This window comes from Bidens hawaiensis, unplaced genomic scaffold, assembly GCF_021521415.1.
Source record: "Bidens hawaiensis isolate Kalapana, Puna unplaced genomic scaffold, B.hawaiensis_p1.1 tig00012182_1, whole genome shotgun sequence".
In the NCBI taxonomy this organism is placed as follows: Eukaryota; Viridiplantae; Streptophyta; class Magnoliopsida; order Asterales; family Asteraceae; genus Bidens; species Bidens hawaiensis.
In genome coordinates this window covers 426607-498695 of record NW_027491980.1, presented here as the reverse complement: position 1 = coordinate 498695, position 72089 = coordinate 426607, and the positions used below count along the sequence as shown (strand labels likewise).

Below are 72089 nucleotides of genomic sequence, written 5' to 3'. Positions count from 1 at the left end.
ATCATAAATTATTAATTGATAAGAAAATTTTGTCTCCATGGAAGAAAGAAGTCAAAACATAATAATTGTGGATTCTTGGTACGTAAGTTTAGGAATTCACTAATTATAGTTGACTATTAATTTTATAAATAAATATTTAAAAATTATGGATTAGATTTACCTGTGTATAAGTAATAAGAGACGCAAAATAATATATATTTGATTCTTAATTTTTTACTTAATTGACATACTTATTAAAATGCGATTTACATAATATATTTTAAACTAATTGTTTTGACCGACAAAATTAAATCCAGAAACCAATTTCATGCATACATTGAAGATGCCTTTGCATAATATATTCTTAATTATTTATTAATATAATAAAAGTACTTTTACTTATATTAAAATTATAATAATACATAATTCTTACACTTTGAAACATTTTAATAAGGATTAGTAATTTAATATATGTAAATAGGCAATTCTTATATACTTATTATTTTCTAGTATATGATTATTTAATGGTATATTATAAAACTACTAAACACATAGAATATATATTCAAGTTTTGATTATATCAGGAATTCCAAAATTATGTTTTTTTTTCCTCTGTGTCACGTCCAAGAATTAAATCTACAATAAAAATATAATAGGAATGTTTTGAATCTTTATTTAATTTTAATTTTGAATCTAAAATTTTAAATTAAAAAATATATTAGAAATTAGATGAGAGTGTCACTTGGTAAATTATTAGGCAAACTAAAGGGATTGTGGGTGAACCACATTTTCATATATTATAATAGTAGATAAACTAGTGTTTTACCCGGTAGGTTGGTGAAACCCGGGAAATGGTAAAACACAAGCGCTGTCGGTCGCAAGTGTTGAGGCGGTCAGTCGACACAAATTCGGTTGGTTTCGGTTATGTTTGTTATTGTACCAAAATAAAAAAAAATAATAAAATTTGAGGTGGACCAATGAGGCGGTGTCGACACGTACAACTCAGGCGTTGGTAAAACACCCGACCGTTGTCGATCCCAGGCGATGAGGCGGCGAGTCTACGTAAATCCGGTTGGTTGACGTCATGTTCGTTACGATACCGGAACTAAAACAAAGCAAAAAACAAAATTGGCATGCGGTCGGTTTTCTTTGTTACGGACTGAAACTAAAGCAAAACAAAAGGGGCCAATAAGGTGCCGCAAAGTGGCCCAATCGAAATTTTACGCCACCAAACTTCTTAATTGTATTATATAATAGTAATGATGATATATGAATAGTCCTTAGTCCTTACTTTGGAGCGACGTTGGATTAATCCTAAATAAAATTACTTCCCCTCAAGATTTTTTTACCTTTTTTTTATTGTCTACTTCATTCCTTTTTACATTGTCACTTTAGTATCAGTCTCTTTTATATGTATTAACAAATACAAATTAAAACCAACAAAATAAATCAAGGTAAAATATAAGTTCTAATGGCCCAGATCGAATTAAACACGAACTAAACTCGGAGAATACTTTGGCACACCTCACAAATTATATTAATCAAGAAAATAACTCAAAACTTGATCACTTATCCAATAACCCTTACATTAATTCTTTAGGGTTATATAGAGGCTCAATAACAATTAGAGTAAAATACAAACTCCTATTTATCTATTAAATAAAATTCCATCTCTATCTAATAAATAAAATAGATAATTATCTCTAATTATAACAATTAATTAATTAACGAGATCAATCCATTAGCTCGAACCGACCCCACCTTTCCGACCCATAACTCGGTTCAGGAATTAACTCCAACAAATTTCAAATATATATTTATAAATCATGATACCTTTTAGATTAAGATACTTCAATTATACTGAAAAGTTTAAATGAATATCTTATAGAAAAAATAATAAAGCATATGCAGTTTTGTTGCCAAAACCAAAACAAAGATTGGAAAACCATCCCAACGCTTCACTAATCAGTCGTCAATTGTAAATGTTGCAGTTATCCGATCACATCAGCAATAACATCGTCCACATAAATTCTACCAGCAATAACTCATTTATTGCTGATCTTTCATGTTGCTACCTAAGGCCTAATTGTCATAAATGATCGGTTACCACTTGTCACTTATGGCCAAGTTGCCGTTGATCTCAGTTAGCCAATAACAACTTACTACTGACTACACACACACCAACTAACGATCAGTTTCATTCGATGATCAATTATACAAATCTGAAACAAACTTACAATGGCTCTGCTTCTTGGACCATGACAAGCAGTGAGGTTCCCTTAGAACTTCCTAGTCACTTATGTGCTTAATTTGTTCCCTTGAACTATCGGGTTCTAAGGTACCAAATTAGAATACCTTCACACAAGTTTGTACTTCATACCTTCTAACTAGTAATTAACTATGTTTATTTACGTTCTCTGCGTTCTTAAGTGATCCAGTTAAACTAAAATATTCTTCATGTCATCAAAATCACCAACAAAACGTATGTGTTCTTAAGAAAAATATGAATTTATATGAAGTACTAAACGCCAACAAACAAATAGATCCACGTTTTGTTTTTGGTTGGGTTCGAGAGAGGGTCTCCGGTAATAGTTGAACAGTAATATTACGAAACACAGCCAACATGATTGATATATAGGCATAGTAAAGTAATTATAACAATGGAGAATTACGTGGTCTTATATGCAAACTAGTAATCAGTTAATCACATGAGAAAATATTACATTTAATTCATATATTTGAAATCAGCAATATAATAAACTTACATATATAATCCTACATTTTAAAATGATATAAGTACAACAAATCTCCAGTTGAAAGTGACCACCAACTCTAAAAAATTTATGTACTTTTATATTATCACATGATGCATGATGGAGAAGTCTATAATCAGTAAACGAACTGAGAATTATGCTTAATAATAAATCTCGAGTTATATATGTATAGAGAAAGTGACCACTAACTACTTTTTTATATTGTATCTTGAAGTTGTAAATGACATCACAAATTTTAAAATGTGGTCTAAGCCTAACAATTTTTATGTCATCAGAATTGGCACCATAGCCAAATCCATATCCTCCGTTGTTAGGCGGTGGGGTGGGAAGTTTCTTAGACACGTGTAAACGGATCATAAAGTATGAAATTATCTATTATATAAATAATCATACCTAGTGGATCTAACTCATATATCAAAGTTGTTTCTAATAGAGTTTGGGAACAGTGAGATGCAGACAAACCTAACTTGTATCCATAATAATAGAGTCTTTAAAACCAAGAGACATTCAAACTTAAAAATAAATAAATACCAAAAAATAATAAAATAAATAAATCTAAACACGGAATAAAGTAAATTCAAAGGAACATTGGAATAAAAGTAGATTCAAAGGGACATTACATTTAGAGGGTTTTAAATTTCACTAAAAATTAAGTATCTTCTTTTCTTTCCATTGCTTAATTCCCTTAATTTGTTTCGTGCCTTTAAGCATATATCTGAAGGTGAAACAAGACTCTCCAAGTACTTCACGCAGCCCGCCGTGTAATAGGAAAGTGAAATGTTGAGCTCTTTACACAATTTTTTCCTCGGGTCGTAGATTATAAGATTCGATGAGTGGCTCTCCATGAGAATTCTTCCACTACCCAAAATACAAAGTGCTCTTTTCACTGGCAATTTAAATGAATATATTGTAGACCATTTGTTACGCGTCTTCATAACCCACACGTTAAAGTGGTTTATTGCACAGAGGCATCCATTCATCGTACCCAAACAATATGGATGCTTAAATGGTAGATTCATTTTTTAAAGTACCATGCTGTTAATATTGAGGACGATCAGCGCGTCCTTACTAAATTCAATCCAATACAAAAATCCATTTACAAAGTGACCCACACCCTGATGGACCATGCTGACCAGAATTTTGTTTTTTGACGTGCTCAATGAACTCCACGAACTCTCTTTAAAGTTAAAGACATCACAAATTCTAAAATGATGCCTATACTTAACAAGTTTTATGACATCCGAGTTCACACCATGGCCTAATCTAAATGCACCTGAGGAACGGAAACTAGATGGACATGGAAGTTCGTCGAACGCACATGTGAATGGATTGTAAAGGATCAGATTAAGAGAATAGTACAAAACGACAATCCCATTGAATGTTCCCACAACTTTGGATATGGAGATATTCCAAATAGGTTTTCTAAAGGATAGCAACGAGTGACTACAGAATTTGGCACGGCGTCAACTGGCACATTGTCGTCTATGAGATGCAAAGTATCATCTAGAGGGAGAAAGATGGTTTTACGGGATCTAAACTTAATAAAGTCTGGTTCGGAAACCATGTGATTCCATTGTGTCGATACACACCTGAATCACAATAAGGGCTTGGCCGGAAGCCGAGCAAGTATATTCCAAACAATGTCATCATGTATGAAATCAGCCTTCAAGTCGATCTATCTTCAAGCAAAGGAAACCAATATATAAATAATTAACCAAGCAACTTGGAAAACCAATAATAATAATAATAATAATAATAATAATAAAGCAGTATTCAGTTACCAGCAGTTTCTTAACGAGTGGCATGCCACTCCCTTTATGAGTTAAGGACCAACAATACTCGGGTTTTGCTTCAGTTTTGCCAACCGACGTCACCCGATTGGTCCACCTCAATTTTTATATTTGTTTGTCTTAATTTTTTATTTTAGTTATGATACAATAGTACACGTAACCAAAATCGACCGAATTCACGTCGACTTACCATCTCAGCGCTTGTGAACGACAACGTCTAGGTTTTATCGACCTAGGTAAAACACTAGTTTTATACATTATAGGTTTATATGGAGCAACATGCTCAAATATGAATAGATTAAAGTAATCTCCTGTTTTCATCAATTGCATTTGACTGATCATGTAATGCATATTGAATCAAATTGCAACCACAAATCTTTATGTCTTCGTTCAACTACATAACACGGACTCAAACAGTATTTTTCTCTAAATCATATATATCAACAATATCAACAATCTAGATACACATACGGTGAATATATATATATATATAGGCTTAAGTTCATGTAAGAAATGATTTTGAGAAATGTGGGAAATAAATCCAACCAATCATAATTTATTTTTTATTTTATGATTAATTTAATAAAAGGGGTATAGTAGTAAAATGGTTTTGTTTTACATTTGGTAGGTTTTGAAAAAAAACTTAAACATTAATTTACTTTAATTTAACTTCTTTCTTAATCTTTTAATTTAAACATATTTCAAATAAGTTTTAGTTTCATTTCATTTCAAGATATGAGTCCTATAATGACTTAATTATGAGAAATCAAAAATCGGAACACGAGTTCAAATTTCTATAGAATATTCAATTTGATTATTTTTATAATTTATCTTTAAACTAACAAGCAATATATATAAATATTTATTTCATGGAATACAATATTACAAAATTAACTAAGTACAATATTACAAATTAACGACATAAAAACATTCACCTACATTAAAATAAAACAACTTACACATGAAATCATTCATACACGACCATTATAGAACATGTCACTACACAACCACCATATACCTACATAATTTTTTAGCAGCCTACATAATTTATACGTATTTGGAGAACCATATTAACATATGCCTACACAAACTTTTTAACAACCTACACAACCAATATGTATTTCAATAAGTATATTTACTTTTTGATATAACTACACAAGTTTTCAGAAACCTACACAACTAAAAATTTTCTCTTTATAGTTTGGCTGTTCAATCCAAACGTATTTATTAATTTTTTTTAATAACTATGTAGGACTTTAAAATATGTGTTTGACTGGTAATTATGTAAAAAAAAATGTTTCTTTGTATTCTTGTAAATTATAATAGTGGTTGGTTGTGATACCGAGTCTTAAGTTTATGTGTGAATTGTTATAGTTTTATGTGTTTGACATTTCCTTTTGTGTAGGCTAATAAAACTAGTAACGATATATACAATTATAAACTTGTATTACTTCAAACATTCTTTTGATACATCATTAACAGTCACAATACATGTCTTAAATCCTACTCACATGTTTATGAGTTTACCCACACACATATTTACTAAATAAGTATATGAATTTACCCACACATATTTTGTACATCCATATACAGCAGGACCCTACATATATTTTACCTATGTGTTTTAGGATTTTGTCATATTATGTAGGCAAAATAAAACTAAAATACTTATGACTACAAAATAAAATAAAAAGAAAAATTACGGGTTTTAGAAACACAAGTGAACACAATATTATATTTCCTACAAACAAAAAATGTAAATAGTAATTATTAAAGTCAATTATAAAGAGCAGCTCGTTTCCTAAATTGATTATATATACAAAATACAAAACTACCCTTTAAGCATTAAAGTCAACTAAAATAATGAGTTAAAATTTACAATGTTGCCATCTTAATTAAAGACCATAGATCAAACATAATCAATGACTCAAATTCATTTTCGCATTTCTCACTATAAAATCATTTCTCTTAAACCATCCCATATATATATATATAATCTACAAACGACAAATCGAAATGATACACAAAAAAAGCCACAATGTGACACCTAACTGAAAAGCATAACAAACCATAAATGTAAACCATAAATGTGACTTTAGTCCTGTACAATGATAAAGCTCTATATAAACCATAAATCACTCGATCGGTATTTGCTAAACCCCAATACTCGATATCGGTATTTGCTGCTGAACCCCAATACTCGAGCCTAGATCATGGGTTGTTTCACAGCTAGATCCCGATGGTTGTTGACCAAAATTACTTGTGGGTGCACTCCACCCACTAGAGTTATATTGGCTTTCAAATGCCATTTTTTGGAATTTTTTGAGCTCTTCTCTGTACTGGGTGGTGTCAAAATCCGAACTTTCTTGAGAACCGTTTAATTTGTTGTTTGCAGATTTGATGCTCTCATGTAAATCCTTGAGCGGCAGGTTTCCTACTAAGGCTCTAGCTATCTGCACACAAATTTAATACTCTTCGTTGTAGCTCGTTTATTAAGTAGCTTAATATAATCACCTAAAGCTTATTTTTAGTGCACAAAAATTCCATCATTATCATCATAAAAATGTGCCACCGATATGTCCATTTTGTCGCCTCTACCTTACATGTTATGGTATATGAGCGGTTAGAAGAATTACCAACCTGGCTCATCGATGGCCTTCGTCTTGCTAAATGACGTATACAAACAGCAGCACAAGCAATCATCCTAGACATTTCCATACGGTCATACTTTTGCAATCTTGCATCTACTATTGAGCTAAAATTTTCATCCTCCAACACTTTAGTTAGCAATGGCCTTGCCTGAATATGAGATGTGTGCCATTAGGGCGCGTTCGTTTCACGGAATTCGTGGGAATTCAAAGGTTTGGAATTAAAATCCCATGACATGGTGTGTTATTCGTTAGAATTAGAATCTTAATTTCATTTTAGTGTGTTCGGTTGTCAAGGAATTGGAATTGTATTGTAATTCAATTCCTTTAAATAAAGGGATTTTAAATCCTTCCAAAATGTGGAAGATTTCGAGTGAATTCGTTAGAATTTTTTTTTAACGAGAACAACGAATAAAACATTTTAGTTTTTTTACTTTTATTATTACTTCCAAAATGTGGAAGCAGCCTCTCTATCCCTATGGGATAGAGGTAAGGCTGCCTACATCTTACCCTCCTCAGACCCTACCATAGCTTTGCTATTGGTGAGATATACTGAGTACGATGATGATGATGATGATGATGATGATGATGATGATGATGATGAATATTTTTTTGAGGGGTTTTTTTATCTTAATAAAAAACCCTTAGAAATTCAAAAAAATAAAAATAAATCATAATGCAAAATATAAATAAAAAACAAAAAATCTAAAAAAAAACTAAAATGTTTCTGCCGTTTAGGGATGGCAAAAAAAACCAAACCCGATGGGGAAAACCGAAACCCGCCCCGAACGGGGCGGGTTCGGGGACACTTAATCGGGGACGGGTCCGGGTTCGGGGTTTCCCCGTTTAAGTTAATCGGGTTCGGGGCGGGTATGGTATAGCCTGTACCCGCCCCGTATACCCGCCCCGTATACCCGTTTAAAACCCGTTTAATTAAATATAATTTTTATATTTATATATAATATATTATTTATTATTTATTTTCCCAATAAGGCTGCCTAACCCATTTTCCCGTATACCCGTTTAAAACCAGTTTCCTACTTTCCCATTTGGCCATTTACCCTAACCCTAGAACAACCTCCCGCCCGCACGCCGCCGCGCATCTCTGATTTCACAGCCCGCCGTGCATCTTTGATTATCATAGCAATCCGGCGTGACAAGTGTTTGAATGGTTGAATGGGTGCGGTATGGACGTGTAAGAAGGATCAATCATGAAGTTAATTTCCGTTGTGATGGGAGAAATAAACATTTTTATGTATTAATAATGTCTTTTGTATGTGTAATGTGTTTGGATATTGAACTTTTTGTGTATTAATATTGTATTGTAATTTTGTATCATTTTCTTACAATCGGGTTTTAAACGGTGAACCCGCCGGTTAAATGGGGATCCCCACGGGGAATTTAGCCCGTTTAAAAACCATTTATGCTAGACGGGTTCCCCGAATACCCGCGGTTTTCCCCGAATCCCCGATGGGGATTCCCCGTTTAGTCCCCGCGGGTTTTTAGACGGTTTTGGTAATGGGTTTTATAAACCGGGGCGGGTATGGGATTGGCATTCCCCGCCCCGAAACCGCCCCGTTGCCATCCCTACTGCCGTTATCCTCGTTAAAAAAAAAAACTCGATTACAATTCATTTGTCAAATGAACACATCAAGAATGAAATTGGATTTCAATTCCTTAAAATTTCAATTCCTATTGGAATGTTCAGATTTCAAATCCAATTCTTTTGAGTTTCAAATCCTATGCAAATTCCAATTTTAATTCTATTCCATAATGTGAAACAAACGCGCCCTAACTATTTTTTGAGTTAAAAAAAATTTTACTAGCTATTTAGTAAAGAACTAAAGATTCTGAAATAATACTATTGTTTTGAATAGAAACCAATGATGCTTAATAAATAATACCATTAGTAAAAAGTATAACTAACCCAGTCAACGATATTATCGTCCAAGAATTGAGCTTTATCAATGGGACGACGTCCGGTGATCAATTCGAGAAGCATGACACCAAAGGAAAAAACGTCTGTTTTCTCAGTTAACTTCCCAGTAAGAGCATACTCAGGAGCCAAATAACTGAAAAAGTATTCATTTAAATATCTTAAATATATATAAACGAAACCTCCCTACATTCTCTCAAGCTATCAGATCCTTTTATTTGTAAATTGAGGTTTCTCATACATTTGACCCGAATTTACGGGTATGGGTCTCACCAAACCCAGATAGCCCTTAAACGGGTTATAACATCTCATTAAATTAAAAATTAATCTCGTCAAATATTTAATATGAAAATTCTATAAAGTAGGGATGTATAAAAAATTAGTATTCAATTTTTTTTTTTAAATATTATTTATAATTAAGAAACAATTTTATAGTAAAAGAAATAAACGGGTCATGGGTCTCACCAAATCCAAATAGCTTTTAAACCGGTTATAACATCTTCTTTATTTGTGAAACTCTTATTATTGACTTCCTTACAATAAATAAAATTAAAATCCAAATAATATATAAATATTAGAAACAAATAATGTAAAACAAAATAAAAACTAGTGAATGCATATATATTGTACTCATACTGATATGTAATTAAAATAATTTTACAAGACAAGGTAAGAGAAACCGGACCCAAAAGTTCCCATCACGCGAGTGGAAACATGAGTATCTGTTTCAAGAGAAAACCGAGCAAGTCCAAAGTCTGCAACCTGAAAAAAAAATAATTTGGCGTTTGACACGAGACAATAAAACATAAGAATTAATATGAACTTCCGGTTGATGGCACGAGACTAATTACATGTACAATGAGTCTAGTAACACAAATCATTAATGATGCAAGAATTTGTCTACCTTCGGCTCGAAATTGCTATCAAGAAGTATATTAGCAGACTTAATATCACGATGAATGATCTTAGGTTGGCCTGCAATGTAAATTAGTTTTAACATCTTGACAGTTGAAATAATTATAAAGCAACAAAAATAGTTTCTAATAAACTCACAGTCCTCATGCAAATATGCTAATCCTTTTGCTTATCCTAAAGCAATTTTCATCCTCATGTCCCAGTTTAATAAACCGGTTCCATTCCCTGCCATAGTTTTCATATGTCGAGAATCCAACTCATTAATCTTTTCAGGTGTTTTCACCAACTTATAACTTATTAACTTTTTGAAAAGTAAGGTGTTTGGGAAAAGTTATAAGGAGGTAAAATAAGAAATCCCAAACACCCCCTTAAGAATATTATTTTTACACAAAGGTGTATTGTTTTTAGTAATCCCAACTATATCTTTCGGTCGTTGTCGGTCCAACTAACGAATTGGCGGCTTACGGCCCCATCTTAACGTATTGGCACCTTTTTAGTAATCCCCACTAGGCTCAAGCTCGGCTCATTTAACTTACACAAAGCTGGAGCTCGAGCTCGGCTCGTTTATATTTATCAATTATTTTTTATATAAATGTAATTATTTTTATATATTTTTTCTATGATAATTTTATGTATAAAATAATATATATTATTTAATTATATTTATTTATTTTTTTCATAACATAATATATATTAATTAATAATTATTAAATAATATTTTTTAAAATTATATAAATGGCAGGCTCATTTAGGCTCGTGAGCGGGCTCGAGCTCGGTAAGTGAAGCTCAGGCTCGGGCTCGTTTATTAAATGAGCTTATTTTTAGGCTCGAGCTCGGGCCCGTTTATTAATAAATGAGCTTATTTTTAGGCTCGAGCTCGGGCTTGTTTAAACTCAGCTCGTTCGAGCTTTTTAACGAGCCGGATCTTGAGTAGCTCGCGAGCAGCTCGGCTCGTTTGCACCCCTAACAACGGTCCGCGACTAATAGAATCCTAACACCGTTAGTTACAAGTCGCTGAAATAACATTTTTGCCAGAAAAACTCACAATTTTTTCCGGAAAACTCAACATTTTCGTCCCTAACATCTTTGTAACCATGGATCAGACATTTAGGCCTCAACTATTGAGGTTGTCAGAACCCTAGAACCATCATCAGAATCGGTTGGTGGTGCTCAAGTGGTGGTGAGTCATTTGGAGGTGGCGGTGTTCTGGTGGTGTTCAGGTTGAGTTTTCCGGAAAAAATGTGACTTGTCCAGCCAAAAGCGTTTTTCCGGCGACATGCAACTAACGGCGTTAGGATTCTATTAGTCACAGACCGTTGAGAACTAATAGTTTAAAAGATTGGACCGTACAACCATTTCATTAGTTGGGACTGACAACAACTAAAAGATGATAGCTGGGATTAAAAAAAACCAATACACCTTAAGTTTGACTCACCATGTAAGTGGAACTCCAAGGTATTGTTAGGAACAAACTCATAAACCAACATCCTCTGAACACCCGAACTGCAGTATCCAACCAACGAAACAAGATTCTTGTGATGAACACGACTAATGATCGCAACTTCAGCCTGAAACTCGCGTTCCCCTTGTCCACTTCCGGTTTTCAGCTGTTTAATAGCAACTTTCTCTCCACTTGGAAGGACTCCTTTATGAACATAACCAAAACCACCTTGACCAAGGAAGTTAGCATGCGAGAAACCTTCGGTCGCATTTGCTAAATCTTCATATATGAATACAGTCTTGTTGTTTCCATAACTTGTATCGGGTGGTTGAGTGAGAGATGAAGAATCGATTGAAGATAACTGTAAATTCGATGGTACATTAGTGAACTTTGGCGGTAATTCATTCGTTTTTCGGTTTGGTGCACAAGCATTGTGTTGCCAGTCTTGAGGTGCACCACCAAAGCCATCTACAGAAAGCTAACAAAACTGTTTAGAGTTATATAACAAAACTGTTTGTAAGGATCAAATATAGTGAAAATTTGTATTAGTCAAAATGAGTTAAAAAACTGTTCATGAGGAGTCAAAATGAGTTACAGATTGGTCAACCCTGCTAGAGGTGTAAACGAGCCAAGCCAACAAGCTAGGGTCGTTTAGAGTTATATTTCTAAAGCTCAAATTCAACTCGTTTATTATTTATTCATTCTTTAATAATTTTATTTATATATTTTAAAATTATTTAAATACATATTTATAATTAAAATTTTGTATATATAATATAATATAGTGTATATTATTTAATTATTTTTATCACATGTTTATATAAAATAACGTTATTATATAAACATAAATAAAAGCTTGTTTAGACTCACGAGCTGGCTTGAGCCCGATATGTGAAGCTCAGGCCCGAGCTCATTTATCAAATGAGCCTTACTAAAACTCGAGCTTAGCTTGTGAGTAGTTTTTAAAGCTCGAACTTGGCTCGTTTATTATTTAATCATTATTTAACAAGAAAATAAAGTTATTATATAAATATAAATAAAAGCTTAATTGGGCTGGCTCGAGCCCGATATGTGAAGCTCAGGTCTGAGCTCATTTATCAAATGAGCCTTAATAAAACTAAAGTTTAGCTTGTGAGTAGTTTGTAAAGCTCGAACTGATCTCGCTTATTATTTAATAAGATTATTAAATATTTATATTATTATTTACATTTATAATAATATTTTAACATATTATATTAATATAACAAATATAAAGAAAAACTCGTTTAAGCTTGGGAGCTGGCTCGAGCTGTTTTACTAAACGAGCCTTAACAAATGCTCGAGCTCACTTAAGCTAACCTTTGAGGCCTAGTAGATCATCTCCCAAGCCACTACGACGTCGTTTTCGTCTCGTGTACCAAACGACGAAAAGCGCAACAAAGACTAACACAACAGCACCACCAATGCCGATTCCAACTCCTAGCACAGCCAATGGGGAGTCATTACTAGACCGGCTTTGTTCCGGAGGTGAAGGGGCACGTTCGGAGGTTATCGAGGTTCCGTTTGTTGGAGGAAGTAAGGGAAATGTGGCTGTTGGAGGAGTGGTGGTGTTAATTACCGGAGGAGATGGTGAAGACATGGAGATAGATGATGGTTAATTATGATTATGATTAGTAGAATGGTAAAGCAAATACCAGCTTTTTTTATTATTATTATTATTATTATTATTATTATTATTATTATTATTTAGTAGAGATTAATTTTGTGGGAGTATGATGATGAAGAAAGAAAGAAATAAAGAAAGAAAGGTGGTGGTGTAGTAGAAGCTGAACGCATGCGAGTGTGTGGGGTAGGAAGTTGTCCCATATATAATAATAGTTCATTACAAGGTATGGAAAAATGAAATTATGACAAAATGAAAAATAAAATAAATGGTGTTTGGCCGGCTAAAAACATTTTTCTGCCGGTGAGTTTGGTAGTGTTTGGTGTATGGAAATGATATGAGAAATGGAATGACTTATTGTGAGGGAATTAAAAAAAGTGTCTGGTTGCTTAATGCCAATTTTAATGGAATGAAATCAACGATTACACAAAAAATTTAGTCGTCGTCGGCGTCATCATCATCATTCGAACCGCTTGAATAACTTCTATGATTTAACATACTTCACAAATAAAAAAGTTTACATTATTGACATTAATAAAGTAAAATTTATTACTTCAATTCTTCAAATATTGTTACATCATTTTTTTCATTTGCCTAACTGAAGAAACGTGGATCTACTCACTGGTAGCAGACCTACTTTCCTCGGGTATGATTATACTACTTCACCAATGGTTTCTCTTGAATCTGAGTTCTTCCACCTACAAAATGAGCAGCGCCGTTAACTTACCCCTCAGAAAGGGACAGAGGGGTCCTCTTTGGGGTAACCCTCCGGCGTGAGAATAAGTATATGTAGGAGAAGAGTGATAATATGAGAGTAAAGGAGAATCAGGAGAGTATTGCTAAGTGGCAAAGTACTCTGTATATGATTGTATTTAGTTACTCTGTAAGTGGATGTGAATGTTTAGCTGTGACTGTGTGTCCTCTCAATGATTGTGGATGCTGTATTTATAGTACTAGGGTTTCCACTGATTGAGCTCAGCCTTGTTGGCCTTCTCCAGTTGATTCGCGCCACGTGTCCTTGGTGACACCTGGTGCTCTTTCATTGGTTGTAATCACGTGGTAGTACATGAGTCATCTCTGGCAGCTGTCAAAATCAGCATATCCTTATTCCTTAAAAAGATACCTTCTAGAAGGTCGTCTGACGTGTATAATCAATGTTGCCCTAATCCTCGTTTGGATAAGGACCTGGTTGATTATGTGTCTGTGCAATATGCGCTTGCCCTTGGGACGCGCAAAGTCTTCTCTTTTATTCTCACGCGCAGGAATGATATGCGCAAGCATGTAATACGGATCACGCACTGATGCGCCACGCGCAGCTTTGATAAGCGCGGGCATGTGATGCGCGCGAGCGTATGTGATGCATGAGCATATGTGATGTGCGCTGTGCGCGCAGATTTTGGCTTAGTGCCTTCAATCATATCTTTGACTTCCCAGTGTGTTGTATGTATCTTATGGGTTGACCCGACCCGGTTGATGCCCAGGCGGGTGCATACCTCTTCAAGCCCCCCCAGTCTAATGTGTGTCTTGCCTCGCGCGAGCGAGGGAAGGCAGATTTTAGACTTAATAGTTTGTTGTTTGGGTAGGATTTTTGTCGTTTCCTTTTATGCTTCTCGTCACTGCGCGAAGGTCTATCCATTTGGTTGAAACGAAGCATCAAAACACGTGGTTAGTTGATGACGACGTGCGCCGTAAAAGTGTCAGACCTTTCGTGTGCTCGAGGTGCTACAGTTGCCTTTCACCTCCCATTGTACAACTGTCAAGGACACGTGTCGGACTCGCATTTGTTTTGACATGCGAGTGGGGGCGCGTGACTGCTCCGTGTCCTTTCACGTCTACTCCTACAGCTGTATGGGACACGCGTCATGTTCGCATAGGGTCATTACTGCGAGTGGGGGCGCGTGTATTTCGTACAGAGGCAAGTTTTCTCTCTCCTGGGCCTATAAAAGCAACCCTTAGAAAATTTTTCTGTTCATCCTCCTTGTCAATTAATTTTGAAATCGTTTGTGTTTTTTAGATTCCGATAACACAAGTATTTGATTCTGCCTGTTTATGTCTGATAGCTCAGACTCATCGATTCCCTCGATCACTTCTATTGCTTCTCGTAGACGCCGTGTGAAGTCGATTGTCATGTCACCATTGAAGCAGAGGGGGAAGGGGAAGAAGGTTGTTGAAACCACATCGGAGGAGGTAGTGAGGGGCAAGGCCCCGAAGAGGTGGAATGAAATCCTCTGCAAATTAAAGCAGACGGATCTCGACAGCCTCATCTCTGCACAGGGTTTTCTCCCTGTGTTTGGCTGCATGTTGCCCGCGGCGGGGCAAACGGCGGCGAATCCACCCCCGGGATACATATCTTTGTATACCCATTTTTTCACCCACTGCAACCTTCGTCTTCCAATGACGAGGTTTGTAGGCGCGGTGTTACAATTTTTTGGGATTCATATATCCCAAGTCCATCCCTTCGGACTTGTGCGCATGACTCATTTTGAGTTCATGTGCAAAGCTCAGCGCGAGGAGCCCACCCCTCGGCGCTTTCAGTTTTTCTACAAGCCCAAGATCCAGGATTCCTGGATCTCGTTTATTCCTCGCAGTCAGAAGGTGAAGTGCAGCACCGTATCTTTTAAGAGCCTTCATGACTGGTCAGAGAGGTTCTTCTACATTAGGGCTGGCGTCATCCCCATCCGTATGGCAATGCACGCGCTTGATTCTGCGCCTGCGGATGTGGGTATTATCAAGAACCCAATTGGCGCCTGGGTTAAAAAGTTGACCAAAGAACCATCCCCCGCCAGGAAAATTTGTGAGGAGGCGCTGGTGGGGGTGGGGATGAGCAAGCGATGGGAGGACAGCGCGGCGGAGCCTGTCATTCAGGTGGACGGCAAATGTAAGTTTCCTCATTTTATTACTTTTTTGCGCGAATTGAAGTTGTTTTGCTGATATCAGTTTCCTTGTTTTGTGTAGGGACGAAGGAGTATGTCCATGCCGCCTACGATGATCAACTGGAGGGTGACTCCGTTGCGCTCGGCATTGGGGAGGTGGGCTTCCCAGATCGCTTTGATGACATGTTCATCCCTGTTGATCTGGGATTCAATTTTGATAGCGATGCGCCTGGTAAGCCTTTGTACTTATGTTTGTCCTTATGATATCAAACTTGGCCTAACACTTCTGTTGCGCGCATTGTAGATGCGCTTGAGAACTATGAGGTGGAGCTCATAGATGAAGAGGAGGAGGAAGAGGAGATGCCTCTATTAAAGCGCAAGGCTAAGGGGACAACTGGTGCAGGGGCCAGTAAGAAACAGAAAAAAGATAGCGGCCCTGCTATTCATCCCCATGCTCAAGCGCAGGCATCTAAGAAATCCCAGGTGCATTCCGTCCCGCCTTCTTTGGCTTCTCTGCCTTTGAAGACGGGTCGACCTCCTGTCCATCTTAGACGTGGCGGCGCTGCTCCCTCCCTTCGCGCAGCTCAAGAGAAAAGCAGTGCTGCGCCTGCGACCGGTATACTTCGGCTATCCATAGTTGTTTAATGAGCATGTCCTATTGAATTATTATTAAACCTTTGCTCATCTGAATGTTTGCAGGCCCGGCGACAGTAGCCGATCAACCTCAGGCGCAAGAAGCTGTCAAGACTGCTCCTGAGGTCGCCTCAAAGTCCAAAATTCTACCTTCTGAGAAGGGTAGGATGGACTTCATGGGGATGTTCGATTCTCGAACTGAATTGCGCCAAGGTTAGTTTTGCGCCTTTTTTGTTATGACTTTTGTTTTTTAGACCAAGTCATAAACTGATTTTTGTTGCTTTGTTCATAGGAGTTGTAGGTGGCATGCACGCTACTGGTGGAACTCCTGGCGCCGTTGGCGGCGCCGCTGGTTCTGCTCCTGCTCCTACTGGTGGTGAGTCTCCCCTTATTGGGATCACCAAGGAGCAGGAGACCGTATTGCGTGCCGAAATGGCGGCCCCGAGACCTTCCTCACCTCCTCCCATGCGCGGCCCTCCTCGCGATACTGTGTTAGAGCCCTCCAGGTCGCAGGAGAAAAGGCCAATTGAAGAAGATGAGGAGGTTGAGGAGGTACAAGCTGAAAACTCCGGAGTCCGCGTCGACCCTGTAGCGCCCCAAGACTTTGCAACTTCTCATGGGGTTGGCGCCGACTTTCCTGCTTCATCCCCGCAGGTATAAGTTCATGTTTTACTCCGATGCGCGATCGTCCATATAATTGTACTGACTTTGTTTTTGTTTGTAGGGACCCGATCACATTTACCGCCCCAGATGGAACATTGATGGAGCTAGCTCCTTTCAAAACATGGGCGTGTGTGAGGAGTTCTGGGCTCATGCCGTGCCTCCATATGAACGTAGGTTTCAGGAGGAGCGCACGCGCTCGGACTTGCTTAATGATCACATTTTCGCTGGGTCTGCTTTCTTTGCTGTCTCCCAAGAGCTTCATCGCGATTATATTAAAGTACGCGAAGCTCTTGTGGAGGCCCAGCGAGAAGCTAAGGTGGCTGCCTGGAACCTTTCTGACGCTCGCGCCCGAGCTGAGAAGCTTCAGGCAGAGCTCAGTGAAAACCGAGCAAGCTCCAACAGCGCCTTCGTAAAGCGCGGGCATGAGCTCCAAGCAGCGCGGGAGAAGCAGCAGGCTGCTGAGGCGGACGTAGCCAAATACTCTCGGCGCGTCCGTGTCTTGGAGCAGGAGGCGGAGGCGCGTGACGAAGCTATTGTCCGAGCCATAAGTGACAAATCTCGCTTGGAAAGCGAAGTTGCGCGCCTCCGGAAGGAACTGGCCACTGCGCAGGCCGAGAGGGATGAAGCCCTTGCGACGGCAGCCTCTAGCCAGGAAGCCCTTGATGCTGCGCGACTTGAGAATGAGCAAACTTTGGCGGCAGCAGCGTCTGATAGGGAGGAACTAAAAAAGTCTAAAGAGACTATTGAGTTATTAAACTGTCAAGTTCCAGCCCTCGAGACGACTGTTGCTGGCCTCGCGCAGGATCGCCAATGGCTAGTGTCACAGGGCATGACTCGTTGCGCGTATGTGATGAAATATTCAAACGAGTTTCAAGCCCTTGTGATGGATTGCAACGCTGCCGCTCGCTTGGTGGGTCGAGCTGAAGGGTTCACGGATGGTTATGAGTATGGGATGCTGAAGAAGAACCCATCCGAGTATCCCTATCAGTTTGATGCGGCCTACGCAGACATGGCCGCGATGGGGGAGAAATACATGAACACTCCCATCCCCATCCTTGAGCAGGTATGTTGACCCTAATGAGTTTTTGTTGAAATAATTTCTAAGTGTTTTGTACTCAATGTTTTTCTTGTAATTTTCAGATAGCTGCGCTTGCTGACCAGCCCGACCTTGGCGCACTAAAAAAGTTGCTCGATAAATGCGAGGGGGCTGGCGGCGATGATGGTAACGCGGGGGACGTTGCCCCTGCCAGCAGCACTGGCGCTGCGCATGGAATTGCTCCTGAAACTGTTGTGCTAGAAGACTCCAACGAAGAAGAAGAACTTGACTATGGCCAATTTGGAGATGAGGAGCGTGCTGCGCCAGATGCTGAGGGGAATGATGAGGGCGATGAAGAGGCTGAAGTCGACGTGGAGACTTGAGAAGCCCTTCATCAAAATGTTATTACTTTTGTATATTTATTTTTTATACTTGTCATTTGTAACCCATCATACTTGTAAACTTCAATGCCATTGAATGAAATTTGTTTTCCCTTATTCACATCTTGCGCGTTTCCAGTTATCTCTTCATGTTTGCTTGTGTAGATATAAGATATGCTTGCATGTTAAAATAAGAACAAGGTTGTAATGAAATTTTTCACTTAACCATAGTCCTATTTTGTAAGTGATTTCGCAGTATCTTGTTTATGCTGACACGCGCGATGACTTTCCATTATTCCTTTTTTGCGCGATGCTGTCGCGCGTTTGTATATGGAATCATGAATTTTAGCCATTACATGTCAACATGTGCTACTCGGATATCCACTATGATTCCTCGCGCGACCTTGACCTGAGACGCTAACAACTATGAATTGGCATGTAGTTTGCCTTAGTTGTGTTTTAGGGATTTTTATGATCAGGCTGCGCGGGATATAAGATGAATATTTGTGAGTGTTTTGAGCTAAGGCTCTTTGTTTTGGGCTAAGGCCCTGACGTTTTTAGAGTTAAGACTCGTTAACGTGTTTGAGGTAAGGCTCGCGCATGTATGTTTTACTTCACTTTATTTTTGATTTGAAGTCAATATAGTGTTGTCATATTGCTCAAAATTAATAAAGGAAGTGTGAAACATGTATGCAAAATGTAATAGAACAAATATTGGAAAATAGCGCGAATCATCATTCATAACAGCTTTAAAGACTTGATTACACATTTACATGAAACATTTTCGAAGCTGCGCCGCGTTCCATGCTCGCGGTATCTTTTTCCCATTCAAATGTTTTAAGGTGTACGCGCCTTTCCCCAATTCTTCTGATATTTGATAAGGTCCCTCCCAATTGGGGGACAATTTGCCTGGGGGTATCGCGCGGCTTGCTTCATTGTTTCGAAGGACAAAATCATTTATCTTGAAGTGGCATTCTTTCACTCGCTGGTTATAATATTTTTCCAGCCTTCTCTTGTATTTGGCCTCATTGATGATGGCATCTTCTCTGCGCCCTTCAAGCAAATTAAGATCCAACCTTCTTTCGCGCTCGTTATCAGTCTTGCTCATCATGAGCACCCTATGGGATGGGCATCCAATTTCTGCTGGGATCATAGCTTCCGTCCCATAGGTTAGGCTAAACGGGGACTCACCATTGCTAGTTTTGCTTAATGTCCTGTGCGCCCACAGGACATTAGGCAATTCTTCAACCCAAGAATGCGATACACCCTCCAATCTTTTCTTTAGCCCATTTAACAAGCTTTGATTCGCGCGCTCCACTTGGCCATTCCCTTGAGGGTGATACACCGAAGTGAAGATTTGATTGATGTGCAATTCTTTGAGCCAAGTTGATATCTTCCTATCAGTGAATTGCTTGCCGTTGTCGCTGACAATTTCCATAGGAAGGCCAAAGCGGCAAATAATGTGACTCCATATGAACTGCTTCATCGCGTCAGCTGTGATTTTTGCTAATGGCTTGGCTTCGACCCATTTTGTGAAATAGTCTATAGCCACGACCAAAAATTTTACTCGCCCCTGCGCTTGCGGCAGGGGACCCACAATATCAATGGCCCATTTGTGGAAAGGCCATGCAGAGGACACTGGGATCAAATTATTCTTTGGGCGCATGGTGTTTGGCGCATAGCTCTGACAAGCCTTGCATTTTTGGATTTCTTTCAGCGCGTCCAGGTACATGCCTGGCCAATAATATCCTGCGTTCATCGCCTTTGCAATCACCATGCGGGGGCCAGCGTGTATCCCACAAATTCCTTCATGTATCTCTCTGATAACATAGCTTGCTTCTTCAGCATCTAAGCATTTCATGAGTGGTCCAAGATAAGAGCGACGATACAATGTACCATCAAGTAGTTCATAGTTTTGCGCTTTGTGTCTTATCTTCCTCGCCTGTGCGCGATCCTCTGGTATCTTTCCCTCTTTCAGGAATTCCAATATCGGAGTTATCCATGATGAAGGAGTTGTATGAACCACCAGGACAGACTGAGTTTGCACTGACGGATTGCTCATTACCTCTACCCTGACATCCTTGCCAAAGTGATCAAAGTTGGTTGACGCCATTTTACTCAGGGCGTCAGCGGACTTGTTTTCACTGCGCGGGATGTGTATGATTCTGAAGAAATCAAACTGCTCAGCCAACTTCTTTGCCTGCTCAAGATATAGAGGCATGGTGTTCTCCTTGGCATCATAAAGGCCATTGACCTGTGCTGCTACCAAGTAAGAGTCCACATGTGCCTCCAGCCTTGTAACTCCAAACTTCCGCGCAATGCGCAGACCAGCCAGCAGGGCTTCATACTCAGCTTCATTGTTAGTACTCTTGAAGTCCAACTTGATAGCATAAGTATACTCATGATTTTCCGGGTCTACCAGTTTTAGACCCGCGCCTGACCCTTCATTGTTTGAGGCTCCATCAGTGAAAAGCCTCCAGACATCCTCTTCGCCATTTTCTCGCGGAGGATCGACCTCGCGCTGAGCTTCCTCAACTTTTCCCTCAGGGATTTCCGCGATAAAATCCGCTAAGACTTGACCCTTAATCGCCGGACGGGGCTTATAGGTGATCGCATGCTCACCTAATTCCAGTGCCCACTTTGTCAGCCTTCCTGAGAGCGCTGGGCGGCGCAAGACCTGTTGGATGTTATAACCCGTTAACACTTCAATGGGATGACCATTGAAATATCTATGAAGCTTGCGCGACGCGTGTGTTAGTGACAGAACTAACTTTTCCATGATGGAGTAGCGCGTCTCTGGGTCAGTCAACACTCGACTTACATAGTATATTGGCGTTTGGATCCCCTTGCGATCCACCAATAATACTGCGCCGATTGCACGCTCTCCAGCTGAGAGGTACAATGTAAGGGTTTCGCCAAGAAGTGGAGCTGTGAGCGCGGGCAGCTTTATCAAACATTCTTTTATCTCATTGAAGGCCTGCTCGGCTTCAGGCGTCCATTTGAAATGGCTTTTCTTCAAACAATTCCTCAGAGTGTTAACGAATGGGGTAGACTTGTCGGCATGGTTCGCTAGGAACCTGTTGATTGACACCAATCTGCCATTCAGCTTCTGAACTTCCTTCATGGTAGATGGTGAAGGCATGTCAAGGATGGCTTCAACCTTTTCAGGGTTAACTTTGAAACCATCGTTTGTGACTATCACACCAAGAAATTTTCCTTCTTCCGCGCCAAAAGTACATTTGCTCGGGTTGAGCTTCATGTTTACTTCCTTTAGGCGTTGAAGAGTTTCTTCGATGTCTTTGAGCATCTGTTTCTCCTCCCTACTTTTAATTACCAAATCATCCACATAGACCTCTAGGTTTCTTCCGAGCTGGTCGTTGAAAACCGTATCCATGAGTCTCTGATAGGTCGCGCCCGCGTTTTTTAAACCAAAGGGCATTTTTGTGTAACAAAAAACACCCTTGTCGGTTCTGAAGGCGGTCTTGTCCTCATCTTGTGGTGCCATTTGAATCTGGTGGTAGCCTTTGTAGGCATCCAGGAAGCATTTAAGCTTAAATGGGGCCACTGAGTCTACCTTTGCATCAATGTTCGGTAGGGGATAACAATCTTTCGGACATGCCTTGTTGAGGTCCTTGAAGTCAATGCACATCCTCCATGACCCATTTCCTTTCTTTACCATTACGGGGTTTGCGACCCAAGTCTGGTATCGGATCGGTCTGATGATGTTTGCGCGCAATAGGTCTTCAACTTGCTCATTCATTGCCTTTGCCTTCTCATCACCCATTACTCTCTTCTTCTGAGCAATTGGTTCTACTGACTTGAACGTGTTGAGAGAATGCTGCGCCAAGTCTCGCGGGACCCCAGTCATGTCGGAGTGTTGCCACGCAAAAACCGACGTGTATTTTGTAAGCAACTTTTTCATTCTCAACCTCGTCTCATCAGAAATTGTAGCGCCTATTTTGATTGTTTGCTCCGGGAATTTTGGGTTTAAAATCCATTCCTCTGGCGCATTATCCGCCGTTGGAAGTTTCATTCTTCCTTCCCACGGCGCACTCGTCACTGCGCACAAATGATCCCGGTAAACAAATGTTACGCCTGTTGGTGTAGGGAAACCCAAAGCGCCGTGCGCTGGCGACGGTATAGCATTAAATTGGGCAATGGTTCCCCTACCCAGAATCATATTGTGGCATGACGTGGTGGGCAAGACCAGAAAATTGACAACTTCGGCTCTCTTATGCTCATTATCCCCCATGGTTAATTCAAACTGAATTTGGCCAAGGGGATGTATGATTTCATTTGACACACCACAGATTGGTGCGTTCACAATTTCTAGCCGCGCCTGGTCTGCCGGGTCTAACTTCCTGAAACATTGCTCATACATAATGTCGGATTCACTTCCAGTGTCCACCAGAACTTTTGACACTTCGTAATGAGCAATGTGTGTGGTGATGATGAGGGGACTGCTTATTGAAGGGCCTCCCCTGATTCTCGGGAAAATAACTTGCTGCTCGCGCCAATCTCCGGGGATCGGCGCGCTTCTCTTTTTTGACCTTTGGCCCTGAAGCCCTCCCTCAGCCACACAGATTCTTTTGTATCTCTTATTGGCAGAGGCTCCTTCAGGTTGCTCATCTTCTACTCCTTGATGTTTTACCAAGTGAGCGAGCTTGCCCGCCTTCACATCCTTCTCAATCGCATCCTTTAAATGATGGCATGCGTCGGTGTTGTGGCCCGGGGACCTGTGAAATTCACAATATTTTCCACTGTTTTGTGGTCCCTTGTAATGCAGTTGTTTAGGGCTCTTGAATTGGACATTCTCAGTACTTAACACCTGTGAAGGTGTTTTGGTGAGGGGAGTCCATATTCTTGGCAGAGGTCTTGTAGGATCTCTGCCGCCCTCCTTTTTATCACCCTCCCCTCGATTACGAACATCTTTTTGGGTGTTGGGTGAGCTTGGTTGCGCCTGTTTTTCTGCGCTAGAAAAACTGGTTGGTTGCAACCTGGACCATACAGAGTTCTGTTTGGCCCTCTTCTCTTTACTGCGCGGCGACTCAGCTTGGTGCGCCTTTTCTCTTGCCCTATCTTGGGCAATTTGCTTCTCATTTCTCGCAAAAACTCGCGAGGCTTCCATCAGCTTGGCCCACGTGGTGGGCATGCCTTCTCTGCTGACTAGAGCTCGGCGGAGTTGATCACTGCGCGCGCCTTGAATAAAGGCCACGCGCAAAAGTTGTTCGGTGATCCCCCCAATTGCCAGAGACTCCTGATTGAAGCGAGTGATGTAATCCTCAATCGTCTCATCATTCCTGCGCACGCAGTGCATGATGTCATCTGGGTCGCGCGTGTGCCTGCGCTGCTGCACGAAATGAGCTTGGAATTTTTCCAACAACTCCTCGAATCCGTCAATCTGCCCCGTGGGCAAGCTTTCAAACCAGACCCTCGCGGCGCCTGTAAGGCAGCGAGCAAACATGTGACACCACGTTGGCATCGTCCAGCTTTCTAGGTTTCCCGTGTTATAGAAACCTTGCAAGAAATCGTCTGGATCTGTGGTGCCATCATATTTGCCCAGACCACTTGGCATCTTGGTCTTGTGTTGTATAGGTGCCTTAGCGATGCGCTCAGTAAATTTCGAGTGCTTCACTAAAATGGCCGGCCTGTACGGCGTGGTTACATCTACTTGCCCCCTCACTGGCGGGTTATATGGCATCTGGAGATCCAGATCTGCTCTGTCCCCAGGCGGCATGTTCACAGGCGCGCGGGGTTGCGAGCCTCCTGCCTGAGCATCTCTCGTCTTCCTCGTGCTATGCGCCTCGTCATCACTGAACTCAGTGTGCGCAGTGTGAACCGAATGGCCTTCCTCCGGCGCGCGCGGCCTTTTCGTTCCATGAACAGTCTGCCTATCAAACGCTTGCCTTTGTGTTTGGTCGGCTAATGTTTTCTGTTTGATCATTTCGTTGTATTTTTCGATCAGGCGCCGCTGTTCGTTCATGAGCCATTCATTTGGATCATTCGCTTCGTCTTCTGGAACCATTGGTCCCTTCTGCTTTGCGGCGGCAGGATTTTGTAACGTAAGATCGCCTGGAGGAGTTTCAGTCTGCCCGTGAGGCGTTGTGACGAAGGGGCGGTTACTGGTGGCGCGCGTGAAATCACGTGGCACCCTCAGGAACTGCTGTCCATCGTTAACACCTTCACGTTCAATATCCTCCAGGGGTTGATCAACATTTTGAACGCCGGAAACCATGGTGAAAGAAACTTCTTACAGATCTGATGAGAATCTGAATGCCGTTTGTAACAGTGGATGGCGCCAATGAAGAAACGTGGATCTACTCACTGGTAGCAGACCTACTTTCCTCGGGTATGATTATACTACTTCACCAATGGTTTCTCTTGAATCTGAGTTCTTCCACCTACAAAATGAGCAGCGCCGTTAACTTACCCCTCAGAAAGGGACAGAGGGGTCCTCTTTGGGGTAACCCTCCGGCGTGAGAATAAGTATATGTAGGAGAAGAGTGATAATATGAGAGTAAAGGAGAATCAGGAGAGTATTGCTAAGTGGCAAAGTACTCTGTATATGATTGTATTTAGTTACTCTGTAAGTGGATGTGAATGTTTAGCTGTGACTGTGTGTCCTCTCAATGATTGTGGATGCTGTATTTATAGTACTAGGGTTTCCACTGATTGAGCTCAGCCTTGTTGGCCTTCTCCAGTTGATTCGCGCCACGTGTCCTTGGTGACACCTGGTGCTCTTTCATTGGTTGTAATCACGTGGTAGTACATGAGTCATCTCTGGCAGCTGTCAAAATCAGCATATCCTTATTCCTTAAAAAGATACCTTCTAGAAGGTCGTCTGACGTGTATAATCAATGTTGCCCTAATCCTCGTTTGGATAAGGACCTGGTTGATTATGTGTCTGTGCAATATGCGCTTGCCCTTGGGACGCGCAAAGTCTTCTCTTTTATTCTCACGCGCAGGAATGATATGCGCAAGCATGTAATACGGATCACGCACTGATGCGCCACGCGCAGCTTTGATAAGCGCGGGCATGTGATGCGCGCGAGCGTATGTGATGCATGAGCATATGTGATGTGCGCTGTGCGCGCAGATTTTGGCTTAGTGCCTTCAATCATATCTTTGACTTCCCAGTGTGTTGTATGTATCTTATGGGTTGACCCGACCCGGTTGATGCCCAGGCGGGTGCATACCTCTTCACTAACCTTATTTAGTTTTACATCAACGTGGCACTTTATTAAGTCGGGGTCTCACCGAAAGCAACATCTCTATTTTCTATATGTTAGAGTTAAGACTATTTACATCTTACCTTAAACAATACCATAGTTGACTGTTTACGTCTTACCTCAGACCATACCATAGTTTTACTATGATGATGCCAACAATATCAATGTACCATTTTAATTTTATATAATGTCAAAATATTTATAGAATAATATACAAATAAACCATAAATGATTAAGAATAAACGTTGATATAAATTCCGTTAAATTTGTCTTAAGATGCAATGATGATGGTTATAGTAATGTGGTAATCATTTTCATTTTGGGGTGGTGGACTCATGATTTTGACACACTTGATTATAATTTTACAATTAGACATTAGTTTCTTTACAATATGAAAATAACAATTGTTAAGCTTTAATATTAAATACAATACTTTGTTAATTATTTTAGTCCGATTTATATTTGTTTGAATACCAATTATTACAATCCTTACAATTAACCGATGGTTTATGTATGTAGGGGAAGGTTCATGTGCATTTTAATCTTAACATGAGAACGCAGGAAATAATACCAATTTATAAAAAAATTAGAACATACTAACTACAATACCAATTTACATAAACAATGATTTATAATAATAAAGAAACACCTAAAAATTACATTAAATGAATCAAAATCAAAAACAAAATAATAGCAGCAAATACCAACAAATACTTATAACAACAAAAGAAAAAATCTAATAATAACAACAAAATATAAATCAGCAAATACTTATAACGTCTCATAATCGAAAATTAGCAAATACAAACAAAAAATAACAACAAACACCTATAAAAACAAACCTAATAATAACAGCATATTGGTTTTCACTGTTTTCATGTTAATAATAAAATGTATTTGATCCTGTTTTTATGTATGTATATGCTATATTATTTGGCACTTCATTGAATTTATTTTTATAATTAAAAATTTTAATTATTTCCATTCAAACCAAGTTATTTAATATTATTTTATAGTAATATAATCAATTCTTTATATTTTTTCTTAGGTTGATAGTATTTTTGTTTTAAGTTTTTCTGATTTATTTTATTAATTGGTACAATACAATTGTAAGGATAAGTGATTGTATAAAGGTGGATGATTAACAAATAAACTGCATTGGCGTTACCACTGAAAACATTGGCACCAGAAAAGCTAAGAATCTAGATCTAATAGCATGTTACAAATCCATGTTGTTTTAGCCAACATTAGCGATATCGAGCTTCGACATCAGACCGAGTAGTAACATGTTTAACTTAGAAGATCAAGAGCCGAGTACATTTCATATCAGCAAAGTGTTCAATAATTCATGTTTAATCTTATTGATAAATTTAGCATGCTTGTAAAATAAAAGAAGGGATTTATAGTTTTTAAAAGACTTATTGGTGTAAGATAAATTGTTTCATTTTAAATTTTTGTAAAATGAATGGGTTTTTATAACATTTAAAAATGAATCATTTTTTTATGGAGAGTTTACAAAGCAACACAGCTGTACAAAGCATCAAACAATAATGAATGACAAGATATGACCATAACCAGGGTGAATAAGTTGCAACCCAAACATTGTATAGAGCCCCACCACATGTAGATAAATAAATAGATTTCATGCCACCAACAAATGGCTCAAACAAACACCAAACCTTATAAAATCCTATATACACTTTAATTACCAGACGAAAATAAAACATCATGCTCCCTGAGACGCCTTTGGAAATTCGCCAAACGGTTTTGCAGTTGTGAGATGGCTGCAGCCTTCTGAGCCAAGATTGCGTTCAATTTTGCCACGTAGTCGTCTAGCTGGTTTCCTGGTTCATCCGCCTCCACCAGAAGGTCCATCTCCTACAATCACACCGAAGAAATAAACAAACTTATGGTTGAAATCCACCTTTTTAACACCAACTTGCTCGGTGCAAGTTGCATTTTACCTGGTCCCACTAGTTAACAGGGTATTAGGGGGTCCCGTGAGTTATCGTTACTAATAAAAAGGCACTTTTTTTAGAAATCGCTCATTTGTGCAAACTGGTTTTTAATAATCTAATGTATGATCCATTGGGCGATAAAAACCAATACACAGTTTAACAAATGACACTCCTAACTTTTACTTTTTTGTTGCCAAGAGCAATCGCAATGGCATAATCATCATTGATTTCGCTCACAATCATGATAATAAATGTAACCAACGAAATTGAGTGTAAAACAATGATGAGTATGCTATTGAGATTACTATCGGCAACAAAAAATTAAAGGTAAAAGTGTCATTGGTCAAACTATTAGTATGGATTATTATAGCGTCTTTCTATTTTAAATTGTCTCAAAATAGAGTGAACCTACTCCTGTGTACATCGTTAAAAATGTGTACTCAATAATAAACGTTATGAAATATGATATACTTTGTGATCTTATTATTAATATTATTATAATTAGTAGTAGTTTTTATATAACTGTTAAACTTTGATTTCCTTTATTTTGCTTTATTTTCCTTTATTTTGCTTCATACACATGTACTTAGAGCCGAGGGTCTCTCTGGAAGCCACCTCTTTATTCCTTTGGATAGAGGTACGGTTTGCCTACATCCCACCCTCCCCAGACCCTACTTATAGCTTTGCTGTCGGTGGAATTTTACTGGGCATGATTGATTGATTGAAATATGATATACCACTCTAACGATATCCATGGTATCCTCGACTTGTTTCCGGTGAGCATTTACAAGATCTTCCTCCTCCTGAGATTGACATACAAATTTTCATCTTATAATGTCAATACAAAAAAATAATCAATGTCGAACATAGAATTCATGCAAAATGTATACCTGTAAAAGGGCGGTCAACTCATCATCAGGGTTCAAGTTTCTTGATTCAGATTTAGGTGGTGGCTCCTTTGACTTTGTTTGACCATTGATTCTCCTGTTCTTATCTTGTGCATTTGAGAAGTTATATGCTTCGGTTCTTGTGTTATTATTCTTCCATGATGGCTGCTGCAGCTCAGGTTCATAGAACTCTTCTGTAGTGTCATAATCATCTTCATCAGCTTGTTCGGGAAATGAATCGACCATGTTGTCTTCATAGGATGGAACACGGGGTAAAACAGTAGTAGACATCGACACTGCTGTTGATTCCTTGGAATTAAAACTTGAAGCTAATGTGTCTTTTTTGTTCCCTTTTGAAAGGCTTTTCACTCTGTTATATTAACAGCAATACAACTGTTATTAAAGGTTGATTCGGTTTGTGTATAATCTCTAGTCATCGAGTCAAATAAGAACAAAATAACCCGTCGAAAAGTTGTCCAAAGTGTATTTTCAACCTGACTCAGTTGACCATTACCAAAAATTATGCGTTTTGACCGATCACCCAACGTGGATTTTTAAAGCATGCAGCCTCATAAACTATTTAATTAAAAAAAACAAAAATTATATTGTAATAATACTGTATTGTGATCATATTTAACACAACACTTATTTATAAGTTTTAGAAATTTGAAAGAATAATGCATATATAGGCCACCCAAGGTATTTTAATATTTACATGAAAACCACCCAAAGATCTAAACAGCATTACCAGCACCAAATTATCATTTTGGTTTTCTTTATGATAATTTGAGCAAAAAATTTGCCGGAAAGTTGTGAAATGACAAAAGTGCCCCTAACTTTAAATCTTTTGCCACGTCTAGAGTTGCAAAATAACAAAAATGTTCCTTAATATACTCAAAACAGTTATGGTCAATCAATTTATAGTTGATTCTTTTCGGTAGACTCAGATTTTTAAAATGTGACAAAAGCTATAAAGTTAGGAGCATTTTTGTCATTTACTATTTTCCAGCTAGTTCTTTGACGATTAAATACCATATACTAGTAATTATAAATTTATATTTACCTGTCAGCATAGCGTAAGGTATTAAGTGTATGCTCACAAGATCCAGCATTTGGTGAAATGCAAGAAATCATAACCGTTCGAGAATTTCCAACAAACGAATCCCTCAAAACTTCAGTTAATTTACTGCCTCTAAAAGGAATATGGCCCTGGTCATTATCAAGAGCTCTAATACATTCCTTCAATGCAAGCAAACTTTTATTAATCTCAGCACCTTCCATTCTGCATTACATATTTCAAATCCCACATTGAAAAATATCCAATAATTTAAATGGTTAAATCAATATACAAAAATATTGTATAAAAAGGTTACCTTGTTTGTTTATCATTGTCTGTAGTGTCGGCACCACGTTCACTTCCAGCAAGATCTATGAAGGAGAGTTTGCCAACAACTCTAGGAGGTTTAGTTTCACTTCCATCAACGGATCTTTTGACAACAAGTTGAAGAATCGCGTGTGATCTAGAAGATTCTTCATTGGCACCAGTTGTTCCGGTGCTTCTTGTTGCATTCCCTCTTTCGATTAGCTCCTTGATTGTTTCAACATCTGAGACTTTGTATTCTTGCAGCCCGACAATGCATACTTGTTTACTACAGTCTTCTCGCATGCACAATTTTCTGCAAAAAGAATCAAATCACTTTTCCTTAAAAGTTAAAACTAGAAGTGATGCGTGATATGAATAATCATAATAAGATAGTTGTAATACAATGTGTTGTAGGAGATGGTGTTTGGGGCTCACAATAATCGGATTTCAGTTGTTTTTCAGTGTTTGACAAATTCTAGTAATTAAAGTAATAAATATATAAAACCAAAACAAACATTCATATATAATTGAGATATTCGAGTATAAAATTGACAAGTTAATCTTTTTTATTTTACTGGGTTCATGGTATATCAAAACCAATGAGTGTTACATGAATAATCACAATAAGATGATTGTAATAAAATGTGTTGCAGCCTTGTAGGAGAGGGTGTTTGGACTTTGGATGTACTTCTCCCGTTTGAAGTTGAAATAGTTATATAATAAGTTGTTGAGTTTTTGGCAAATTCCAATAACTAAGGGAAGTAATAAATAATGATCAGGAACAGGCGATTTTATATATTTTTGAGATATTCAAGTCTAACATATGATACTTTATTATTTTTATAAACTGGCATAATATAATTGTAATATTTGATAATAATTTTAAAAATTAATAAATAATTGCAAATATAGGTACATCATGTAAATGCAGGTAATTGGCATTTGTTAAATATGTTTTGTCACAGCAAACTAATAACCGGACAATTAGATTAAAATTACCAAAACAGGCATCCTTATACGTTTTTGAAGTATTCACATCTAAAAATGACAACTTATTGTTTGTCAACTATAATAATGCTTCTAAATTTTCATAAACATTTGTTAATTAAAAGTAAGTAATCCACTTATCTTGTATAATCGCAGTAATATTTCTATGTTTTTAGAAGTGCTATTTAACCATGAAAATGTGGGTAAATAAGTTACATTGATCTTTCTTAAATAATATATTCTGTTGCGGAGGATATAAAACTAACTTTTGAAGAAGCAGATAACTAGATTAGTCACAGAACTTACTTTCTATCATTTAGAAGATCATAAAGTTTCCCACCATAGATCTCAAAGAAGCTGAAATACAACTGAAAACCTTGGCTCCGGTATGTATGATTTACAAGCCTTAAGATATCCCTAGACGCTTTCAAAGGTAAGGGTTTCATTGTAAAAGTCTTCCCACTTCCTGAACAATAATTTGTAGTTAAAAATCGTACCATTTTAAAATAAATGTTATTTAAACCTTGAGTACCTGTTTGTCCATATGCAAAGCATGTAGCTTTCGTACGTTGGAATATTATTGGAACAATAGGCTCGACAGTTTCATGATAAACCTACGAAAACAAAAATGAAAGAATTATAAGCCTCTCTCTCTATATATATATGCATATAATAATTTACGTACCTCATCATTAGAAACCTCCTCATTTAATACTGCATCAAACACAAATCCATGCTTCTCCATGTACTCCGTAAGATCAACCTGCAGGATGGCGAGCTTAGGTTGGTAAGTTATAATGATGACCCCAAAATTACCAATGAGATTGATGAGAAACATGCAGTTATATGCAGTTTTTGACTACTGTTGACTCATTTGAAAACATGATAACTTCAGATAACCTTGAGTTTTGTCTCGTGAACTGTAAGGCTATTGGAATGGGGCTCCACAGTGATTATATCTTCCTCGTTCTTTGCTAATTCTTTTTTGTTTAATGGTCTCTTCCGCACCTGAAATTTAATCGTTATTACACACTTCAAAACAACAGATATTGTTATTTAACAATATTAACTACAAGTGATCAGTTAGATACTAACATCAAAATACATCAATTACTGTTGTACTGAGATAGCTAAATTGTTGAAACAGGATCAACATACCACAACTTTGATCTTAGCAACATTGCTCGCCTTCTCTTTTTCTGGAGCAAAACTTTTCAAAACATTGTTATCTGGCACACCTCGAGATTTACTAGCCTGTTTGCTATTCCCAAAATATGTCTCTGCGTCATCAAAGCTTCTGCCACCATAAGCTCCTCCGGTTACTGGCATCCGTTGGCATATTAATAAACAAAAGCTTCAGAGTAAAACCTTTATATTATTGATATTAACAGAAAACAGATAAAATCAAATCCTATTATATTATTGATATTATCCCCTTTTGGCATCAATTATAAAATCTTAAGCAACGCCTGCACTTATTACAAATCCATCAAATACATGAATTTAACAGATATTGCATATAGGACTGATTGAACTTCGAATGTGCAATTTGGAAGTGATAATTAAACAATAAAGGATCAGATCAATAGATTATCACAACTAGTGAGTAAATTTTGGAATCAAAAGTAAAATCTGTGAACTCAATAAGTTATCCAAGAATGCCACAAAACATGTTGGAATCAGGCCCCGAAGACAACACTAGCACTACTCTTTCTTTTATTCAATAAATTGCACACCAGTCACATAGCCAGATAGCCCTAACCATCTATTTATATTATTTAACTTCCTAAACATACCAAGACTCGAACTCATAATATCTAGTAATGCAAAGTTGCAAACAACTACATAAACATGCAATTAAATCAAACTATTAGACCGATAAACATACTAATAAATGAAACCTGTCTCTTAACTCTTTTATACCTCGGATATCAGTTCCGTATCAAACGAATGCAGATCCAAGAGTCCAGGACTAAATCCACTGGGATCATCGCCACCGTTCTTCTTCAAACGCGACGGCGGCGTCAACGGCTCCGCAAACAAGTCACTCCCGCCGCTTAACGACCTCTGAGTACCAATACTCCTGTTATTATTATTATTATTATTATTATTATTATACATTCTCGAACCCTGACCTCCTAATCCTCCACCATAGTAACCAAAGTCCTGCTACTCAATTAATTAACAAACAATCAACAATTATTTTACATTCATGACATTAAAACCTAAAACCAGATCTGACATCTGGAGCTTAACAAATATAACAAATACAATAAGCTAGCATGAGAATTGAGAAATGAAACTGAAATTGATAACTAATTAACTATAACTATTAACTACACTTACAGATAAGTTATTATTATTATTATTGGCGGATTGAAGCCATCTGGCGTTAGATGAGGAAGATGTGACTTCCAAAAGGTTATCGGAGTACTGGCGGTGGTGATGAGCACCGGATCGTGGTTGGCCGTGTCTACCAACCGCAGCATTCATAGTGATCAAATGCAAACCCTAACAGGTGATTTGAGGTGATGGTGATGGAGTGAGTGATTGGGTTTTGAAATGAAATGATGCAGGGGTCAATGAGGTTGTTGATTTGGTCAGTATTTTGAATTTAAGTTGTCCGTGACATGTGGTGGTGTCTGTAGGTGATTTGTGTTCGTTATAACAGTCCTTCCACTATACACGTTAAGCATCTGTTGGAAAAATTTTAAATGGATTTCATTTTTATCCTCACAAACTTTATATTTTAAAAAGAGGGGATGTCATAAAATAATAATCAAGTTTTAAAAGTATTTTAATTGGTTATTTATAATAATTTTTTTAAATCAGGTCACTAAATCTTTAAATCGAGTCTCACTGAATTTTTTGTGCGTCAAGAAAGAAATGAAGAATAAGATGTGGGTGTCGGAATTTGTAATATATGTATGTAAATTTAAAAAATTAAAAAAACGCTAATTATATTAAAATTTTAAAAAAATAAAAAATAATTTTACGTCACCGTTCAACGTCAGCGTAAAAAAAGATAAAAAGATTTTCTTTATGAAATAAAAAATGAAAGGGCTAAAAAACATGTTAAAACGTTTAATTTAATAAAATATAAATGTTGAGTGATTTAATTATAACACTTTTTAAACTTAAGTGACCTAATTGAAACACTTTTGAAACTTTGTTACTATTTTATGAAATTGTCCTTCAAAAAAATGTCTCATTCAAACACATCTTTGACAATATGTTAAACACGTCGTTAAAGACATGTTAAACTTTCTAACACATAATCAAATATGTTTTAGACCTTTAAGCACGTGGTCACAATGACCAAATATAAAACTTTCCTTTTGTGTTTTATATGAGCTATTTTATAACTTACTATTATTATTTTCTATGTTTTGGTCCGTATTGGCCTTTGAAATTTCAACCAATCAATAAAGTTGTCAAATTATTTATCACATAATTAAAAACATGATTTCAAAGGCTCTTTTTATTATCGTTCCGAGCCTCGAAATTTTAAAGGATTCTCGGATACGGCCCTGGGCATCGGTTTCGTCTTCCGCCTTGGTTTAAAAAAGCAAGTAACGCCATTGAGACGATATGGTCTAAAACTGATAAACAAAGTGTAAAAGTGTGTCGCTTTTCGCCGGTAATGTGCTTACGTATCTCTTTATATTTCTCATAGGTTTTTAGCATCTTTTACCCAAATCTTAGCTAAATATAAGCTTTATATATGACTTAGTAGTATTAAAGTAATTATATATATATATATATATGTATATGTATATATATGGGAGGGATATTTTGAGAACCATGTTGAGTTTTAAGAATTTAATAACTCTATTCTTAGCCACACATTTTATTAAATGAATTGGATTGTGTGGTTGAGATTAAATCTGACTAAAAAGTCAAAGTATGAGAGAGAATAAAGTTGTAAGTGATTACACTAATTTTTACGTCCGCTACACATGTGTAATAAGTCGACTCGGCGCGTAAAAAATTCTGTAATTTTTTTACGTATATGTAACCTACATATATTACGCATGTGTAAAAAAAATTTCGAAAAAAAATTTGTTACACTGAGTTCTTTCGAGTTCTTAAAACTCAAAGGGGTTCTCATTTGAAATCTCCCCTATATATATATATATATAAATTAGTGAAAATCATTCACATTACTATTTTTTCTAAAATTAATGGTTGTAGGTAGGCGTTGTGTAACATGGCATGATCACCTTGAAAACCATATTTTCTTGAGATGTGACGACTCATCGTAGATCGATATTCATATATAAACATACTGTATGTCCCAGTTACGCTGAAGTCATATACTAAAATAAACCATATCTTAACAAAGTATAGCCCTCAACTACAAAGAATGATGTTATCATGCTATTTTCATATTTCACTTTCACTGAAATATGAATAAAAATCTAGTTGTATGAAGAAAGTAAGAAAGACATGATGATGTGATACAAGGATGTTTTTTATATTTAAAAGAAAAAGAAAAAACTATTTATCATTTTAAAGCAACCAAGTTTGAGATCATGTGCATTGTGGCAGCTCAAACTTGATTCACGAAGGAACCCTCATGTTGTCGATGGATACCTCACGTGAAAACCCTTAAACCCGCACGTTTTGTTAGGGACACGGCAAAACTTGGTCGATATAGGTTCGGACATTCTAAAAGTTTTATAGCCAAGTTAAATCTAAAACTTTTGATGTTAAAAGTCGGGATGTTTCCAACTTAAAAACTTTGGTCAATTTGAAAAACTAAAACTTTTTAAGTTGCCAATTAATATAATAATAATAATAATAATAATAATAATAATAATAATAATAATAATAATAATATCAAATGCAAGCAAAAAGATTGCACCATGTAAAATTGTGAAAGTGGTACACAATAACAGTTGGTCATGTAAACGACTAAACGTTGTACGTTCAAACGAAAATTAAAATGTGAGACTACGGCAAAAAGAAAATAAAATACGTACGAGTTGTTGAAATTAGGCCTGTAAACAAACCGAACGTTCGGTGAACTATTCGTGAACCGTTCGGCGGGAAGTTCGTTTATGTTCGTTTATTTAATAAACGAACGAACACGAACAAAATATTTGTGTTCGTTTAATTAACGAACGAACATGAACACATGTTCCGTTCGTTCATTTATGTTCACGAACGTTCATTTATGTTCGTTTATTTATGTTCGTTTGTGTCTGTTTATTTATGTTCGTTTATGTATTAATAGAAAATAATTAATTATTATCTGCATGAGTCATCTAATTAAAGATTTTATATTTTTTTAATTTGAGTTTATTTAAGTGTTTTTATTTATGTTCGTTTATGTTTGTTTGTGTTTATTTATATTTGTTCATCTATGTTCATTTATGTTTATTTATCTTTGTTCAGTTATGTTCGTTTAGATTATAAACAAATGAACATAAATGAACACAAATGTTCATTTTTTTTAAATAAACGAAAATGAATATAAATTTTTGTTCGATTAGTTGTTCGTATTTGTTTAAAGTTAAATGAGCGAACACGAACATACCCTTGTTTGTGTTTGTTCGATTTGTTTACAGGATTTTATCATTCACATTGATGAACGCGCCAGTCTCAGTTTCTAGATTCTGTTGATTTTTATTTGTGTTCGTCTGTGTTCTTGACCCGTTCGTGAACGCATTCATTTCCTTAATGAACGAACAAGAGCATAAAATCGTGTTCGTGAACATGTTATTTTCTTAACGAACGAACATGAACAAGGCCTTGTTCATATTCGTTCGGTTCGTTTATAGCCCTAGTTGAAATGCTAAAATGATAAAAAGTTGATAAAAAGACATAATCACATAAAAACATAGATTATGCTAGTCATTGTATTTCATGTAAGTGTCAATTTTTGTTTGTTGATTCTAACATTCCTTGTCGTTAAAAACTTAAAACTGTAAGAAAAATTATATAATTTATTCTGTTTCGAAATAAATGAGTTTTTTTTTTCTTGAAAAAATAACATGAAATCAAATACTATGTACTAGGGGTGAGCAAATTAACCGTCGCCAACCATTAACCAAATCATAACCGACATAGCCGAACCGATTTTAACTGATATAACCGGCGGGTCAGTCTAAAGATTTTTGAAAACCGCCAAATACATTTCGGTTTTGGTTATTGATAGTATCAAATCCGCATAACCAAACCGCCCCCTTTATTATACTATGACCGTATGAATCGACAAACATGTTTGAGAATTGGGATCAATGTCATAATTAGAGACATTTTTTTACTCTTTAGCTTTAATTTCTTTTAGTAGCATATCTCAACAAACTACATAAATTGGGCCGATAATAATGGCAGCTGCCAATTGATATTCACATTCACTAAATTGATTAGAAATTCCATTTCCATCCATAATCTGAATTCCATAATCAGAGGCGTTGAGAGATCGAACTATTTCAATATCAGAATATTAATCAAACGATGACCCAATTCATAATCAAAATCTCGTCATCGACTTCACTGTTAAAGACATCGAACATCTAATAGTTGAAGACGGTGACTGATTTTACATTATGTTAATTTCTCATTTGATTTCATTTGTTATTAATATTATGGATTATGTATTTTGTTGGACTGTCATGTCTTTTTTCTTTTTTTTTTGTAGTATTTGGTACAGAAGTTTTAGGCCTAGTTATATATATATATATATATATATATATATATATATATTGTCACGGCTAACCGACCCATAACTTTTAAAACCGACTAATCAAAGCCGCCATACCGGATCGGTCATGGTTATGGTTTTCTATTAACCGGCATGCTGGTTATGGTTATGGGTTTTACCAAAACCCGTCCCATGCATACCCCTACTATGTAAGTAATTTTCAATCAAAGAATTATTTAATTGTGTAGAATCGATTAAAATGATTGTTTAAATGATTTATCATAAAAATGCCCCATATAAACAATAACGTCATATGCCCACATGGTGTGCGGGCCACGTCTTTCTGCCCCGGATCTAGGGGTACATTTCCAATATCATTAAATACTATTTTAATATTTTTCGCCGCTCAATAATTTGTTTTTTTCATTAAAAATATTTATTTTAATATACCATCTCTCTATTGAGTAAAATCAACCAATGTACGTATTGTGTTTTTATTATTAGTTAAGTAATTTAGAAAATATTACTGACCAGTGTTTTAAAAACTGGTACGTACCGGTCGGTTGAATCGTTAAAGAAACATATATTTAGAGCATGTATTTTTTGGGTGGTTTGTTTGAGACATCGTGCCGTTGTTTTTTTTATCAGTTTAAACCGAAATCGGTTTTAAACCCAAGAGATATTTTACATTTTTTACGGCCTATATTTTTCAAAAATGACTTTAACCTAGCGGATATAATTGAAACGAGTAAACACAATAAATGACAATTCGCTAATCCACCAATTTTGTATCCTGTATCCTGCAAATCCAATGTTGGTTTTTTTTACATCTTTTATAATTGATTAAGTTTATATACAAAGTACAAACTTTTTGTTTGACTAAATCATTGTTCATGTGATGTTTATTAATGTACTTTTGGATTACTTTTTAAGTTGAAGTTGTATTTATATGGAATTACAAGGTAAATTATTTAACCCGGTTGAACCTCCCGATACATCACCGTTCAACCAGTTACACCATTTTTTAATCAAATCCAGTACGAGTAAAATACAAGTTTTTAAATTTATGATTAATATTTAAAACAAGTTGTATAGTTATTAAATACAAGTTTAGACTTAAATAATAATAATAATAATACATGATGTTATATGTCGATATGGACTTCAAAAGTTCCATTGTCATTAGACTAAAGGATATAGATACCATTTTGTTTTCCACTTTACAATGCTACGCGAGCGTCACATCATACTCTACTTCTTTTCATTATCTTTCACAATACCATGGAAATGGTTACCAATTCACCAACATACCACTTTCCTCCTTTTTTAAATAAAATAACATTATTTATAAAATAAAACTAATTTAATATAATTAAATAAATTGTGTGAATAAAAACGAAAGAACCGAACTAGACTCGTCACGTACAATGCATTCTCTCCATTTTAGGTTTTTAATAATTCTGATATAACTAAAATAAAACATCTAATTATATATTATATATTATGTATAAAAAGAAATTTATGGTTCAATAATAATAATAATAATAGTATAAGTGATAATAATACTAGATTTTAATAATATAAATATAAACAAACACCCCAACTCTTCTCCATTTCTCCAAACATCCCACCAACTCTTCTTCATTTATCCAAAATCCTTGTCTTCTTCATCTCTCCCTCAATCTGTTCACAACATCCAGCTCTCTCTCTCTCTCTCTCTCTCTCATAATATTTATTAAAAAAACAATTAAACAAAATATAAAAGGTTTAAAGGAGGAAGTGAGCGGAAATTCTATCGGCATTTTTGCCATCAAAAATTCACCGTGGGTGGCGCCGACGTGACTGGGGCGGTGTTCACCGCCGGCACCGCTAGCCACATAAGCTCCTTCACCGGCATCCCGGCATCCACACCTTACAGCCTTATAGCAATATACTTTATGAATAGAGTTATATCTCCATCACCATCTAATAATTGAAATGCAGTGTTTTCAAATCAACTCATACCATATTAGTTTGATAAATAAAATAAAAGGATTAGATAATTTTTTTTTCCAAACCAACACGACTTGTTAATTTGTTATTCAACCCACCTGTTTTATCAACTCTTAATGGTTTTAAATTTTAATCAAAATCCTTAAAGTAAAGGATTTTTAAAGGTCTAGCTTCATTCTAATTCACTTAATATGTCATATCATTCTAATTAAGTTACTATGTCATGTTTAGTTATCTATAACATATGACCCCAATGAACCATGGTATTGAACACGTTAACACAAAAATGATATACTGAAGAGGTAGGTCCCAGCAGAGCCCAGTTGGACCCGCAAGACTCACCTTGAACAGGGACGTCTGCGCAACGACCAACTGTTCCCGCAGGACCCACCATGCTCAGATAACCTTACGCGCAGCACGCCAGCTGTACCCGCAGGAAAAGCCTCCCAATGGTGAAGTATACCGCCTGTTCCCGCAGCTGCGGATACAAGCCGTCAGGGAAGGCTACCCGCACTAACAGCAAGGCTACACGCACAAGGCATTAACTACTTCAGGTCACATGAAGGACTGAGCAAGGCGGGAGCAATCCCGCCTAAATGAGCCAGTCTGTATGCTTCTGAAAGATCTTTTGTACTATACCTACCAAGGTTTGGATAGGACAAACTATCTGACCAGAACAGCCCATGAGCCAATCAAATGGTGACAGCTCACCGACAACAGTACGAGGAGGAGTACCCTCTAGTACTGTTTGTCATTATCAGCCGCTACCTACTCACCAACCCTTACTGTGGGACGTGCGCAGCCTACAGTTGGTGGAATAGTACAGCCGACTTGGTTACTGTTGGCCGTAACCTATCCACCAACCAGCATGGCCTGCGTATGGTCCACAGTTGGTGGGACGTGCATGGCCTACAGTTGGTGGAATAGTACAGCCGACTTGGTTACTGTTGGCCGTAACCTATCCACCAACCAGCATGGCTTGTGCATAGTCCACTGTTGGTAGAACAGGAATACTATTTAGCCGGCTGTACCCTCTTGGAAACCTACCTTCGGCTATAAATACTCCAACTTCTTGGAATGGTAAGTACATTACATTATCTGCTATCCAGTTATCTAGCAATCTCTTAATATACACTTATATTCAGAGCAATCTAGTCTGATTCTCACGCCGGAGGGTGGTCACAAGGAGGAACCCCCCCTTCTCAGTGACGAGCTTACGGTGTTTGTTTTGCAGGTCCCCTGAAGAACAACCTTCTCTGCTGGACCTCATCCCCGTGGGAAACATTACCTAACCCTCAGATTACCGATAATCTGTGTCGGGTCACTTAGTGTTTCTTCATTGGCGCCATCCGTGGGACAGGCCCATTTCCTACAGCAGCAGGAAATGTTCAGTTCCTAGTGGTAGCCATCGACTACTTCACAAAGTGGATAGAAGCAAAACCTTTAGCCCAAACAACCGCGAAGCATATCAAAAAATTTATTTGGGAATTTATTATTTGTCGTTTTGGACTTCCACAGAATTTGGTGAGCGATAACGGCACCAACTTTGCTGACAAGAAGCTACAGCAGTGGCTGAGAGAACTTCAAATCACCCACACCTTTACCTCAGTGGCACACCCGCAAGGTAATGGTGAGGTGGAAAGAGCAAACAAGAGCATCGTCGAAGGCATAAAGAAAAGACTCTTGGAACATAGATCCGGCTGGGTGGACGAGCTTCCACACGTCCTTTGGGCAAACAGAACGCTGAAGAAGACCAGTACGGGGGAAACTCCGTTCAGTCTCACTTATGGCACTGAAGCCATGGTCCCGGTCGAAATTGGTTTACCCTCACCAAGGGTCTTGATCCAGCCAAAAGACAATGACGCAGAAAGACGGTTAGACCTTATGCTAACCGAGGAACGCAGAAACTTAGCCGCAGTGCGTGAAGAAAACTACAAGCGACAAATGCAAAAGTACTACAACACGCGGGTAAAACTCTGCAACTTCAGTGAAGGAGACTACATACTGCGTAACAACGAGGCTTCGAACCAAGAACGCCCAGGAAAACTGGCCCCGGTCTGGGAAGGACCGTACATTATCAAAGAAGTTCTGGGAAAGGGCGCATACCGGCTCGAAAGGCTCGATGGCACTCCCATCCCAAGAACATGGAATGGAGCTCAATTACGCAAATGTTATATGTAGATCAATTCCAAATTTGTAAAGAAAAGGCCTAAGAGCCACTTCTAGTGGAAATGATTCTCCTTTCACAATGTGTTGATAGCCTTACCTTTAACTTATGAACTTCCCATGTGCCGGTATTCACCGCATCAATGTGGGAAGAAGTAAGTTGTTGCGTGTGGAAGGCGGCAAAACCCGCATAAACACAACGCTATAAATATTAGAAAAGATTAAAGATAAGTAAAACCTACACGCAGGTCAGATGTAAGTAAAGTTTAGCCATCCTTGTAAGTGCAAGTGACGGTCTTACCCGCACAATCACAAACAAGGAAGCAAAACTTCAACTTACCATCTACCACGTTCAAAGGTTAACTTATTCTGAAAACTTAGAAAATTTTAAAGATAAGGAAAACCTACACGCAGGCCAGATGTAAGTAAAGTTTAGCCATCCTTGTAAGTGCAAGTGACGGTCTTACCCGCACAATCACAAACAAGAAAGCAAAAACTTCAACTTACCATCTACCACGTTCAAAGGTTAACTTATTCTGAACACTTAGAAAATTTCAAAGTAAAAGATGAGGTAAACTTCCACGCAGGTTAAATATAAGTTTAGCCATCCTACTAAGTGTAAGTGACGGTCCTATCCGCACAATCATGAAAGAGGAAGCAAAATAAACTTATAATTTACCACGTCAAAAAGTTAAACTTAACTAACTACTAAAGAAATTGCTAAGTTTAAACATGTGTGAAATGAACAAGGAAAAAGACACATTCTCTATTTCATTAAAATTCAAATATTACAAGAATGGCCGGGTAGCTACCCGCCTAAAAGAATAAATCTATACAAGTTTTAGCAATGGGAAGGGATCTTCAAGATCAAGCTTCAGGGCCGCTTCCACTTGGACCCGCCCCGTCAGAAGAGCGGGGTGGTGCGAGGAAAGCTTTGAGGACAGCTAACCCATCATCAGCAGCAGCTGCTTCGTCCACCTTCTCCACCACTGGATGCGGGAAGGCGGCGTATTGGTTCACTGCTTGGTCATATATGGCTTCGGTATTTACACTGAACAAAGGGAAGTTGGAGGGCGGGACGCCCTCCTCAGCAAACCCTAGACCAAGCAGGAAGCCGGCCTTTTCCCCATCCTCATGAGAAGCGTTGAGGGCTGCGCTCATGGCATCGTCGTAAGAGGTCTCTGCAAAGACCCGACGCACAACCTACAAAGAAAAATACAAGTATTAGAACCTTTTCTACTTTACAAACGAAAAGCGTGAAGGAAAAGATAAAGCTAACCTGAGGCAACGCTTCTCGAAGAAGCCATTCCTGGGCGGCTTGAGCTTGGGTGCAGGCGCGTTCGGCTTCGCTCTTGTTAAGGTTGGCAAGTAGCACTTCCTTGGCGGCAGCCTCTTCGACGCCCTTAAGCTTACGCTCGGCATGGTCAAGCACGCCCCTCTGTCCAGAATCTCCTGGAGTTTCTTGGCATCTTCCATTGCCAAGGCATCATGAGCGCGTTGGAGAGCCTCTAATTTGGCCTTGAGCTCCTCATTCTCCACACGCAAAGGCTCAGCAACGGCTTCAGCCTTGGCAGCCCTCTCGGTCTCGTTCCGCGCAGTCTCCCTGGCCAGCCGGAGCTGTTCATTCACAGCTTGGGCAGCCTTGGAGCGGGCCTCGAGGCGCGCCTGAACTTCAACCTCGAGGGCCTTGAAGGCCTTCTCCTTCTCTGCGGCAGCTGTGGCCAACTGGTGGTTCTCCTCCCGGAGAGCCCGCGTTTCAGATGCTTCCTTCACGCGAGCTGCTTTCAACTTGTCGTTTTCACGACAAAGCAGCTCGACGCGGGGCTGCATCCGGGCTTGGAGAACCCGAAGCTCATTGGTTAGCCTACCCTCCTGGTAGCTAACCATGGCTTCCCCCAACGCACCATGAGGAGCAGCGTGGCGAGCCCAGTCCACGCACTCCACAGGGGTGCGAAGGGTTGTTCCTCGGCGTATGTTCCATCTTGGAACATACACTTCATTGGAATCCGACACTGCAAAAGAAACAAAAGCAGTTAGGAAAAGATGATAAAAAATATAAGAGAAAAGAAGAACCCTACGCACCTGTAGGGTCAATGACAGGCCGATAGCCGCCAAACCCATCACCTGAACCTAAAGGAAATCCATCCAATAGGTCAGGCAGACGGGAAGGTGGCAAAGATCGGCGGGAAGCCCTGCGCGTACCTGATGGTCCAGCCGTCGGTGCTGGTGGCGCGGGCATAGGGGCAGCCGCCGAAGTCGCTGTCGTGGTCGCTGCCGAAGGATCTGCAGCAGTTGTAACCGCCGGTCCGGTGAAAGATGCTGTAAAAATCGCAGTCACCGCCGGCGGTGACGTCATCTCAGCCGGAACAGTCTGCTCAATGGGAGCAACTGAACCAGCGGAAGCAGGCACAGACGCCTGGGTCGACGCCTCAGGTAGGCTGACCAAGCCTACCGTCATCGGCGGAGAAGTACTCCTCTGCGCCTCACCCCGGAATGCGTCAACATCCACGCCTACACAAAAAAAAAAAAAAGTGTTAAACTTATGAAACATGGTAAATTTACAAGACAAGAATACTTACGGGTTTTCTTGAGTTTGAACGTGCGAAGGGGCGGGGACGAACCCGATGGGGCCGGCCTCTTGACGCCAGTCACGGTCGTCGCCATTGGTTCTCCGGAGGTAACAGTTGTAGCCTCCGGAACAGTGGTCTCCTCACCACCGGCGTTCCCCGCCACCTCTTCACTATCTGATTCGGAGTCAGATAGGACTACCGGATCGGCCGTGGAGGCCACCTTTTCCTTGCCTTTCCCGACGACAGCCTTTCTCTTCCGCACCAACGGAGGACCTTCTGCGGATTCCTCAGAAGAAGAGACGTTAAGAATTCCAGCAGCAGGCACAGCATTGAGAGGTTGAGGGTACAAGACAGGCTTACCTGGCCGTCGGTGGCTCAGGATCTCTTGGCCCGGCGGATAAACCTCCACAAACCGATCCGCCGTTTGTTCGAGGATGGGCAACTCGTTCTCGTCCAGAGCACGAGTACCCATCCGTGCGGGACCACCATCCTCCCGCGGGTGCAGGAGCGATTGCAGATCGTTCCCCTCTGAAACAAATAGGAAAGTTAGGGAAATTCAAAGTCAACAAAAAGAAACGAAACATACCGTAAAGGACAAAGTTCGAACCGTATTCGAGGACGATCGGAACCTTCTGCGCATCCGCCGCCTTCCACACCCGGCTCATCCCCATCATCACCATCCCGGACTCCGGAAACCGGAAAACCGGAGATCGGACCCGGGATATCTTCGAGAACCATTCCGCCTCCTCGTAGTTGGAGGCGTGAAGGCTCGGGAGTGCTTGGCCATTCTTGAACTTCATGGCAATGGGGATGGCGCGAGCGGATATGAAGAAGAACTCTCTTCTCCACGAGCGAAGACTCCGCTCGGTGGTACAAATCTTTAGACCCTTGATGCGGGTCGTCAGGGTGTACCACCCCTGGATGCACCTCCAAGTATAGAAGGTCATCAGGCGGTCAACGTAGGGCTCAATGCCCAGTATCCGGCACACCCACTCGAAGTGCCTAACCTTGGCAATCGCCATCGGGTGCACCTCGGTCAGGTGCACACCGTGCCTCTCAAGGACACGGTAAACAAACTTTGTCAACGGGAACCTAAGATTCCCGTAGACAAAGAATGCAGCATAGACCCCGATCTTGCCACTGGGGGCATCGTACACAGTCTGGTGAGGTTCAGGAAACTCAGGCTCGAGAGACTCGAGCATGAACTTCCTGACAATGTACTGGTACAGATCGACGGGAAGAGAACACTGGCACTCGCCAGCAGTCCTCTGATCATCGGCTACAGCTTCAGAAGACATCTTGCAGAAAGAAGGAAACGATTTCGGGAAAATGCTTTCCTGAAAAGGAGAAGTATTTGCCAGAAATCGCTAAAGAGAAAGAGATGAGTGAAAAGTGTGATTTGCAAAGAACCCTTTCCCCCTTTATATACTAATCGCAATTAATGCGATGAATTTAATGCGGAGGAGAGAGAAATCGAAGGAGCAATGAAACTATGACACGTGGCAAAAAGCAAGCTGGCAACAGCTGTTGACAGGACGCGTGCCAGTAATTTCGCGGCCACGCGCACAAAAAATCGTGCCCACGCGCCTGAAAAAGCGACTGGAATGACCATGTTCTGTCACGTCACCATAACTTCCTGCACGTCCTGACACAGTCAGAAGAAACCGTCGCACGACGTTTCAGAGGTTTGGACTGTTCTGATCCTTTCACCAACTTTTCGAATTTCAAAATTCAAAAATATTCAAAAATGAGCGGGAAAATACCCCTTACCTTGGCAACCAAGTAACCGTAAGACGGATGCGGGTACAGTGTAAAGGTGAAACCCTTCACATACCTAGCACCCGCAGGGAATTGAAGCCAAGAATAACTTGGCAACCAAATAACCGTAAGACGGATGCGGGTACAGTGTTAAGGCAAAGCACTTCACATACCTGGCACCCGTAGGGAATTGAAGCTAAGACCTTGGAAGTAAAGAAACTATAAGACGGGTGCGGGTACAGTGTCAAGGCAAAACCCTTCACATACTTAGCACCCGCAAGGAATTGAAACCAAGAAGGATCTTTTGGGCAATGCTTGCGGAAACGGAAATAACATCCCCGCATAGCGGGAACGTCGAGTACTACGTTGTTTGAAGCTCCAGGATGGAATTGATGGTTTTAACATAATTGATCACTATGTTCAAAACTAACAAAACCTCATGGAAAATCCACACAAGTGGGACTCAACGCTCCTGACCTGCGAGGAGATTAAAGACCTACCCGCATCATACCCAAGGACCAAGCAGAAAAGTCGGGAATTTCTGCGTGACAGTAGGAAAACCGTGGGAAGAATCCCCACGGAAAACCTAAAAGCTAAGAACCCCCTTTTCAAAACCTTACTAGTCCAAAAGTTCACCTCACTTATTAATAATTCATGAGAAGAACATTGGACTGGGGGGACTTGAAGAGGTAGGTCCCAGCAGAGCCCAGTTGGACCCGCAAGACTCACCTTGAACAGGGACGTCTGCGCAACGACCAACTGTTCCCGCAGGACCCACCATGCTCAGATAACCTTACGCGCAGCACGCCAGCTGTACCCGCAGGAAAAGCCTCCCAATGGTGAAGTATACCGCCTGTTCCCGCAGCTGCGGATACAAGCCGTCAGGGAAGGCTACCCGTACTAACAGCAAGGCTACACGCACAAGGCATTAACTACTTCAGGTCACATGAAGGACTGAGCAAGGCGGGAGCAATCCCGCCTAAATGAGCCAGTCTGTATGCTTCTGAAAGATCTTTTGTACTATACCTACCAAGGTTTGGATAGGACAAACTATCTGACCAGAACAGCCCATGAGCCAATCACAGGGTGACAGCTCACCGACAGCAGTACGAGGAGGAGCACCCTCTAGTACTGTTTGTCATTATCAGCCGCTACCTACTCACCAACCCTTACTGTGGGACGTGCGCAGCCTACAGTTGGTGGAATAGTACAGCCGACTTGGTTACTGTTGGCCGTAACCTATCCACCAACCAGCATGGCCTGCGTATGGTCCACAGTTGGTGGGACGTGCATGGCCTACAGTTGGTGGAATAGTACAGCCGACTTGGTTACTGTTGGCCGTAACCTATCCACCAACCAGCATGGCTTGTGCATAGTCCACTGTTGGTAGAACAGGAATACTATTTAGCCGGCTGTACCCTCTTGGAAACCTACCTTCGGCTATAAATACTCCAACTTCTTGGAATGGTAAGTACATTACATTATCTGCTATCCAGTTATCTAGCAATCTCTTAATATACACTTATATTCAGAGCAATCTAGTCTGATTCTCACGCCGGAGGGTGGTCACAAGGAGGAACCCCCCCCTTCTCAGTGACGAGCTTACGGTGTTTGTTTTGCAGGTCCCCTGAAGAACAACCTTCTCTGCTGGACCTCATCCCCGTGGGAAACATTACCTAACCCTCAGATTACCGATAATCTGTGTCGGGTCACTTAGTGTTTCTTCATATACTTAATTTTTTTTTTTCAAATGTAACATTTTCAAGATGCTACTCTTTAAAAAGGAGTTACAACAGATAATAAAAACATCGTATTATGGCTTTTAGTAATGATGTCTTTTCAAAATTCATCTTGGGGGTCGGGGCCAACATTATCTTGTAAGAATTTTGAAACAACCTATTGAAACTTTGCAAAACAATAGACTAGTGACAATAAACCTTAACTATAATCAGCACCCTGTATCAAGTTGGAAAAATCAATGGGCTGAACATATTACTAGTAAGAAAACACTCCTAAATAAATACAATATTGCTTTGCACATGTTACGCGCTAACCTAGAATACTAACAGAGTTAGTGGTAAATGATGAAAAACAAGACAAAGAAAATGTAAAGGATGTCAATTAGGATTTTTAAACATTAAGGATATAACCTGAAACTATTGACAAACGTAAATGGCGAACTCTCCTAGGAGAAGCGAAAGCCTGTGTGTGTGTGTTGAGTGGGGGGGGGGGGTGTTTACACAGTTGGTAGGGTTTCCGTCTATCGTGTGTTTTTTAATAGAACTTGAAGCGTCAAATAACAAAGGACAATTGAAATCCCGTTACAATGAGACTGGAAAACCTTTGTAAAAAAAAAGAAATTAAACTTTTAGAGTATGTATAAACACAAGCCGTTTAACTTTAAACGGGTCAATGAGCTGGTGATGGAATAGTAAAAGAGAAACTTAGGACACATTCGTTTCACATAATGAAATGTAATTGAAATTTGCATAGGATTTGAAATTGAAAGAATTGGATTTGAAATCTGAACATTCCAATAAGAATTGGAATGAATTGAAATCCAATTTCATTCTTGATGTGTTTGTTTGACAAGTGAATTGTAATCTACCATCACAAATATCACCGGATTTCCAACCAAAATGGGTTGGGTTGGGTCGAATAGGTCATGGGTCGAAACAGGTTTGGTCGGAATGAGTTTGGGTCATGGCGTGTCAATTAAAAAAAGGGCTGTTTTGGTTTGGTTCGGAACCGTTTTTTTTTTCTTTTTTCTTTTTAACAAGGATAATGGCGGAAACATTTTAGTTTTTTATTTATATTTTGCGTTGATTTTTTAATTATTTTTTTCAAACTTGTTAGGGGTTTTCTATTAAGATAAAAAACCCTCAAAAAAATATTCAAAAAAATAATAATAAATTCATAACTTAAAATATAAATAAAAAACAATAAAAGTAAAAAAAAGGCTAAAAATGTTTTATCCGTTGTACCCGTTAAAAAAATATATATCGAGAACGAGTTGAACCGAACTGACCACCGAACGCGAACTGACCCGGGGCATTGAACCGAACACGAACACACCCGAAACGTCGACATATCAAAGATTCATATGAATTAATTGAATCCCTCCACATTTTGGAAGGATTCGAAATCCCTTTATTTAAAGGAATTAAATTCCAATTCCAATTACAATTATTTGACAACCGAACACATCAAAATGAAATTAACATTCCAATTCTAACGAAATGAGCACGCCATGTCATGGGATTCTAATTCAAACTCCTTTGAATTCTCACGAATTATGTGAAACGAAACGCGCTAAGGAGCCTTCTATTATGGGCTATTTCTGGCAGAACCAGTCAATTACACTTCCCGTGCAACACCACCAATAACCCACCGACGAACCTTACCGAACCTTCTCGATCTCTCCACCGGAATCACTTTCCTATTTATAAACCTTCCAAATCCAAACACATCCACTTCAGTCAGACATTTCATCAAACACCTTACAGACACTCCATTACATAATAATAATAATAATAATAATAATAATATGGCCGACGAATCCGCAGTCACTCTCTATAACAACAACGCCATATCCGACCCAAACAACACGAACACCAAAAACAACTTCTCAGTCAAAATCGGCTTAGCTCAAATGCTCCGTGGCGGAGCAATTGTGCAGGTCAACGACGTTGACCAAGCCAAGATAGCCGAGTCAGCTGGAGCTTGTTGTGTCATGGTATCAGAACCCGGATCCGGATCCGGAATCCAACGGATGGTGGATCCGGCGGTTATTAAGCGAATTCAGCGTGCGGTTGGGATTCCGGTGATGGCGAAGGCTCGGGTTGGGCATTTCGTCGAAGCGCAGGTTCTCGAAGCGGTGGGAGTCGATTATATCGATGAGAATGAGCTTACGGCGGTTGCGGATGAAGAGAATTACATTAATAAGCATAATTTTCAAGTTCCGTTTGTGTGCGCGTGTCGGGGGTTGGGCGAGGGGTTAAGGCGGGTGCGGGAGGGTGCGGCGATGATCCGGACGCAAGGGGATCGGTCCGGATCAGGCGACATTGTGGAAACGGTTAAATCGGTTAGGGAAGTGATGGGGAGAATTAGGGTTTTGACAAATATGGATGAGGATGAGGTGTTTTCGTTTGCGAAGGCGTTGGGTGCGCCGTACGATATTTTGGCGCAGACGAAGCAAATGGGGCGGCTTCCGGTTGTGCATTTTGCTTCGGGTGGGATTGTGACGCCTGCAGATGCGGCGTTGATGATGCAGTTGGGGTGTGATGGGGTGTTTGTGGGGTCGGAGGTGTATAATTGCGTTGATCCGTATAAGAGCGTTAGGGCGATTGTGCAGGCGGTTAGGAATTATAATGATGCTCGTATTTTGGCGAAGGTTAGCTCGGGGTTGACTGATGTGGGTGCGAGTGGTTCGGAGGTGGTTGATGCGATGGCGCGGGTTAATCTTGATGAGAATGAGAATGACAACTTTATATGATTTGGGTTATTATGTATTGATTAAGATGTGTTTGTGTTGTATGAAACTGATGATGATATAGGTTTGGTTTAAAGGTGGGAAATAACATATGAGTTGTAACAATTGATGAAATGGAAATTTGAATAATATTTGATTTGATGTTTTGTTTCTTGAATGTTAACTACGCAAGCAATTGTGTGTTCTTTTTGGTTTAAAATGGAGTTTGGATGTGGTGCAACTGCACAAGAATATGATAAATGTTTTTGATTGACAATGCGTCCTGCTTATGGTGCACGCCTATAATGTTTATATGTGTATTTGTGAATACTCGGGTGGGCAAAATTGAAATTGCACTAATTTTGACGTTATTTTACTAATTTTGTGAAAATAACGTTAAAAGTGGCGGGAAGGTTAATCAGGCATCATGTGGTGACGTTGATAGCCGAAAGACAAGGGTACATGAACCAATCGGCCGGTGTCCTGATAATTGAGTGTTATGTGTCTTATGCCCAAGGCTTGATGTGGGTCTCACCGGAAACAGCCTCTATATTTCTATGGGGTAGAGGTAAGGTTGTCTACATCTTATCCTCCTCAGACCATACCATAACTTTGCTGTTGATGGGATATACTGAGTATAATGACGAAGAATCAAGAATTAAGATTAAGATATTTATGTAGAAACACACATCCAAACATCTCATAGGCTCAAAGCTACAATTTTACTACACCTCCTGACCATTAAAAACAACAGGTGACTTTGGAACTTTGTAATTTGTAAGAAAGCTTTGGGTAAATATGCAACTTTGTAGTTTAGATAGGATATATGCAACTGTCTCTAAAAGCTAATTGTTGAATAATTGAAACCGATCTACAAATTAAGCAGTAAATTCAAACATCTTTGGTATGGCTGATAGCCTGACAGGCCACGTTAAGACATGAAAACTAGGGGTGTCGATCCTGACCCAAACCATTTTAAATGGGTTAATTTGGGTTGTTATAAAATTTAAATAGGTTGATTTGGGTCAGTGATTTTAACTAAATGAATCATTTGAAATTTCATCAATTATTTACGGGTCAAAATGGGTCAATGTTAGCTAGTGTCCTAAGGAAATGTGGCAGGTTTTGGATTGGAACGGGTTTTCGCACGAGACAGGTTTCAGCATGAAACGAATTTGAGATTGGAATGGGTTCGGTTAGGGTTTCAAGCCAACACGAGTTTCCACACAGGAAGGGTTGGTTTCTTTCTGGTTGATTCTGGACTCATTTTTGGTTTTTTGTTTCGTTTATTCCCATTTTTTCAGTTTCATTTTTGTTCTGTTTCAGTTTTTTTCAGTTATATTTTGATCGATTTTTTTGATTTTGATTGATTTGGTTCGGTTTTGGTTTTTTGTTTCGTTTCCGTCGATCTTTCGGTTTCGATTCGATTTCTCGGCGTTCCTTTTTATTTTTTTTATGAAACAAGGACAGTGGAGGAAATGTTTGTTTTATTTTTTTTGTTTTTAATTTATATTTTAAGTTATGATTTTTTTACTATTATTTTTGAATATTTTTTTAAAGAGTTTTTTTATTTTAACAGAAAACCCTTTAGAAAAAAAAACTCAAAATATAAATTAAAAAAAAATCTAAAAATACTAAAATGTTTCCGCTGCTATTCTCGTAAAAAAAAAACCCAAAGCCCGTTCTGACTCGTTTCAACCCTAACCTATTTTGACATAAACCAAAACAACCATTTTTTAGTTGACCCATTCTCACCTGACTCAATTCGACCCAACCAATCCATTTGCCACCTCTTCCGAACCATCCTAAATATTAAATTGAATATTTTTGAATGAAGTTGTATATAACAAACATATCAGTTAAGGCAAGTAGATGAAAACCAAATTCACGAAAAACGAGCTGCTTGTCTCCTTGAGCTCTCCCGCCGTCCACCGTCGTCTCACGCTGGCCGTCGTCGTCTCCAATTCCGACTCCATACTCCAGCGGCCAACCTCCATCCTTGTCTCGGCCTCTCCATTCTGTCAAATCGATTAGGTATTTGAGTTGTTAGTTTATTATATTTATATTGTTAATTACAAATTTGTTTCAAACATTTGTTAATTGTAGATTATTTGTTTCAAAAGAAACTGTTTGTTTCCAGATTGTTAGATTACTTGGATTGGACTGTTGACAGATGTAACTTTACTCTTTATTATTATTATTATTATTATTATTATTATTAACTTTTTTTTTTTTAAATTTTCGGATATCCGTGTCATTATCCGAACGAATATCCCAAATTTCTGATATCCGACTTTGAAGGTTCGGATATCCAAAATTTAGGAAACGGATTCGGATGTGAAATCCACCATCCGAAATGTTTGGATATCCGACTTTGAACACTCCCGCAATTTAACCCAATGCATGAAACCAGGTCATGTTTGATATCATAAGTTCACTAACAATTGAGATTAACCAGTGAAAGCTGCTTGCAGATCGAACGATAGTTTTTCATGGAGGTCAATGGCTACTAGACTCACGAACCGTTCTTCGATTTGGTCTCAGTTTCGCCTGACCAATGGCCGTCGAATCTGCAGGCCGCCTCGAGGACCCCTTTTCATCTGGTCTAACAGTAGCCCTGTGCCCTTGTCTCGTCTGTTTCACACTTCTAATTATTGTAGTATCAATCGTCCTCACCATCAAGTTCCATTTGCTTTGCCATACGCCAATCGGATCTCATCTCTACAACAAGTGCTAGTAGTCTATCCAAACCCTAACCCTAGGTCTATTCAAATTAGGGCTTTTTGCAGATTTGAATCGGAAGTTGAAAGGGTTTGTAATGTGATCGATGAACTGTTTGCGTTGGACCGAAACATGGAAGCCGTGCTGGACGACTCTAAACTTAACTTGACTCCTGATTTGGTTCTTGAGGTATTACAAAGGTATAAACACGCTAGACGGCCCGCTTTCCGGTTCTTTTCGTGGGCGGGGCGACAACCCGGGTTTGATCATGACTCCAGGACGTATAACGCGATGATGGAAGTACTCGGAAAGAGTAAACAGTTTGAGACCATGGTAGCTTTACTTGATGAGATGGGTGGAAAACGGCTGCTTACGATTGAAACGTTTCAGATTTGTATTAAATCGTTTGCAGCGGGACAGCAGAGGCGAAAAGCGGTTGGGGTATTTGAGCTGATGAAGAAATATGAGTTTAAAGTCGGTGTTGAAACTGTTAACTGTTTGCTTGATAATCTTGGTAGGGTGAAGCTTGGGAAAGAAGCGCAGATATTGTTTGACAGGTTGAAAGGTCGGTTTACGCCTGATATACAAACGTACACGGTTTTGTTGAACGGTTGGTGTAAAGTTGGGAACTTGTTGGAAGCTGGGAAGGTGTGGAATGAGATGATAGATAAGGGTTTCAGCCCTGATGTTGTGGTTTACAATATTATGCTTGAAGGGTTGTTGAAGGTTCATAAGCGGTCTGATGCGGTTAAGTTGTTTGAAGTTATGAAGGCGAAGGGGCCGTCTCCTAATGAAAGAAGTTACACGATTATGATTAGGGATTTATGCAAGCAAAATCAGATGAAAGATGCTGTTGAGTATTATGAGCAGATGCTTGATTGTGGGTGCAAGCCGGATGCTACCGTTTACACATGTTTAATTACAGGGTTTGGAAACCGAAAGCAAATGGACAAAGTTTATGCATTCTTAAAGGAAATGAAAGAGCACGGATGCCCGCCCGATGGAAGGATGTTTAATGCTCTAATTAAGTTAATGACCAATCGACAAATGCCTGATGATGCAGTGAGAATATACAAAAAGATGATAGAAAACGGCATCGAGCCAACGATTCATACTTATAACATGATGTTAAAGTTTTTTTTGAGAAACGATAAATATGACATGGGTGTCGCGGTTTGGGAGGAGATGAGTCAAAAAGGGGTTTGTCCGGATGATAATTCGTATACGGTGTTTATTGGAGGGCTTGTTAGACATGGTAGATCGATTGAGGCGTGTAAGTATCTTGAAGAGATGATTGAGAAAGGTATGAAGCCGCCTCATCTTGATTATAGCAAGTTTTCTGCTGATTTTTGTAGGGTTGGTAAGGCTAATGTTCTTGAGGAATTGGCTCAAAAGATGAGTTTGGAAGGTAAGTTTGAGGTTGCTGAGAGTTTAAAGAAAAATGGTAGACAGTTTACATTTATTAGGAATAGTGTTGGTTGAGTGTTTTAGTATTTGTTTGTTTTTGAAGGTTTATGCATCTAGTATGTATGTTGATTAGCTTATGGGTGGGTGCTTGAGTTGATTTTGTATAATATTCTCTAATAACCCATGTCCCATTTTGAAAAGTTAAGTTATTCGGGAATGTTTATACTGTGAGAGTGTTTATACTGTGAGAGAATAAGTTAAAAGGTACAAAGTTATAAGGATGCAAAACAAGGAAAATCTCAAACACCCCCTAACTGAGGAAAAAAAAAAACTCCTATTTAGATAGACCATATGTGGACTAACTAGGAGTCCTTTGTTAAAACGCCACATAGACATGAAACTATTAACTAAGCAACCATCTGACTAACGAAACTATTAACTAAGCAACCATCTGACTAACGTGTGGTGAACTAATTAGAGATTAAATTAATAATAATAATAATAATAATAATTATTATTATTGTTGTTATTATTATTATAATAAAAAATAAAATGAGTCCCCCGTTTGGGGGGGGGGGGGGTGGTGGTGTGTGGGGCTTTCGCATGCATATGTGGCAACAATAACGTCTTCTAATTAACCAATAACATCCAACCTTACAAACTACAGTTACGTATATCATTGACGTTGAACTAATGTGATAAAGCAAATTATAACTCTACTAGTCTTAGATAGCTTTTGATATAAAGGAAGAAAGGGGAGATGAAATGAGACATTTCAAAGAACTGAAAAAAAAACTATGTTTGGTTGTCATGATGAATAAACGGATTAAGTCAATCAAAAAATCAAAGAATTCAAAGAGCGATTCGGGACAAAAAAAAACGGAAAAACTAAAGTTGTATGGATTCACAAATAATTTATCGACAGAAACTAAAAAAGAGATATCAAAGTCATTTTGATGATTCAATAATGTTGTTAATTCAATAATGTTATTACTTGAATTCGAAGTTAGTAGTTACTTCGACTGGATGAATCGTAGCAATGGAATAATTAAGTCATAGTTCATTGGTTGAATGTATCATTAACCATTTTTTTAATAGAATGAAACATTCTACAATAAATGAAATTCTTTCCAAACATAAGATTTTCATTCTTTTAGAAATACGTGTTTTCTTTTTCATTCATTCAGAGAATGCAATCAACAACAACAACAATAATATTATATTATATTATAATTATTACACCACCTACCATCCGCCACCAACACCGTCCACCACCCACCACCACCATCCACCGTCCGCCACCACCACCGTCCACCGCCCACCACCAACTATTTTACTAGTCTACATACGTTAAATGACTTCTATCTACTTTGATATGTATGATAGGTAACTAATTTTCAGTTTATGCAGACGATACCCAGTTTATAAAACAATCAGTATTATATTTTCAGATTGCAGACCTTCAAACCACATATTCAGTTGCAGACATAAAATCAAATGAAATCAGACTGCAGACAGTTTTTGTCTTAAAAAACAAACAAGGTTCAGTTCGGACCAATAATAAGGAGCTATAAATCAGAGTAAACAAAACCAGTCAACCGAAATCCGAAACATGACGTCCGGAAAACCCGAACCACCAGCCACATCCACCTATCCATACACACCTCTTCCTTCCACTCAACCACCGCCACAACCACCTCAATACTACGTCGTTTTACCCTTCTACCACTCCACCAACCACCGTAGACTCCGTCGCTTATGCCGCAGCTACCTCTACTCTCTCATCGCCATCCTCCTCATCACCGCCTCCGTCTACTTCCTCTGGCCATCCGATCCATACCTCCAAGTCGTCAGTCTCCGTCTCGATAACCTAAAAGTGAATACGAATCCGATTTCCGTTGATATTGTGTTAGGTGTGAGAATTAAGGTTCGGAATCCGGACGTGTACTCGCTCAATTACGACTCGCTTAATGTGTCGGTGGAGTATAGAGGCGAGCACCTAGGGTTTGTGATGGCGGATAAAGGATCAGTCAAGGCGTTTGGTGTGTCGTATGTTGATGCCACGCTGGTGCTTGATGGAGCGGAAGTGGTGTCAGAGGCGGTGTTTTTGGTTGTGGATTTGTTGAGAGGTTTGATTCCGGTTACGGCGAGTTCGGAGATTCGTGGTGGTCTCGGTGTTGTTTTCTTTCAGGTTCCTATAAAGGTGTGTGTGTATTAGAGGTTGAGCTGGATGTAGCTTGTTTAGTTATCGATTTCGAGCCTTGTGTGTGCATTTTATAGTGTATTAGTGTATTAGTTTCGCACTGCTGGAAACGAGTTAGCTCGTTTAGGTTTTTCTCGAATGATATAAAATAATTAAAAGCATGTAAATTAACTATTAGGTAATTGACGCTGAGCCCAAGCTTGAAAAACAACTCATGAGCTGAGCTCGAGCTTTGGAAAAAGAGCACGAAATAAGCTGAGCCTTGTGTGTGTATTTAAGTGTATTAGTTTCACGCTGCATAGCCGAGCTGAGCTGGTGCCAAGCTTAGGCTCGTTTAAGGTTTTTCTCAAATGATATTTTTGAAATAATTGAAAGCTGTATGTATATTAATTATTAGATAATTGACGAGTCTAGCCTGAAAACGACTCATGAGTTGAGCTAGAGATTTGGAAAATGTGCTCGAAACAAGCCGAGCTTGAGCTCTTGTAAGTCAACACGAGTTGAGCTCAAGCCTAGTCGATCTCGGGTATGGCTCGGATTGTCTTAATTTAACTGAAATTAAGATGAGATTGGATTGATGAGAAGCTCGTAACGAGCTGAGATTTGTTGAGTTTGAGACTTAAATAAAGCTTGTTTAGTTATCGAGTCCGAGACTTGTGTGTGTTTAAGTGTATTAATTTCAGACTGCATAGCTGAGCTGAGCTGAGCTGGCACCAAGCTTAGGCTCGTTTAAGGTTTTTCTCAAATGATATTTTTGAAATAATTGAAAGCTGTATGTATATTAATTATTAGATAATTGACGAGCCAAGCCCGAGCTTGGAAAACGACTCATGAGCTGAGCTAGAGCTTTGGAAAAAGAGCTCGAAACAAGCCGAGCCTTGTGTGTGTATTTAAGTGTTAGTTTCACACTGCATAGCTGAGCTGGCGCCAAGCTTAGGCTCGTTTAAGGTTTTTCTCGAATGATATTTTTGAAATAATTGAAAGCTGTATGCATATTAATTATTAGATAATTGACGAGCAGAGCCGAGCCCGAGCTTGGAAAACGACTCATGAGCTGGGCTCGAGCTTTGGAATTTGAGCTCGAAGCAAGCAGAGCTCGAGCTCTTGTAAGTCAACACGAGCCGAGCTCTGACTTGGCTTAGCTCGTTTACACCTCACACCATAAGTCCATAACGGAATGAAAGTGATGGCTATGGTTAAGTGAATTTGATTAACTATTCATTCTGTAACGGTTACAGTTAATGTGCATTCGATAACCGACTTTAACTGAAACCTAAAGAAACCTTGTATGTGTTTTTCCAAATTTTGCTTAACATTTAAATTTATGTTGTAACTGTCTATAGCAAGCTTGGAACATTTTTGCTTGAAACACCATAACCAAGCTTGGAACTGATATATGTTCGCCTCGAAATTTCATAATTGAGCTTGGAACACCGTAGCCGAATCTTTTTTGGCTGGAACAAAGGCAAAAAATAAATTGGACGATTTACTAAACTGAAACCGACCTGCGGTTAACCGACCATTCCGTTATGGTATGGTTATGGCCAAGCTCACATAACTGAAATGACTTTGCACATCCCTAAGTTCTGAATGCGTGATTATTTCCTATTTGATTAATATTTTAGAACAGTATCATATTGGTTGAGTGTTGTATGATTCATAAATTAACACTTTTGATGTTTGATCCATGTGAGGATTTGACTATCTTTGATTTGTACATCTTAAATTTTAATCTGGCAAGATAGTTGTTTCTGATAACCATTTGTTGATGAACAGGCCAAGATATCATGCGAGGTTGTAATGAACACACACAATCAAACAATTGAACGACAAGATTGTAGTCCTGTGGTAAAATACGACCCTTTTTTTCGCTCTTTTATTATATATCAAATTCATGTTTTTATCTTTGATCATAACTCTGAGCTTCTATGTTGCAGTGAACTTTTATTTACCGTCTGAGAAAGAATCTGGTTATGTTATATGCTGCTAAGGTTATGGGTAAATGTTTCTTAAATCCGTCTCACATGTATGGTCTTGTTGCGTGATTATTTTATTGGGGCTGTTTCATATGTAGCGTGTGTAAATATGACATCATACATCCATTGTGGAGTTTGTGTTGTCATTGATGATGCTAGTTTACGTGGTAGATGCGTCTTAACGATCTTTCATATGAAGCCTTTAGGTAATGTTTAGATTTGCCATTTATCGAATGCATGTTTTTAATGGAAAACATGTCTACTATTCTGACTGGATAAGTGGCCTTGTTTGTGGTTTGAAACGACTCGAAGCAAGTTTTGACATGACCAATGAGTAGAAAACCAACAATTTGAGAGAGTATTGAGTTTTGAGAGAGATGGGGCTCAATTAGGGTTTGAACAAGTTTTTTTAAGACTATTAGTATGTATACTTAGGATGCTTCTGTTCTCATCGTGGAAGAATCCGACTTTTTTTTCAAACTGGTTTGTATTGACAATCCTAAGGATTATCCGTGGTGGGGTTGGGGGTGGAAATATAGTACCCCTGTGATCTTTCTAATTCTGTCTTAACACACCATCGATTTGAGAAAGGGCCGGTTTTTTCTATGATGTTGACTGGGGCATTCTAATCGTATGCATTGATGTTCTTGGAAAGTATGTTCAAGCCCAAATTGAGTTCCACCTCTCTCAAGCTGTTGGTCTTCTATGCATTCTTTTGTAAGGTAAGATTTGTTTGCGCCTCTAGCGTGCAATTGTTTGGGATCCAACACACTCATCATTTACCACAAAAAGCTAACATAGGATTTGAAGAGGTAGCTCCAGCAGCTACAGGACATGCAGAAAGACACCTAGAAGTTACATGGGCATGACACCGGATACCTTGGTGGCGTGTTTCAAACGACACGAAGCAGTCCTTGACAAGGCTTAAGCTTGGATTGACTACCTTAGCTTGTGGTCAAGCTCAACTTGATAGATTGATAATGCAAGCTTGAGCCTCGCTTGAGGAAGATTAAAAAGCTCAAATTGATTAATTAATAAGCTATATGAGTTTTTTCGTGTGGACTTTGAGGTCTAAGCTGATAGAAGCTCAAATAGTTTGCAACCATAATTTGTAGCAGTCTTTGCTACATGTTATGCTGACAAGCTTAATTCGAGTTCAGAGTCGACCTTGACCAGGGTTTGTCATAAATGCTGGACTTGAATCGAATTTAAAATAACAGGCTACCGGTGACCGCGGTATTCAGATCACTAACTGTAGTTTATCATAGATCTGACATTGATTCTGTTCATTTAATTTAATTTAATAAAATAAAAAGTAAGTAGGAATTACTGGAAAAGAATGTTAGAAGGAGTACTCATAATTAATAGATAGTCGCATATTATAATGATCTTCCAAGTACAATGTAGTTTTAACACACATCTAAATGGTTGACACTGTCAGTTGATAAATGTTTAGTTGTTCACAAAACAAACCCATGACAACTACTAAATGTCTTGTAGCTATTAAGACTGTCCGTTATGGTGGGAAGCATCGAATCCTCTCCATAGTGCCATGTGGGCACCGGGGGCTTCGAAGCCCTTCTCTATAACGTCCCGCTATAGTTTAAAGCCCCCTGGTGCCCTATTATATATAAAAACACATATGTATGTATGTGTGTGTATGAGAGGGAGATAGAGAGAGAAGGCGTCGGTCATCGCTTCCATGTCCCACCCACCGCGCCCCAAGGCCGTTCCAAAGGGCGCCCATAGTGGATAGTCTAATTGCAAATTAACCAATGTTTTTGTAACTAGACCAGCGCCTTACTGGTTCACTAGTCAGACCAATTCAACCGGATTTAAGGACCAGATGATGTTATAACTAATATTAACTTATTCAAGTATTACACACAATTTAGATACTATTAAATTAAAACTTTAGTAAAACCATGTTATGCTACATATTGAACTCAAAGATATGATCGAACGGCACAATAGCACGATGTGTGTAAAAATAATAACCAACTCAAACTGCCAAAACCACCACTTTAGCCGCGGTCGGTTTAGTATTTCCAAAAACCATAGTTAGCTCGTTTTGATCCAAAAATTTTGTCAAAACAAGTCAAACTAAACCGTGAGCATCTCTACCGAACACAAACTAACGAGGCTACTATTGTGTAAGGCTTAACACAATATTAACATTATATCATCCAGCAACCGTCAATAAACACAAAATACAAATAAATTGATCCTGTCTTTTTTGAAATCGACTACAGACAGAATCAAATTAAATAAAAAGTTCAAGGTTACACTCTTAAAAATTCACAAATAATTGAATTGACAAACATTCATAAGACTCTTCACAAATGAAAACTGGTAAAATTAAATAAAATAAACGTAGTTCACAAACCTGCACCGACTCAAATCCCTGTTATGCAGATCCAAATTCAGCAAACCACTTCTCGTGGCGCTCAATATCAGCAGCAGATACACTAGGCTGAACCTTTGCGATAGCTTCTTCAAAGTCACACATGGCAATAGGATCTTTTGAAATATCTTCTTTAGACATGTTTTTAATTTCTTCACGGGTCTTCCCTGCAATTTTACGCCTCATTCCGTTTAATGAAGCATCCCGGCACACGTTTGTCAAATCATCGCCACTATATCCCTCTGTTCGACGCGCCACCTCATCAATGTCCACGTCAGTAGATACCTAATTAACATCAAGGTCAATGATAGGCGAGTGCATGTTAAGAATGTTTCAAAAGGTTAATTCCATAAAAAACGAATATACTTTGAAATATATAAAATGGAAAAAAATTGGTCAATAAGATGTAATAGAATTTTAAATTGGTCAAAAAAGGGTATAAAACGGTCAATTAACGTCCCTAAGCGTGTATAAATGAACATACTTTTGAAATTTTTTTTTTTTGAAAATAATGATCTTCTAACTCTTAAGTTAGTCAAAATAAGATGGTATAATTGTTTTTGCAAAATTGTTGAAAGTCACTTTATCAAATTTTGACCAATGTAGGAGCTAATGATTCATTATCTTAAAAACTATTTTAACAAGACGTGCATTATTAGTCAAGCTTAGAACTTTCGATATACAAAAAATTGTTTAGTGAATTGTTCGTTCGTGTATTTTTTACAAGTTGAGTAACTTTAATATATCAAAACTAGGTTTAAGGTCAAGGTTCGTTAGAGCCATGCATATTAAGGATACCACAAAAAGCTAATACCATATGAACCAATATACTTCCTTATTTTTCATGAAAAAATTTCCCTCAACTTGTAAAAAAATCACTAAACTAACTTCTGTAAATTAAATGTTCCTAAACTTATATAAAATGAACATACTTTCAGAGAAAAATTAAAGCGATGATTTTTAACTCTTAAATTGGGTAAAATAAGATGGTATAAATAATTTTTTGCAAAGATGTTGAATGTCACTTTATCAAAGTCTGACCAATTCAGGACTTAACGATTCACTATCTATCTTAATATTATTTTCACAGGGCGTGCATTTTTAGACAAGTTTAGGACTTTTAATATATGAATACTAGTTTAGTGAACTTTTCATGTTTTTTTTAAGAAGTTGAGGGACTTTAACATACCAAAGTTAGGTTGAAAGACTTGTTCGTGAAAAATAAAAAAGCATATTGGTTCACTATAACATCAACCCTATTTCGAATTGCAAATATTTTTTACTTTACCTCAACAGTTCTCAAATTGATATTTATTAGCTCTTTTCTACTCTCAAAATCAGGCAGAGGAATGTAGATTCGCTTTTCCAAACGTCGCCTGCAAAATAAAAAACCACGCAAGATCAAGAAACAAAGATTAATAGAAATTATTATTAAGTGAAAAAAGATGGAGGATTCCAAACCTTAATGCTTCATCAATATCCCATGGGAAATTTGTAGCTGCTAAAACCATCACAATTTTGCGACTACCATCTTCATTAGTGCCTGTGTTGTTTACACCATCTACCTAAACTAAAACTTCAGATTTAACCCTTCTAGAAGACTCGTGTTCCCCTGAAGCCCTGCACAAATGAAACCAATCCTTGTTGAACAAAATGGTCCAATGTGTATAAACATATAGATTTGATTATTTGAGCCACTGTAATATGTAAGAAAAGAACTCTAACCCACGAGAAGTACAAAGAGAGTCGATTTCATCAATGAAAATTGTGCTTGGTGCGTATGATCTGGCGAGATCAAACAAGCATCTAACCATGCGTTCACTCTCTCCCCGCCATTTGGATGCCAAGCTAGCAGATGAAACGTTAAAAAACGTGGTCCCACACTCAGTAGCAACTACTTTAGCCAGTAATGTCTTTCCGGTGCCAGGTGGACCAAACATAAGAACACCTTTCCACGGTCTCCTGATTCCCTGTAAAACATATATATTAAGATTAAGATTAGTGGAAACTAACAATAAGTTTTAAGTAATACATATAATATTGTTATCATGCACCTGGAAATAATCAGGCATTAATAGTGGAAGAACCACAGCTTCCTCTAGTAATCGTTTGGCTTCACTCAGTCCTGCCACGTCATCAAATCTCACTCCAGGGGCGGCATCTAAGACATCTCTTTCGAGTGTTGCAGCCAGGTCAGCATCAGGGCCTTCATACTGCCCGCGTTTTGACTTCCCTTCTTCAGTGTCACCATTCTGATAACCATATGTAAACAAGCAATAAAAACAGAATCCTTTTAACATATATAATAAGCTAAACTTACCACAGCATCATCTTTCCCTGTGGATGGCTTTCCTGAACCAGTACCTTTCTTCCCAGCAGTCGACGTTCTAGCTCCTGAATTAACCCTGCTAGACCCACCAGCCTTCCCACCACGAACTGTTGCACTGCCTCTAGTAGTAGAACCACGAGCCCAAACTTCATCTTGTGAACCCTTTCTTGTACCTCCTGGACCACCTCTTACAGATCTTCTAGTTGAAGTGTCTCGACTTGGTGGTCTCCACACATCAGGATCATCCATGGGCTGAGCACCTGAAGAAGTCGGGTACTCATCCAATGGTTGAAACACAAAAGATGATTTCTTTGCAGAGATTGGAGGTGAAGAAGGCCTTCTACCCATTATTGTCTCCTTCAAAGATGCCTTCTCCGCTTCTAACTGCTTTACAACCTCAGTCTCCTCTAATAAGTTTTTCTTAACATTTGTTCACTTTGCACGAACCATAGGATCATCCAGAGAGCTTAAATGCCTTCATAATCAGATATTATCAGTAAGGTTAAAACTGGATACTTATTTCAACAATATCAAGTAATAAAATTGCAGAAACCTAAACTACAACATGTTAATTAATCACATAAATACTAGTATATATTTGTTTTAATAGTTAATAATTTTGCTTAAGTCTATATGATAAGATTAGAAACTTAATAAAAAAATTTTAAAAACATAAACAAACAGACATTAATGATCATAAACAAACACAATTGAACGAACAGGGTCGTGTTCGCTCGTTTAGTTAGTTGAACGAAATTCCTTGTTCATGCTTGTTCATTTAATAACATAAACAAACTTCCTGCCTAACAGTTCACAGTTGGCCGAGCGTTCGGTTCGTTTACAGCCCTAACTGCAAGTAGTTAACTCAGCATTCACTTCAATTGCAAAACTACATGTGACCAACAGCAACAGATCCGATAAGGCGATACTTAGCTCGTCATATTTAGATCCAGGATTTGTTTTTCTTCAAATAATCTTATCTAACAACAGATCTCTTTAAAATTGTGATCAAAATTACTCTAATATCTGAAGTTCTGAACAAAACCAGCATCCGTCTAAATTTCTTAGAATGCATATCGTCGAACAGTTGGAGTGCACAAATAATAAAGTAAAAAAACTGCATGCATTTCTGTATGCAAAACTATAATTGAGGCAAACAGATGGTAGATTACTTGCTAATCTAACTTACGGCGCCACCGAAGAACACGACGAAAGTACTTAAATTCAGTATTCCCTTCATTTCATAACTACACAGGCCATAAGCAACAGATGGGTTGCTTACACCTATCTAACTACAGATCGCTATAACATTGTGATCGAAAAACTAACTGCAGTCGTCTAAATTTGTTCAATTACATATTGACATATCGTCGAACAGTTGGAGTGCACAAATAAAGTAATAAAAACGTGCTTGTTTCTGTATGTAAAACTATAACTGAGGTAAACAGATGGTAGATTACTTACTAATCTAACTTACGGCGCCACCGAAGACGACGACGAATGTACTTAAATTCAGTATTCAATTCATTTCAGTCATCTAAATTTGTTCAATTACATATTGACATATCGTCGAACAGTTGGCGTGCACAAATAAAGTAATAAAAACACGCTTGTTTCTGTATGTAAAACTATAATTGAGGTAAACAGACGGTAGATTACTTGCTAATCTAGCCTACGGCGAAGACGACGAACCGAAGTCATTAATTCAGTATTCACTTCATTTCATAACTAAACAGGCCATAAGCAATAGATCGGATACTTACACCTACCTAACAACCTAACAGTCGTCTAAATTAGTTCAAATACATATTCACATACAGGGGCGGACCTACATAGTAGCCGTCGGGGTCCCGGGACACCAATGTTTTTTAAAATTTATTTAGAAGCGATATAGAAAATTTTTGAAGGACCCCATATAAATTAACACCTGGACCCCATATCAATATTACCATTCTAGTCTGGTGGAAACCCCCTTCCAATACCACACGAATGACCCGAGTTCGAGCCTTGCTCTTTCCCGTTTTTTTATGTATTTCGTTTTTTAAAAATTTACTTTATATTAGTTTTAGTTTTGACTTTTGGCCCATGGGTTTTAACATATCCCAATCCAACTCATCACTCATCAGACGTAACACCCTCCACACACATCTCAACCCCACTGCTTATCCCTAACTCACGCCTCTCTCAGTTTTTCCGGCCAGCCTCCGCCTCACTCCAGCCACCGTTCACCCCTCTTTGGTCTTATAAGTCTTTGTTTCCTCTGATTTTGTCTCAAACTAAAGGTAATTTTAGGGCTAATTAGTTGATTGATTTTATATATAATTATACATTTATACTCATGTTGGTTATTGTATGTTATATATTGTTGTTAGATTGTGACTTAGTTTTCTTAAAAACTTGAACTTTAGGGTTAATCATGCAAGAATCATTGAAAAGAAAGTTTGAGCCCTCGTCTTCTTCAAGTAATGCATCTAAGAAAATTGATTTGGAAGACCTTCCATGGGATCCCTCCGAACGGAAACCGATTTCATCTTATCATGTTAACCAAAGAGATGAAATTAGACTTGCATATTTGAGTAAAGGTGCTTGTCAACTGCAAGGTCATGATTATCCAAAACGAGATATTGGTGGTAAACTAAGAAGTTTTAATCCTGAATGGTTTGCTAGCTTCAAATATTGGTTAGAGTATAGTGTAAAGGCGGATAAAGTTTTCTGCATGGTTTGTTACTTGTTCAAGGAAAATGGTCAAAAAGATGCATTTGTGACCGATGGATTTTGTGGTTGGAACAAACGAGAGAGATTGGTTGGTCATGTGGGTAAGCCGAATAGTTGCCACAACAGAGCACTTAAAAAATGTGAAGACTTGCTTCGACCAAAACAATCTATAGGTTTTGCCTTTCAAAAGAAAAGCAAAAAAAATAGTGACGAGTATAGAATCCGATTAAGCACCTCGGTTATTCTTGCTAAAGCTTTTTTGAATGGTGCAATAGCTTTCCGTGGTCATGATGAGTCTGAAACTTCAATTTATAAAGGACATTTCTTGGAGTTTTTAAGATTATTGGGTGAATTAAACGAGTCCATTGGTAAAGTTATATTAGGAAATGCTCCGGGGAATAATCAAATGACGTCTCCCAAAATTCAGAAAGACATATGTAATTGTTTTGCACAAGAAGTTTTAAAAAGGATTTTTGAAGAACTAGGTGATGATGTGTTTTCTATATTAGTTGATGAGTCTCGGGATATATCTAAAAAGGAACAAATGGCTGTCGTTTTGAGATATGTTGACAAATATGGAGTTGTTAAAGAACGATTCATTGGCCTTGTTCATAGCATGGAAACATCTGCGGCTTGTCTGAAATCGGCTATTGATGAATTATTTTCACAATATAATTTGAGTTTGGCAAGGGTTAGAGGTCAAGGGTATGATGGTGCTAGCAATATGGCTGGTGAGTTTAATGGTTTGAAAGCTTTAGTTTTGAAGGATAATTCTTCGGCGTATTATATACATTGTTTTGCTCACCAGCTTCAACTAGTTATTGTGGCCCTTGCGAACAAACATGATGACATTTTTTTCTTTTTTGATAAGGTATCAACTTTATCAAAAAAGAACATGAAAATAAATTCAGTGGGGTCTCAACTACTTTGTTAGAAAATATGTTTGGTTTAAATTCTTGCAATTCATTTTCTAAGTTTGATATATCTAAGATAGTGTTATGAGATATGTCCGAATGATTTTAGTAAGGAAGAAAGATGGTGTATTTGGGTGATGATCTTATAACCTTTATCACACTTTAAAGGAAAACGATAAATTTACAAAAATGGGTGATAAGTATTTGAACAATGCTTTAATTTGTGCGGTCGAAAGAGAAACGTTTGATAAAATAAAAGAAGAGGATGTAATGTCTCGATTTCAAGTTTTCAAAAACCGAATAGGAGAAATTTGCACAATATGTGCTTAAATTTATTTATTATCGTATTTCTATACATAAAGGGCGGCTATGAGGCAGGGCTGGGTGGTCGACCGGCCTGACACCCCAATAGGCTTAAATTTTTATTTTTAATGTTTAAACCCAATTACTCAACTAATTTAAGGGCCAATTTTTTTCGCCTTCGGCCTAAAAAATTTTCACGGTTCTTGGAGATGGCACTGGTTTACATTGTGTGAAATACGGTAAAAAAATCTTTTGAACATTACCCCTGAAATTGATGTCTAGATACGCCACTGTTAATAGCATGGTTGGTTATGGCTGTCAATTTTACCCGAAACCCGAAATCCAACCAAAAAAAACCCATACTTGAGCCCGAACTAAATCGACTCGAAGAACCCAAACCCGAGAAAAGACTAACCCAAACCTGAACCGAAGTAATTCGGGTTGGTTCTCGGGTTTGAATTATAAGTTTCGAGTCAACCCGAAAAACCCGAATAAACTTTTAGTTTTGAAATTAAATATATTTTTAGGTATGATAGGATAAGTCTTAGCCACTAAAGCTATCAGAATTTGGCTCTAATCGACTGTTGTCATTCTAACTATTATGGATGGATTGTTTATTATTAATTCATGTTTTCCGTTTATTACTAATAGCAACCATAATTGAACAACCAAATCACGCCCGATTGAATACGATTATGGTTCGAGTTAGTTTTACTCTTCTTTTGAATCGTTTTATCAAGTTATATTGGTTTATTATTTGATTATTTACGTTATAAGTAAGGAAGAATATGTTGTTTAAATTTTAGCATTATAGTTTTTTAATTTTTTTTTGTTTTGTTTTTATGTGTTCTTTTTTCTATGATACTCGAAACCCGATTAACCCAAACCGAACCCGAAAACCCGTGAAAGATTTGGGTTGGGTTTCGGGTCAGTATTTAAAACTATGAAACCTGAAGAACCCAACCTGAAAAACCCAAAACCCAATAAAAGAACCCGAAACACTATGGCTGGTGAGACTTGGAATTTATTCTCTAACCAGACAAGATAGAAAAGCAATTCAAATAATACAAAAAAAAAATCCCTTATTCGGGAATATCTATTACGATAATAATATTATGCGACCACAATGACATTGATTTGAATCACAAAAATACAAAAGGGTTCTAATTATATCCATGGATAATTGGAACTTGGAAGAGGGTATCACATGGTTTAGAGAACACATGCTCTTAATTATTGGAGCAAGGTGTGCAAGTAGCTTGTCATGTAATTCTAAAGAATATTACTATTCAAAAATTAGAGAACACATGCTCTTAATTATTGGAGCAAGGTGTGCAAGTAGCTTGTCATGTAATTCTAAAGAATATGACTATTCAAAAACTTCACGGCCCGCTTGAAAATATCTTAAAAAGGCTCAATTCTAAACGCGCTGGCTCGGCTCATGGCTTGGTCTTGTCGGTTGTCACAATGACGAGAGACACGTAGACAGTCTTGAAAGCACGACTATAGTTTAGGGGTGGTGACCCGTTTTTTTGGAAAACTAAATTTTTTACCCCTACAAGGTTTGAACCTATGACTTTCTATTCCACAACCTAACAACCTTACCATCCCACCAAAGTGAGAATGACCATGAGTGGTGACCGTTGTTCTTCAAAGTTTGAAATGAAAGAGAAATTCTCTTTGGAGAAACGCAGGTTCAACTCAAGGGTTAAAACCTACAATGCAATGCCTAATTTTACTGCTTGTGTGTTTGTTTTGGGTTCCAATATGTAGAAACATAGATATTACATCAATATAGCAGGTAGGCGGGCAACAAGCTGCGCCGCCACCCCTTTCTGAATTGCAAACCCTAACCAAAATTCCTTAAGAACGAGCCAATCACAGACCAAAATTCCTTAAGAACGACAACTAGGATAAAAGGGAATTGCAATCGCACGTTGAGCCAATCACAAGGCACCAACACTGTACCTCCTGATAACAGCCGTCCATGTCCACCAGCTGTTACAACCAATCGGAGACCTCGTACATGCTCTCCCATGTGAACAAAATATTCTCATGATAGTGACAGCATGGCTAATCATTCTCTATCTCTCTGACTATAAATACCTCGCTTGGACCAACGGTTTAACGACACTCTCCTTCATACACAGACTCATATATTACTCTACAATCGATATTGATTCTCATGCTGGAATGTGGTTACGAGAAGACCCCCCATCTATCCTTTCTCGTAACGAGCTCACGATGTTTTGTTTTGCAAGTGCAACAGGATTAGAACTTGTGGTGAGTAGTTTGAACTCTTACCCGGTCGAGATTTAGGTTTTAACCCTTGAGTTGAACCTGCGTTTCTCCAAAGAGAATTTCTCTTTCCTTTCAAACTTTGAAGAACAACGGTCACCACTCATGGTCATTCTCACTTTGGTGGGATGGTAAGGTTGTTAGGTTGTGGAATAGAAAGTCATAGGTTCAAACCTTGTAGGGGCAAAAAATTTAGTTTTCCAAAAAAACGGGTCACCACCCCTAAACTATAGTCGTGCTTTCAAGACTGTCTACGTGTCTGTCGTCATTGTGACAACCGACAAGACCAAGCCATGAGCCGAGCCAGCGCGTTTAGAATTGAGCCTTTTCAAGATATTTTCAAGCGGGCCGTGAAGTTTTTGAATAGTCATATTCTTTAGAATTACATGACAAGCTACTTGCACACCTTGCTCCAATAATTAAGAGCATGTGTTCTCTAATTTTTGAATAGTCATATTCTTTAGAATTACATGACAAGCTACTTGCACACCTTGCTCCAATAATCAAGAGCATGTGTTCTCTAAACCATGTGATACCCTCTTCCAAGTTCCAATTATCCATGGATATAATTAGAACCCTTTTGTATTTTTGTGATTCAAATCAATGTCATTGTGGTCGCATAATATTATTATCGTAATAGATATTCCCGAATAAGGGATTTTTTTTTGTATTATTTGAATTGCTTTTCTATCTTGTCTGGTTAGAGAATAAATTCCAAGTCTCACCAGCCATAGTGTTTCGGGTTCTTTTATTGGGTTTTGGGTTTTTCAGGTTGGGTTCTTCAGGTTTCATAGTTTTAAATACTGACCCGAAACCCAACCCAAATCTTTCACGGGTTTTCGGGTTCGGTTTGGGTTAATCGGGTTTCGAGTATCATAGAAAAAAGAACACATAAAAACAAAACAAAAAAAATTAAAAAAACTATAATGCTAAAATTTAAACAACATATTCTTCCTTACTTATAACGTAAATAATCAAATAATAAACCAATATAACTTGATAAAACGATTCAAAAGAAGAGTAAAACTAACTCGAACCATAATCGTATTCAATCGGGCGTGATTTGGTTGTTCAATTATGGTTGCTATTAGTAATAAACGGAAAACATGAATTAATAATAAACAATCCATCCATAATAGTTAGAATGACAACAGTCGATTAGAGCCAAATTCTGATAGCTTTAGTGGCTAAGACTTATCCTATCATACCTAAAAATATATTTAATTTCAAAACTAAAAGTTTATTCGGGTTTTTCGGGTTGACTCGAAACTTATAATTCAAACCCGAGAACCAACCCGAATTACTTCGGTTCAGGTTTGGGTTAGTCTTTTCTCGGGTTTGGGTTCTTCGAGTCGATTTAGTTCGGGCTCAAGTATGGGTTTTTTTTGGTTGGATTTCGGGTTTCGGGTAAAATTGACAGCCATAACCAACCATGCTATTAACTGTGGCGTATCTAGACATCAATTTCAGGGGTAATGTTCAAAAGATTTTTTTACCGTATTTCACACAATGTAAACCAGTGCCATCTCCAAGAACCGTGAAAATTTTTTAGGCCGAAGGCGAAAAAATTGGCCCTTAAATTAGTTGAGTAATTGGGTTTAAACATTAAAAATAAAAATTTAAGCCTATTGGGGTGTCAGGCCGGTCGACCACCCAGCCCTGCCTCATAGCCGCCCTTTATGTATAGAAATACGATAATAAATAAATTTAAGCACATATTGTGCAAATTTCTCCTATTCGGTTTTTGAAAACTTGAAATCGAGACATTACATCCTCTTCTTTTATTTTATCAAACGTTTCTCTTTCGACCGCACAAATTAAAGCATTGTTCAAATACTTATCACTCATTTTTGTAAATTTATCGTTTTCCTTTAAAGTGTGATAAAGGTCGTAAGATCATCACCCAAATACACCATCTTTCTTCCTTACTAAAATCATTCGGACATATCTCATAACACTATCTTAGATATATCAAACTTAGAAAATGAATTGCAAGAATTTAAACCAAACATATTTTCTAACAAAGTAGTTGAGACCCCACTGAATCTATTTTCATGTTCTTTTTTGATTAAGTTG

General features: G+C 38.4%; 4 protein-coding genes and 3 pseudogenes across 6 annotated transcripts in view; 4 read left to right on the top strand and 3 right to left on the bottom strand.

Moving 5' to 3' along the window:
- Positions 1-13101, bottom strand: part of LOC143540185 (proline-rich receptor-like protein kinase PERK15) — a 13780-nt pseudogene extending 679 nt beyond the window's left edge. Inside the window, exons 1-8 of the transcript XR_013136557.1 lie at positions 12822-13101; positions 11478-11951; positions 10181-10267; positions 10032-10102; positions 9813-9889; positions 9119-9263; positions 7184-7342; positions 6711-6996 (exon numbers count right to left, since the gene is read on the bottom strand). The product of XR_013136557.1 is annotated as a proline-rich receptor-like protein kinase PERK15 (transcript). The remainder of the gene's footprint in view (positions 1-6710; positions 6997-7183; positions 7343-9118; positions 9264-9812; positions 9890-10031; positions 10103-10180; positions 10268-11477; positions 11952-12821) is intronic.
- Positions 13102-27481: 14380 nt separating this feature from the next.
- LOC143540184 (kinesin-like protein KIN-13B) lies at positions 27482-32463 on the bottom strand. Its single transcript, XM_077033317.1, has 10 exons — positions 32293-32463; positions 32035-32142; positions 31820-31897; positions 31667-31748; positions 31441-31600; positions 30158-30460; positions 29848-30066; positions 28788-29154; positions 28635-28700; positions 27482-27817 (listed from the first exon to the last, which is right to left on the bottom strand). Exons 1-10 carry the CDS (start codon positions 32461-32463, stop codon positions 27641-27643), a joined length of 1731 nt encoding a protein of 576 aa, XP_076889432.1. The 3' UTR covers positions 27482-27640.
- A 17333-nt stretch (positions 32464-49796) lies between these two features.
- On the top strand, positions 49797-50767 carry LOC143540183 (pyridoxal 5'-phosphate synthase-like subunit PDX1.2 pseudogene; annotated as a pseudogene).
- Positions 50768-53245: 2478 nt separating this feature from the next.
- LOC143540182 (uncharacterized) lies at positions 53246-54946 on the top strand. The gene has a single exon (XM_077033316.1). The coding sequence runs from the start codon at positions 53246-53248 to the stop codon at positions 54944-54946; it is 1701 nt and encodes a 566-aa protein (XP_076889431.1).
- A 1537-nt stretch (positions 54947-56483) lies between these two features.
- Positions 56484-59119, top strand: LOC143540181 (uncharacterized). The gene is made up of 3 exons (XM_077033315.1): positions 56484-57074; positions 58851-58922; positions 59039-59119. Exons 1-3 carry the CDS (start codon positions 56484-56486, stop codon positions 59117-59119), a joined length of 744 nt encoding a protein of 247 aa, XP_076889430.1.
- A 2289-nt stretch (positions 59120-61408) lies between these two features.
- On the bottom strand, positions 61409-64277 carry LOC143540220 (katanin p60 ATPase-containing subunit A1-like; annotated as a pseudogene). Its single transcript, XR_013136563.1, has 6 exons — positions 63775-64277; positions 63509-63706; positions 63180-63424; positions 62916-63074; positions 62743-62830; positions 61409-61739 (listed from the first exon to the last, which is right to left on the bottom strand). The product of XR_013136563.1 is annotated as a katanin p60 ATPase-containing subunit A1-like (transcript).
- Positions 64278-66499: 2222 nt separating this feature from the next.
- On the top strand, positions 66500-67432 carry LOC143540180 (uncharacterized). Its single transcript, XM_077033314.1, has one exon. The coding sequence runs from the start codon at positions 66500-66502 to the stop codon at positions 67430-67432; it is 933 nt and encodes a 310-aa protein (XP_076889429.1).
- The last annotated feature ends 4657 nt before the right edge of the window (positions 67433-72089 follow it).

What these genes read in the sequence shown, in the direction of transcription:
- LOC143540184 (XM_077033317.1), bottom strand. Translation starts at nt 32,463, where the DNA reads ATGCCAGTAACCGGAGGAGCTTATGGTGGCAGAAGCTTTGATGACGCA. An exon ending in AGGAGGTTTCTAATGATGAG is followed by an intron (nt 31,749 to 31,819) that starts GTACGTAAATTA and finishes TTGTTTTCGTAG; the next exon opens with GTTTATCATGAAACTGTCGA. An exon ending in GATCTTCTAAATGATAGAAA is followed by an intron (nt 30,461 to 31,440) that starts GTAAGTTCTGTG and finishes TTCTTTTTGCAG; the next exon opens with AAAATTGTGCATGCGAGAAG.
- LOC143540182 (XM_077033316.1), top strand. Translation starts at nt 53,246, where the DNA reads ATGGCTACTAGACTCACGAACCGTTCTTCGATTTGGTCTCAGTTTCGC.
- LOC143540181 (XM_077033315.1), top strand. Translation starts at nt 56,484, where the DNA reads ATGACGTCCGGAAAACCCGAACCACCAGCCACATCCACCTATCCATAC. An exon ending in TCTTTCAGGTTCCTATAAAG is followed by an intron (nt 57,075 to 58,850) that starts GTGTGTGTGTAT and finishes GTTGATGAACAG; the next exon opens with GCCAAGATATCATGCGAGGT. An exon ending in GACAAGATTGTAGTCCTGTG is followed by an intron (nt 58,923 to 59,038) that starts GTAAAATACGAC and finishes CGTCTGAGAAAG; the next exon opens with AATCTGGTTATGTTATATGC.
- LOC143540180 (XM_077033314.1), top strand. Translation starts at nt 66,500, where the DNA reads ATGGTTTGTTACTTGTTCAAGGAAAATGGTCAAAAAGATGCATTTGTG.